The following is a 72,089-nucleotide window of genomic DNA, read 5'->3' as shown; positions in this document are numbered from 1 at the left end:
ACAACCGACTTTCTATCATTATCTCCAATATTCCTCTGAGCTCCTACATTATAGTTTTAAAAGTCAGGGAGAAGTCCCCTCCTGGTTTTTACCTCAGTGACCACTAAGTTTTAAGTTACTACAATGGACTAAACTCTGATCCTGGTTTGGGGAGGTAAAGTTGGAGTTTGTGGTACTTGAGGAGCACAGCATTGGATGGATAATTAGGATGTCCTTAGACGAAGGCAGTGATGACAGTGAGGATGTCTCTGTGAAGGCACATGTGTGTCAGGTGGACCTAGGAGTGAGGGCAAGGTGACTCTCAGAGTCTACATCTTCCAGTGAGCTGAATGCAGATACAGGTGAGGGTATGTGGCAGCCAGACACCAGAGCAAGGTGTGCCTGGTATCTGGGCCAGACCAGACACATCTACAAATAGACATATCTATTTCATCAAAGCTTCTTTGCTATGAGTCCACCCTAACATATCCTCTTCCTTGGCTTTTTTCTATTTTATTTAAAAAAAAATCCTTATCTTGGTCTTACTGACCACCAGTCACACCTAATTTATGGGCTCTAGCGGGAGATAGTATCGTGGAGGTCAGCAGAGGCCATTGTCCATAATGATCAGTAAATTGTTTGTGTGGTATATGGTGTGATTTCTCTCTGACTTTGGTTCTTCAGCTATATAGGGAAAATAAGACCACCATGTACAAGGGTCGTTATGAGCGTTAAGGTATTTAGGACGGCACCTGGCTGGAGCTAGGATGTAAAAGACATTATTAATAATATTACTGTGAATTCTTCCCCACGATCCTGTCTTCTCTCTTATCAGCGAGCGAAGTACTTCTCTCCCTGTGGTTTTTTTTTTTTCCATGAGCTTAAGAGTTTCACAAACTGACCAGTACTACTCATAAAGTTCACCCTGGAATTCAGCAGAGTGCACGACCACATATCCTGGAAGGACAAAATGCTTTACATGAATGAGGGAATGAAGGAAAAAGAAACAAATTTGCGGTTTCACAGGGAAAAGAATAATATTTAGTTGTTGAAGGAGAGATAACCCTGGTTTTTTTTAGGATCCCAAGTGTGGGATGGGGAACGGTCTTGTGAGAGAACAGGTGATGTTAATCCACTAGAAGACCGACCACCCCACGCAGGAGCTTGATTGTTGCCAGCTGAAAAGATCCCGTGAACAGACTCTGGGAGGAGATATGTAAATGAGCCTAGAACTGGAGGTGGGATTTTGGAGAGTTCGGATAGTTTTTGGCTGTTCCTCCCTCCACTTCGAGATGCTCCTAGAGACAACTGCTCTAGGTAAGGCTTTGGGGCTCCGGCTCCTGTTGAGGTTCCGGGTTCTGGTTACTCCGGGTTCCACCAGAACAAATCCTGCTGATTACACCAAGAGAATCGTTGCTCGGAACTGATATCCTTACAGTTTTGTTATTGTGTTCTTTAATCCTCTTTTACTATTGGTTTGATTAGTCGGGTTATAAGAGACGTACGCTCGGTTAATAAATTGTAATAAAATATATTGGTTAAGAAAACAGAGCCTACAAGGTGTGTACCAAAATACCTTCCTTCTTATCAATTTCCCAAGAGTTCCATTTTCCAGTGCATCTAGACAACATGGAAGTTTCCTAATTTCCCTGTTTATCCTCTCTGAGCATGCCCTGTCCACCATTCTGCTCCAGCAGGTGTTCCCATCTTCTGTAACCTAATTCTCAGCACAGCACATGTGCCTGCCTTTCTGGAACGTGTCACCAAGACAGGTGGGTGTTTTCTGTTTGCCCTCTCTGGACCTGCCCTTTCCCCTCCCCCTCTTTCTCCCAAACTCCCACTCTTATATGGTATCTCAAATTACAAACAGCGTGGATGTAAAATAAAATACAGAAGAATGGAAGCATGCCTGGCTTTGATATTTTAGAGCAGACAGGCCTGGCCTCTTCAATAGCCAAACTCCCTGAACTTTTCCATTTAGTCCTGAAGCTGGCTGTCTCTGGACCGTGGAGAGACTGGGGTCCTTCCTGCTCAAACTATGGCACCAGCCAAGGAAAATATAGGCAGTAACCTTCGAACCCCTACCCAGACCTAGCCGATGGACAGGACATTCTCCACCATTGAGTGGTGAGTGAGGTCTGACTTTCATGTGAACTCTGGGGCCCCATTTCTGACCACATCCCCTGGATGGGGAGGCCTGGTGGCACTCAGAGGAAGGATAACAGGTCACCAAGAACAGACTTGATACCCTATGAGCATATACAGGGGGAGGAGGTTACCTTCAGTCACAGTCATAGGGGAGGGGAGTAGGGGGGAAGCGGGAGGGAGGGAGGAATGGGAGGATACAAGGGATGGACTAACAGTTGAGATGTAATATGAATAAATTAATAAAAAAAGAACACTTGCTGCTCTTGTACAGGATCTGGGTTTTAGTTCCTCCCACCCCATCCCTCAAGAAACTAGCTGTCTCAGCCTTATTTGGAAAGTTGTTAAACACAGAGGTTCAGTTTCTACCCATGACTTACTATTCCTGGATTTTTTCAAAGGTCTCAGATGATTCATGTGCGGCCTCAAAGTTAAAAAAGCAGTGTTCGGTAATGCTGCCAGAAGTCGTCAGGTACGAGCATGTATGTATCCTTGCATAGACTGAGGAAACATGGCTGGCCTAACGTTTTTTTCCCTCTTGGCTTTATCTATAATGATTGGTCTAGTATCAAAGGAAAAAAATCAATTGCTCCTAATAGCTTCCATGTTCATAGAATGTGGCAAGTTCTAGGTGAGTCGTGGATTTAGAAATACCCTGGGAAGTTAAACAGTTTGCCAGTAAATTTAACTAGTGAAAAAAATGATGTTATGATTGTTGTTGGCGCTGTTGTAATTGTTGTTACTGAATGCATAAGGCCTACCCAACAGAATGAGGCCTGGAGTGTGTGGAGGTGACGAGGAACTTTTTGGGGGAGAGGTTATAAGGGTTTATTTTCCAGGACTAATGAGGCACACAGCAGCACTTTTCTCCCAGAAGCCTCATGGCCCAGGTACCTTTGCCCAGTAGCGTCATGACATGAAAAGCTGGTCACGTCTCTGATACTGCTGCTATAGAAGACTTTTTATAGATTCTGTGACGATACCAGTAGCTTGACTCCTCGGGTTTTCATAAAGCGAGCACCTCTCTTTATCCTGGATAGGGACCTTAGGAACATTTTTCAAAGTTATCCATGGAGTGCATCCCCTGCTGCAAGCATCTTTCATGTGAACACACGGCAATGATGCATGACACCTGCGGTGACACAGGGAGGAGAGGGGGTGTACCACACTAGCTCATACCGGGCTGATGCACACGAGGGGAGGCAGTGGAGGCTAGTCAGAGAGTGATTTGGTGCCGTGTTAAACTTTCTATCTCAGGAACATCAAATGGCAGGCTTTACCGAGAAAGTCTTATTTCATGATCTGCCTTGAAGCCCCACGAAGAAGGAAGTCTCCCATCATCCCCCGCAATGAATAATGCAGCTCAGCATAGAAAATGTTAGTGCAGGGATATGTGGGGAGATTTCTTTCCAATGTGAAAGATAGCTGGAAGATCTCTATAACTCCAAGACGTCTTTGATTATAGGAGCAGCAGTGTGTGGAGTGTTCATAGGACTGCCCGAAATGCAAATTCTACACAAGAGTCATCAGCATGAGTTTGATTGCAAAAGCTGCTATGCTGTTTTTAGTGGTTGAACGTTCTGCGCTCTTGAGGGTGTAATGTTCATTTTGCTTTACTCATAGATAAGAAAAGGCCATCAAAGATTTATTGGATAATAAATTCATAAGTAAGTAGTGACATTCAATGTTATGTATTGAGTGAAAAGAAACATGCCAATTTTATCACGTATTTTTGTGGCCTCCTTAGCATATTTCCTTGAAAAAGTATCAAGCAAATTTAAACGGGACATATTTACCAGGGAATACTGCTGCATATTATTATTATTATTATTATTATTATTATTATTATTATTATTATTATTATTTGGTTTTTTGAGACAGGGTCTCTCTGTGTGTTAGTCTTGGCTGTCCTGGACTCACTTTGTAGACCAGGCTGGCCTCGAACTCACAGCGATCCGCCCGCCTCTGCCTCCCGAGTGCTGGGATTAAAGGCGTGCGCCACCACGCCCGGCTTCTTCTTATTTTTTAAAGCAATCACAGCAGTTTGCATAGCCATTTTAACTTGTTTTGATGGATTAATTGGACTTACAATAAAGATTTCTTGGGTAGTTTATTTTTTGCAATGTTGTCATGAACAATATATGGAAAACATCTTTGTGCCATGGCAAAGACTAGAAATTAATGATGAAGTAAATGAAAGGAGATATTTCTGCCTTAGTGTTTCTTATTCATATGTTTACCAGAAATATTTCTACAGTCTTCTTGGTGAAAGGTCACTGCTGATAGTATATTCTTACGGTGTCAAATTTCTTGTGTTCACACCTAGTGCTTTATATAGCCTTGTATCTCTGTAGTTACTGGCCTGTCATAATGACTCAAAACTGCCTTATTTTCTTTGTTCACCTTTTCTTCTTGTGCCCTTGGCTAACCTCAACCTTGCTGTATGGCAAAAAGGACCAAAAACCCATGATTCTACTGCTCTCCAACCCAAATACAGGGGTACATCACCCCGGCTTCTGTTGTCATATGAATGACATAACATAAAAATGACATGTTAATGAAGCTTTAAACATGTTTGCTTGCTAAAAAAAAACCCTAAGTACCAGTGAATGAAAAATAATGGCCAAAACAAGAAAAAGTAACAAAATTAAAGGAGTTTCATTTCATAATTTGAAATTTTACTAAGATGCATTGTGGCAGCGTAAGGATAGACATAGGAAAATGTAAGAAAACCAAGGGTCTGGAAGTAAATATCAATTTGTTCATAGTCAAATTAATATCCTTCAGAGGAATTACAATAATTTGATAAAGGAGAAGGACAGTCCTTTTTTCAACATGTAATTCTGAGACATGTGAAAATATAAACCAAATATAGACTAGACTCCCAACAGCACAGACACCCAATGTGAATTAGAGATAGAGATGAGAAATTCAAAGGCTTTTCAATGGCAAATGCTGGGGCATGGGAAAACACAGACCCGGACTCCCAACAGCACAGACACTCAAAGTGAATCGGAGATAGAGATGAGAAGTTCAAAGTCTCTTAAAAGAAAATATAGGAGGAAATTGTTAAGAGCTTAGCAAATCTTTGAGATTTATTAGCTATGACAATAAAAATCTTGATTTTTTCCATTGCATAAAACTTTAATAGATTGAACCTCATCAAATTTCAATACATTTGTGCTTCCAGAAGCACCATTATGAAAATGAAAAGGCAAGCCAGGGAAAGGGAGAAAATGTTTGCAAGTCACAGCTCTAATAAAGGGTGTGTATTCCGAATATACAAACGTCTCTTACATCCCCTCAGTAAAAAGTTAAGCAGCACCCCCCCCCCCAAAATGGACAAAGTATCTGGGAAGCCACCTCATCCAGCACTGTTTATGAGTGAGTGATTAGCACACAGGACACTGCTCAACGTCTGTCAGCAGGGAAATGGAAATTAAAACTTGCAATCCCATTCCATTCCCAGTAGGGTGGCTGTAAGCAGAAAGAGTGACATTCAGTGTTGGCAAGGATGTGACAATCAGCAAACCTCTTTTATTTTAGGTAGGGATATAAAGTAGCAGGGACAATTTAATATTTTTTTTCAGTTAAGTATAACCACACAGTCTAGTATTTCTGTGCCTTCATATCTTCTCAAAATAATTAAAAACACACACCTCCAATAAAAAGCATATAAACACTAGCACTATTACTCATAATAGTCAAAGGACATGAGCACACAGTGAGCAAAACTGTCAGCAAACCCACATCTACTGTAGTGCAGAGTACAACACTGGTTGGTTGTTGGGGTTGAGAGTCATGGGCTGCAGCCAGGGATCATGAGACGGTGAGCATGTGGGGCATGCCTTGTGTGATGAGGGCATTCTAAAACTGGATTACAACGATGACTGTAAAACTCCAAAATTGTTGAAAGCTGAAGCGCACAAATTGCATGCAAACATGACAGGTGAATGATTTAAACACATAAGATCCTGGTGTATGTACTGTGTTGACACTGCTTGGGCGCCACTGAGGAGCTTTTATGGACTTTTGCTATTTCTAGCCCTGACGGTCCTCAGTCTCTTGAAGAACAAGCCTGTGATGAGCTTGCTCTATATGACTGTAGGACACCGCCGTAGGCCCAGGACAGATGAGACTCAGGGAGCTAGAGGATGGAGAGACCTTCTAGAAAAATCCTAGTTCTCACACTACAACTGGTGGCTTGCAACGCCCTCCTCCCTTTGGGTCTTGTTTTCCTCTGTCTTGGCTCAAGTCACGTGTCCTCGAGGGGTCTTGACTTCTGCGCTCTGTACTTTGTCTGCCTTTGCATTCACGGTCAGTCCTTCCCTTTCATTGACTGGCCATTCTGCTCTTTGGTTTGCTCCAGCCAGTGACACCATTATACCACACGGCTTGTGGTAGCATCTCTGATCTGAGTAGGAAAATGAGTTGATTAAACACTTGTGAGACCATACTAAAGATGTAGATTCCTGTTTCCCCTTCAAGACTCTAAGTCAAGTGGTTTAGAAATAAATTATTTTGACAAGCTTTAAGGATGGTTCTCTGTGTAGGGTATAGAATACCCATGACAGTTGGAGCTACATCTCTGAGCTTAAAATCCAGCAGAGAAGCTGGGCATGGTGGCACACACCTGTATTACCCTTACTCAGAAGGCAGAGGTAGGCTGACATCTGGGGATTCAAAGCCAGGCTGGTCTACAAAGTGAGTCCAAGACAGCCAAGGCTACACAGAGAAACCCAGTCTCGAAAAACAAACAAAACAAAAACAAAACAAAAAACCCACAAAAAGAAAAAGAAAAGAAAAGAAAAATCCATCAGGAAGTATATGTTTTTAAAACCTTTGTGAAGATCTTTTCCCAGTTTGTAGGCTGTCGCTTTGTTCTCTTGACAGTGTCTCCTGCCTTGCAGAAGCTTCTCAGCCTCATGAGGTCCCATTTATTAATTGTTGACATTAATGTCTGGGCTGTTGGTGTTCGGTTCAGGAAGTTGTCTCATGTGCCAATATATTCCAGGCTCTTCCCCACTTTTTCTTCTAAGTGACTTATTGTCTCTGGTTTTATGTTGAGGTCTTTAATCCACTTGGATTTGAGTTTTGTACAAGGTGACAGAAATTAAACACCACCAAACCAAATAACCCAGTTGAGAAATGGGGCTTGGAACTAAACAGAGAATTCTCAACAGAGGAATATCAAATGGCTGAGAAACACTTAAAGAAATGCTCAACCTCCTTAATCATCAGGGAAATGCAAATCAAAACAACTCTGAGATTCCATCTTACACCCATCAGAATGGCTAAGATCAAAAATTCAAGTGACACCACATGCTGGCGAGGATGTGGGGAGAGAGGAACACTCCTTCATTGCTGGTGGGAATGCAAACTAGTACAACCACTTTGGAAATCTATCTGGTGCTATCTCAGAAAACTGGGAATAGGGCTTCCTCAAGACCCAGCTATTCCACTCCTTGGAATACACCCAGAAGATGCTCCAGCACACAACAAGAAAATTTGCTCAACCATGTTCATAGCAGCCTTATTCATAATAGCCAGAACATGGAAACAGCCTAAGTGTCCATCAGTAGAAGAATGGATAAAGAAACTGTGGTACATATACACTATGGAATACTATTCAGCTATTAAAAACAAGGAATTCCCGAAATTTGTGGATAAATGGATTGAGCTAGAAATGATCATAATGAGTGAGTTAACCCAGAAGCAGAAAGACTCAAATGGTATATACTCACTTATATCTGCATATTAGCCCAAGGGGCATGTCCCACGAAAGCCTTCACTTACCAGGAAACTGAGACAGAGGGGAGGACATTCTAGTGGGACTCTAGATGAGAGAAGCATGGGAGAATGGCAAAGTAGAAGGATCCAGAGGGTCCTAGAAGCCTACAGGTAGAACATTATGATAGGCAGATTTGGGCCCAGGGGTCCCGCTCAAACTAAGGCACCAGCCAAGGACAATACAGGCGGTAAACCTTAAACCCTTACCCAGATCTAGACAATGGACAGAACACTCTCCACAGTAGAGTGGAGAGTGGGATATGACTTTCTCACATACTCTGGTGCCTCACCTTTGACCATGTCCCCTGGAGGGGGAGACCTGGTGGCACTCAGAGGAAGGAAAGCAGGTTACCAAGAAGAGACTTGATACCCTATGAACATATACAGGGGGAGGTAATCCCCCTCAGGAACGGTCATAGGGGAGGGGAATAAGGGGAAAATGGGAAGGAGGGAAGAATGGGAGGAGACAAGGGATGGGATAACCATTGAGATGTAACAAGAATAAATTAATAAAGTAAAAAAAAAAAAGAAAAAAAACCTTTATGAAGTGGCTTATTTTTATTTGAAAGAAAAAAAGTTTTTATTTACATTTCTATTTTATTTTAATATTTCATTTTCTCCAGTTTTTCCTTTTTCCCGTTTCTTTCTTTTTCCTCTTTAGAGGCCTTGACGTTGCTCGGTAGCTGAGGATGACCTTGAATCTCTGATTTTTCTGCTCCCACCTCCCAAGCGCTAGAATTATCACACGAGACAATCTGAATTTTTTCAGTTATGACTAACCATGCGTTCTAGCAATTCCATACCTTCATATCTGTTCAAAATAAATAAAAACATGCGTCTCAAGTAAAAAAGCACATAAATACTAACTGCATTATTATTCATAATAGTCAAAAGCACCATTCTTGGCACTACAGATGCATTTCTAAGAAATAAATAATACAATTTAAGAATATTACAATAAATACTGCTTCTGAATATAAATAGGGGTTTTGAGCTTTCCAAACATTTTCCTGACTGATATTATGAAATCAATGATTCCTGTTATTATTGGTAGCTATTATTTCTTTCTCTTTCCTTTTTCTTTTCTTTCTTTCTTTCTTTCTTTCTTTCTTTCTTTCTTTCTTTCTTCTTTTTGTATTTTTGAGACAGGCGTCTCTGTGTAGCCTTAGCTGTCCTGGACTCACTTTTTAGATGAGGTTAGCCTTAAACTCACAGAGATCTTCCTGCCTCTTCCTTCCTGAGTGCTGGGATTACAAACATGCACCACTGTGCCTGGCTGGTAGCTATTTTTATTTACTTTTTGTTATTTCATATTTCTTATATCTTAGGATGAGATTTTTAACTTTTTTCCTTTTACGGAAAATAGATTATTTTCTCATACAATATATCCCTCCAATCTTCCCAGTACCCACCTCTGCCCCCCTCTAGATTCACTCTGTCTTTCACCAGACAGCCCAGACATCTAGGGTAAAACAAAGCGCCGCTGTTGTAAAAAAGTCAAGCAAATGATGCCCAGTGGTATTCTGCTGTCCTCATGGACCAGTGCCTTGCCCGGTCATCATCAGAGAGGCTTCCTCTGGCAGCTGATGGAACCGATGCAGAGACCCACGGCCAGACAATATGTGGACGGAGAGTTGAAACGGGAAGGCTCCATCAAATCCATCCCCTTAGAGCTTGGGGAACCCTTCAAAAGAGGAGGCAGAGGGATTGTAAGAGGACATCATAAGAACTGAGTCTTCAGGTAGATTGACTGCCAACTTTCTGAGCAACTGCCATATTGATTTCCATAGTGGCCGTACAAGTTTACACGCCCAATGGAGGAGTGTTCCTCTTGCTCCACATCCTCACCAGCATGAGCTGTAACTTGTGTAATTGATCTTAGCCATCCTGACAGGTGTAAGATGGAAGCTCAAAGTAGTTGTGTGATTTGCATTTCCATCATGGCTAAGGATGTTGAACATTTCTTTAAGTGCTTCTCAGCCATTTGAGATTCCTCCACTGAGAATTTTCTGTTTAGATCTCTACCCTATGTTTAATCAGATTATTTTGGGTCTTTGATTTCTGGTTTCTTGCATTCTTTATGTGTTTTGGATATTGGATCTCTATTGGATATGGAGTGGGTAAAAAATCTTTTCCGATTCTGTAGGCTGTTGATTTGTCCAGTTGATGGCGTCCTTTGGCTTGTAGAAGCTTTTCAGTTTCATGAGGTTCTATTTATTATTAATTGTCTATCTTAGTACCTGTGCTTTCAGTGCTGTGTTCAGAAAGTCTTCTGTGCCAAGGTGTTCAAGCACGTTTTCCACTTTTTTCTTCTGTCAGGTTCAGGGTTTTATGTTGAGGTTTAGGTATTATTATGTTCAGGTTTTATGTTGAGGTCTTTGATTCAGTTTGTCTTGAGTTTTGTGAAAAGTGATAAATATTAATCTGATTGCATTCTTCTATGTGCGGACACCTAGTTAGACCAGCACCATTGGTTGTACCTGTTTCCTCTTTCTCAATGTGTATTTATGGATTCTTTATAAAAAATGTTCATATATTGGTGGATTTATGTCTAGGTTTTCTAGACTCCATTGATCAACTTGTATGTTTCTACACTGATACAGTGTGTGTGTGTGTGTGTGTGTATGTGTGTGTGTGTGTGTGTGTGTGTTTACACTGTACTTCTGTAGTACTGCTTGAAATCTGGAGTGGTGATACCTCCAACAGTTCTTCTATTGCTCAAGACTGCTTTAGCTATCCTGAGGTTTTCGCTTTTCTATATGAAGTTAGGAATTTTCCTTTCAAGGTCTGTAAAAATTGTACTGAAATTTTGATATGGATTTTATTGAATGTGTTGATTGCTTTGGATAGGATGGCCATTTTTACTGTGTTAATTCTATAGAACCATGAGCAGAGTAGATTCTTTTCATCTTTTCATATCTTCTTCACTTTCTTTCTTCAAAGAATTGAAGTTTTTATCACATAAGAATTTCATTTGCTTGGTTAAAGTTACTCCAAGATATTTTATATTATTTGAGGCTACTGTGAAAAATGATGTTTTCCTGATTTCTTTTTCTTAGTTTGTCATTTGTATATAGGAGGGCTACTTTTTTGTGTTAATCTTGTATCTAGCCACTTTTTTTGAAGATGTTTATCTATTATAGGCATTCCCTGGTAGAATTTTTAGGGTAACTTATATATACTATCATATCATCTGCAAATAACAATACTTTGACGTATTCCTTTCCAATTTGTATGCCTTTGTTCTCTTTCAGTTGTCTTATTACTCTAACCAAAACCTCAAGTACTATATTGAATAGATGTGGGGAAAGTGGACAGCCTTGTCTTGATTCTGATCTTAGTGTAATTGCTTTGAGCTTCTCTCCATTTCATTTGATGTTGGCTATTAGCTTGCTGCATATTGCCTTTGTTATGTTTAGCTTTAGTCCTTGTATTGCTGATCTCTCCAAGACTTTATCACAAAGCAGTGTTGGATTTTGTCAACAGCCTTTTTCTACATCCAATGAGATGATCTTTTTTTTTTTTTTTAATTTCCTATTTGGTGGATTACATTTACTGGCTTTCTTTTTTTTTTCTCCTTTATTAATTTATTCTTGTTACATCTCAATGGTTATCCCATCCCTTGTAGCCTCCCATTCTTCCCTCCCTCCCATTTTCCTCTTATTCCCCTCCCCTATGACTGTTCCTGAGGGGGATTACCTCCTCCTGTATATGTTCATAGGGTATCAAGTCTCTTCTTGGTAACCTGCTGTCCTTCCTCTGATTGCCACCAGGTCTCCCCCTCCAGGGGACATGGTCAAAGGTGAGGCACCAGAGTATGTGAGAAAGTAACATCCTACTCTCCACTCTACTGTGGAGAGTGTTCTGCCCATTGGCTAGATCTGGGTAGGGGTTTAAGGTTTACCGCCTGTATTGTCCTTGGCTGGTGCCTTAGTTTGAGCAGGACCCCTGTGCCCAAATCTGCCTATCATAATGTTCTACTTGTAGGCTTCTAGGACCCTCTGGATCCTTCTACTTTGCCATTCTCCCATGATTCTCTCATCTAGAGTCCCACTAGAATGTCCTCTCCTCTGTCTCAGTTTCCTGGTAAGTGAAGGCTTTCATGGGACATGCTCCTTGGGCTAATATGCAGATAAAAGTGAGTATATACCATTTGAGTCTTTCTGCTTCTGGGTTAACTCACTCATTATGATCATTTCTAGCTCAATCCATTTGTCCACAAATTTCGGGAATTCCTTGTTTTTAATAGCTGAATAGTATTCCATAGTGTATATGTACCACAGTTTCTTTATCCATTCTTCTATTGAGGGACACTTAGGCTGTTTCCATGTTCTGGCTATTATGAATAAGGCTGCTATGAACATGGTTGAGCAAATTTTCTTGTTGTGTGCTGGAGTATCTTCTGGGTATATTCCAAGGAGTGGAATAGCTGGGTCTTGAGGAAGCCCTATTCCCAGTTTTCTGAGATAGCACCAGATAGATTTCCAAAGTGGTTGTATCAGTTTGCATTCCCACCAGGGATGAAGGAGTATTCCTCTTTCTCCACATCCTCACCTACATGTGGTGTCACTTGAATTTTTGATCTTAGCCATTCTGATGGGTGTAAGATGGAATCTCAGAGTTGTTTTGATTTGCATTTCCCTGATGATTAAGGAGGTTGAGCATTTCTTTAAGTGTTTCTCAGCCATTTGATATTCCTCTGTTGAGAATTCTCTGTTTAGTTCCAAGCCCCATTTCTCAATTGGGTTATTTGGTTTGGTGGTGTTTAATTTCTTGAGTTCTTTATATATTTTGGATATTAGACCTTTGTCAGATGTAGGGTTGGTGAAGATCTTTTCCCAGTCTGTAGGCTGTCGCTTTGTTCTCTTGACAGTGTCTCCTGCCTTACAGAAGCTTCTCAGCCTCATGAGGTCCCATTTATTAATTGTTGACATTAATGTCTGGGCTGTTGGTGTTCTGTTCAGGAAGTTGTCTCCTGTGCCAATATGTTCCAGGCTCTTCCCCACTTTTTCTTCTAAGTGACTTAGTGTCTCTGGTTTTATGTTGAGGTCTTTAATCCACTTGGATTTGAGTTTTGTACAAGGTGACAAATATGGGTCCAGTTGCATTTTTTTACACATAGACATCCAGTTAGACCAGCACCATTTGTTGAAGATGCTATCCCTTTTCCATCGAATGGATTTGGCTTCTTTGTCGAAAATCAAGTGACCATATGTGTGTGGATTCATATCTGGGTCTTTGCTTCGATTCCACTGATCAACCAGCCTGTTGCTGTGCCAGTACCATGCTGTTTTAATTACTATTGCTTTATAGTACAGTTTGAGATCAGGTATGGAGACTCCTCCGGAGCACCTTTTATTGTACAAGATTGTTTTAGCTATTCTGGGTTTTTTGTTTTTCCATATGAAGTTCAGAATTGAACTTTCAATGTCTTCAAAAAATTGTGTAGGTATTTTGATAGGGATTGCATTGAATCTGTAGATTGCTTTTGGTAGGATGGCCATTTTTATTATGTTAATTCTCCCGATCCATGAGCAAGGAAGATCATTCCATCTTCTCATGTCATCTTCAATCTCTTTCTTCAGAGTTTTGAAATTTTTTTCAAACAAGTCCTTCACTTGCTTAGTTAGAGTAACTCCTAAGTACTTTATATTGCTTGTGGCTAATGTGAAAGGTGTGGTTTTCCTAATTTCTTCCTCTGCAAGCTTGTCAGTTGTGTATAGGAAGGCTACAGACTTTTTTGAGTTAATTTTGTATCCAGCCAATTTGCTGAAGGTGTTTATCAGCTGTAGGAGTTCTCTGGTGGAATTTTGAGTGTCACTTATGTAGACTAACATATCATCTGCAAATAGGGATAATTTGACTTCCTCCTTTCCCATTTGAATACCCTTGATCTCCTTTTGTTATCTTATTGCTCTGGCTACTGGCTTTCATATATTGAGCCATCTCAAGGATGAAGCTAATTTGATAATGGTGGATAATGTTTTTTATGTGTTCTTGTATTCAGTTTGCAAGTTTTTTTTTTAGTATTTTTGCATATATATTCATAATGGAAATTGGTTGTAATTCCCTTTCTTTGTTGGGTATTCATGTGATTTAGGTGTCAGGGTAAATGTGGCCTCATAAAAAGAAATAAGAATTGTTACTTGCATTTCTATCTTGTGTAATAATTTGAGGAGAATGAGTATTAACTCTTTGCATGTCTGGTAGAATTCTGCACTAAAACCACCTGGCCCTGGGCTTTTTTGGTTGGGAGACTTTAATGATTCTATTCACTAGAGGTTAGAGGTCTGTTTAAATTGTTTATCTGGTCTTTATTGAACTTTGCTAAGTGTTATCTATTGAGAAAATGGTCAATTTTTTCCACGTTTTCCAATTTGGTGGAGTACAGGTTTTTAATGTGTATTCTTCTCATTCTTGGGATTTCCTCAGTGTCTGTTGCTATGTACCCCTTTGATTTCTGATTTTCTTAATTTGGGTATTTTCTGTGTCTTTTAGTTATAAGGATTATTCTCTCCTGTTGGTTGTCTCAAAAAAAAAAAAAACCAACCTCTTTTTCCATCAATTCTTTGTATTGTTCTCTTTGTTTCTGTCTTACTGATTTCAGCCCTGAGTTTGATTGTCTCTTGCAGTCTACTCTACGTGGGTATGATTACTTATTTTTGTTCCAAGGCTTTCAATGTTGCTGTTAAATTGATAGTATGAGATCATTACAATTTTGTTTTTAGACACTTAGTACTATGATCTTAGCACTGATTTCACTATGTCTCATAACTTTGGGTATGTTGTTTGTTTGTTTTCAATGAATTATAGAAAGTCTTTAATTTCTTTCCTTAATTTTTGTCTTGACATATTTTTCATTCAGTAGAGAGTTGTTTAGTTTTCATGACTTTGTAAATTTTCTGTTGTTGTTGACATTCAACTTTAATTCATGGGGGTCTGATAAGATAGAGGGAGTTATTTCAATGTTCTTTTATCTATTGAGACTTGCTTTGTGTCAAAACTATGTGATCAATTTTGGAGAAAATTACGGGAAGTGCATGTGTCTTTTATGTTTTGGTGCAGTGTTTTACAAATATCTCTTAGGTTCATTTGGTTTATAACAGATGTTAGCTCCAGTGTTTCTGTTCGGTTTTTGTCTGGATGACCTGTTCATTGGTTAGAGTGGGGTATTGAAGTCTCTCATCACTGGTGTGTAAGGGTCAATTTGTTATTTAAACTGTATATAATAATGTTTCTTTTACACACCTAGTTGCCTTTGTGTTTGGGGCATAGATGTAAAGAACTGAAATGTCATCTTGGTGGATTTTTCCTTTAATAAGTATGAAGTGGTCTTCCTACTCTTTCAGTTAATCTTTGTTTGAAGTCTATTCTGTTAGATATTAAAATAGCTATACCAGCTTCCTTTTCAGATCCATTTGCTTGGACTATCTTTTTCTAACCCTTTGCCCTGAGGTAATGTCTACCCTTGATGTTGGGGTGTGTTTCTTATATGAAGCAGAAGGATAGATTCTGTTTTTGCATTTATTCTGTTAGTCTGTGTCTTTTTTTTTATGGGGGAATTGAGACCATTGCTATGGAGAGATACCGATGAGCAATAATTGTTGATTCCTGATATTTTCTTGTTATTTGTGGTGGTGGTGGTGGTGGTGGTGGTGGTGGTGGTGGTGGTGGTGGTGTGTGTGTGTGTGTGTGTGTGTGTGTGTGTGTGTGTGTGTTTCTCTTCTTTAGATTTTGCTGGTGTGAGATTACTTATATCAGGGTTGGAGAGATGGCTTAACCTTTAAAGGCTAGGCTCACAGCCGTAAATATAAGAGATTAATTATATCTTATGTTTTCATAGGTGTAGTTAACTTTCATGGATAGGAGTTTTTCTTCTAGAACCTTCTGTAGGGCTGGGTTTGCAGAGAAATGGCATTTAAATTTGGCTTTTCATTTTCTCCATCTATGGTCATTGAAAGTTTTGCAAGGTATAGTAGTTTGGGTTGGCATCTGTGTTTTCTTAGAGTCTGCAGCACATTTTTCCAGGTCCTTCTGGGCTTTAGAGTTTCCATTGATGAGTCAAGTATAATTTTAATAGGTATGTCTTTAAATGTTATTTGGTATTTTACCCTTACAGCTTTGATTATTCTTTCTTTTTCTTTGTGTTTAGTGTTTTGATTATTATGTGGCAAGGAGATTTCCCCCCCTGTTCCAGTCTATTTGATGGTCTGTATGATTCTGTATCTTGATAGGCATCTCCCTCAGGTTAAGAAAATTTTCTTCTATGACATTGTTGCAAATATTTTTTTGGGTCTTTGAGCTGGGATTCTTTGCCTTCCTCTATTCCTATTATTCTTAGGTTTGGTCTTTTCATAGTGTCTGAGATTTCTGGGATGCTTTCTGAGGGAAATTTTAGATTTAATGTTTTCTTTAACTGATTTATCTATTTTTCCATTGTGTCTTCAGTGCCTGAGACTGAAATTCTCTCTTTTATTTTTTGAATTCTGTTGGTGAAGTGTGCGTCTGCAGTTCCTTTTTGAATTTCTAAATTTTTCATTTCCAGATATTCCTCAGTTAATGTTTTCTTTATTGATTCTGTTTTCTAGCCTTTTATTTGAAAAAAAAATAACTGAATCCAAATCACTAGTCATTCCTTACCATCCCAGGAAGGGGGAAAGTATGAAAAACCACGGTGGGGTTCACAGCACATTAAAATACTAAGTACATACAAGGGGTAGAATGATGCTTATCATGATGTTTCTCCTCCCTACACCCAGCCACCATATGACTAAAGTCCTGTGACAATGATTTCCCCTGCCTGGTATAACATGCCTGTTATCAAACATTATTAAAGGCATATACAAATATGCTTTTAACATATGTGTACATGTCATCTTCCTGGAGATTCATTTTTTCCTTGGTGATGAATAGTATCTCCTTTTATATATGCATAAGATTATCATTATCCATCCATCTATTGATGAACAAAGGTGTCCTTTAATAGGTGAATGAAGTCAAGTTGGTAAATCTAGACAATGGGCTATTCCTTAAGTTGGGTATCAGCTCATATAAAGGCATGGAGGATCCTTAGGAAGTCATTGTTAAGGGAACCAAGGTCATATAGACAAGATGCACACTCCTTATATTGCATGGCGGCGAATTTATGGCATTTAGGAAAGGTAAAACTATGGAGACACTGGGAAGATTAGTAGTTATCAGAGGTTAAGGGTGTAGAAAGAAAGTAATGAGCAGACAGGGCACAGAGCCTTTAGCTAAGTGATGCGTTTGGATGACCATGGTGTTTGATACATGTTCATGGATGGTCAGCCTGTACTCCCTGGTGAGGATGTTGGTAATAGTGGAGACCGTGTATGTGTATGGGAATGGAGGCTGTGAAAGATCTCTGCAATTGCCTACCAGTGTTACTGTAGCCCTTAGACAATTAAAAAAAATAGGGTGGTTAAGTGATTAAAAATAGCTCAGGGTTCCCCCAGATCCAACACCCCAGTCTCATCCTCCCCACTCCCGCTCTGTAGATAGAACCCTGCTGAGATCTCCCTTTCCTCTTGGACTCCATCCCCAGCAGATCACAGAGGCCTTCTTCTCCAACGTTCTTCCCCGCTCATCCCACTATTCCAGCCTCCAACACCAGCAGGCAGTCCCTGAGTTAATGTATGCCCAATACCTTTCCAATTATTTAGACATTTTCTTTATCAATGTTTGATAATATGTGAAATAAATATAGATAAATATATGAAAATATTTCACATGGTCGTCAAATTTTACTTTTAAGTATTATATCGCTTTAAGTCTCTTAGTCTCTTCCCTCTTTTGATAATTTTTGGGGTTTCAGTGAATAGATGTGGCTTTCACCTGCTCCCGTAGCTATGTGATAGCAATCTTTTCTAAATTTTGTTCATACCTCCCCAAATATCCAGAAGCTTCCTGGTCTTGTTTGTAACTTGCCGTACCCCAAAGTTTAATAAATTATTAATATAATACACACATGGAGGAGAAAGCCTCATGATAATAGTGGGAGCTATCACCAATTGCTCTCTGACTACGCAACAGCTTTTTTTCCTGAACGTTTTACATTATTTAGCTCCTTTAGTTTCCATGGTTGGCTGCGGGGGTCAGAGGAAACCCTGTGTGTATGTGTGTGTGTGTGTGTGTGTGTGTGTGTGTGTGTGTGTGTGTGTGTGAGAGAGAGAGAGAGAGAGAGAGAGAGAGAGAGAGAGAGAGAGAGAGAGAGAGAGAGAGAGAGAGAGAGTTAGTTCCTGAGTGAATGTTCACTGTTGACATGGCCAGGACCTTGTTAAGGACACTAGCCTCAGACCCAGGAGAAGTGGCAAAGCACTCTCCCTGCACTGCCGCTCTGCCCGGGTGAGGCTCAGAGGAAAGTGACAAAGCCTACATCTGGTCCCTGTGTGGATAATGACAGTATGTGCAGCAAATGTTTACCTTAGCCTTCTTTCTCCAGATATGTACCCCCTGAAAACTGTTCCCCTCAGAGACTCCTCCTCCGTGGATCAGCTAAGCTGTATACCGTAAGCCCCGCCTCCTTGTTTGTCTGTATATAAAAGCCCTGGCTTTTGTTTGGTCAGCTTTATATATAAGCCAGGTCCTCCATTTATGGCGGCTTGAATGAAAATGGCCCCCATAGGCTCAGACATTTGAATGTTGTTGGGCTATTGTTGGACTGTTTGGGAAGGATGGGAAGGTGTGGGCTTCTTGGAGGAGGTGCGTCACTGTAGGTGGACTTTTTGAGGTTTCAATAACCCTTGTCATTCCCAGTTAGACTTCTCTCTGCCTCATGAGGATTGTCTCAATACACTACCTCGCTCCTCACCCGGGACTCACCCACTGAAACTGTAATCCCTAAATGATTGTTATTATAAGTTTCCTGGGTCATGGTTTCTCTTCCCAGCAATAGAAAGGTAACTAAGACACTGCTCAGCTCCATATAATAAACATAGTGAGCTTCTGGGCTGCTGCAGTTTCCCCATGTGAGAGCATCGGCCATCTGATCGCAGCTGCCTGTCCATCCGCTGTCACTTCATATCCCTGCTACTCCAGTCCTGTCCATCCCTGGAGCCTTGCTTCGGGCAGCCAATGACCTTACACTTTACATCTGTCATCGTGATGGTTGCATTGGTTCAAAACAAAAGCACAAAGTGATTAAATCGTTTGCTCAAAGGCTCAATAGTTAGCCATGCCTCTAGATGCCACACTTAGAACCACTGAACAGTGCAATAAATTAGTCAAAGCTCAAATAACAAATATGTCTGGGTATTTTAATTTCAAGGGGTCTCCTGGATTTTCTTAATGCCTATCAATACTTTTTGCAGTTGAACACAATTTCTTAAACACGATAGAATAATTTTCCGGCGGACCTTACTCTTGCTTTTTCTGGCTTATCGTTCTAAAATTTCATCACTGATTATGACGGCTGATTTTAATTATCAACTTAACACAACCTAGGGTCACCTGGAAGAGAGTTTCAATGAGGGATTGTCTGCATGGGTTGGCCTGTGGATATGCCTACAGAGGATTGTATTAATTAAGTGATATTGGAAGGCTCAGCCTACCCTGGGTAGTAGCATTCCCTAGACAGGGGTCCCAGAATCATATAAGCATGTAGAAATTGAGCTGAACGTGAACAACCAAGCAAGAGCGCATACATGTCCTCATCTTTCCCTGCTCTTGACTGTGGATGCTGTGTGAATACCTCCTTGAAATTCCTAGAGTGACTCCCCACAATGAAGCACCAAATACTGACATTTTAAGCTGAAATTAATACCTTTGTCTCATAAGTTGCTTCTTGTCATGGTGTCTTATCACAGGAATAGAAATGAAACTAGGACACTGGCTTTGACTCAGTGAGTAGAAATCTTTTATTTTTCGTCATTAAAATATGTCCTATTAGTGTAATAAAATTTTTTCACACAGGAGCTTTATAAACTGTACATCATTCTGTAGTGGTTTTCTCTTTATATTTTTATTTTTTTATTATAAAAATGTTGCAAATAAAAAATCACATGCCAGAATTAACTAGTAGTTTTCAGTAGTGCAACAAAAAGTTCCCATCCTTGTCTTCAGATACACAAATGAGAAAGCAAAGGGAGCTTACACATTTTCAAACAAATTATCATTTCTATAAGACACACAACTTCTTCTTTTTTGTGTACTGTTAAGTGAATTCCCATGTGACATTTAAACTGACATTTCTGCTGGTTTTGTGTCTTGTTACTGGACAGGCTATTTAATGTCCCAAAGTCAAAAGGCCATAAGGAAAGCCTGTGTCTTATAATTAAAACTTGCTACCTCGGAGCTCTTCTGTTTAGCAGAGACAGAACTAGGAGTCTTTGAGAGCCATTGCTTCTGAGACGGGAACGAAGCACTTTGATCTTTCATCATGGCACCCACGAGGAGCCTCATTTACTTTACATAAAGAGCTAATGGAACAAGGGCTGCTTTAGCTTTTGGGGAAGACTGGACTCACCCACATCTGGTTAGCCAATACATAGTCCTGGGCAATGCGTCCACATGGGAGAACTTTGACTGTAACTGTCTTTAAAGCATCTAAGCAAGCAGCTTGCACATACATAGATGCTCACACATACCCATATACATATACACATGTACACACCCAGACACTCACATGCACACACACAGACACACTCACATACATACACACATGCACACATACATTCACATACATACAAACATGTACACACCCAGACACTCACACACATGCACACATACAGACACACTCACACACATACATACATGCACACACACATTCACATATATATACACATGTACACACCCAGACACCCACACACACACATACCCAGACACTCACACAAACACATACACACACTCATACACATACACACACTCATACACATACACATACATAATACACATACATGCACACACCCAGACACACACACATGCACACACACTCATACACATACACATACATATACACACATGCACACACCCAGACACTCACACACGTGCACACACACACATGCACACATACACACATACATGCACACATATGCATGCACTCATGCATGCTCATACACACATGCACATGCACCCACACTTATGCGAATAGTCACTAGTGAACCACAGTGACCCAACTGTATGAAAGTTTTCCTTTTCTTTCCATGGATAAAACCCAGGCTTCAAAACAGAGAAATCATTCAAAACCTGACTGCTAAATGTAAAATAACTAGAGCCTTGAGGATTCACCTAGATTAATGTTTAAATATATAAAAAATTTGAGCCAAGATGTATTTGATATTAAATCAACTTCATAAGCATAATGATATTGGACGATCCAACTTGCCCATATATAAAACTAAACTTATGCTTAATATCAGCACCTGCTTCAACTAAACTTTAAAAAATACTTTTGATTCTTTGAGAGTTTCATACATTGTATTTTGATCTTTCCTCTTCCTCAATTCTTCCAAGAGCCATCCTTCATCCTACACCCACCATTTTTGTCCTCATTTTTAACTAAAAATTTAAAAAGTGAAATCATAATAACATCACTGTCCCCTTCCTTCTCCCTCCAACCCCTCCTACATCCCTCATTCCCTGTCAAATTTATATCTTCTTTTGTTTTCTTAGTGTTACATATATTTATGCATAAATACATAAACATAACCTGAATCAACTTAGTGTGTCTTTTGTGTATATAACTTCAGAGCTGGCCACTCTGCACAGGATAACCAGCTGGGAACTCAACCCTTGGAAAGGCTAGTTTTTCTTCCTTTCAGCAGTTATTAGTTGCCTGTAGCTCTTTGTCTAGGGGTTGGATCGTATTAGATTTCCCACTTTTGTGTTACCGTGTCTATTGATAATATCATTGATCAGGACTTGTTTAGCTAACCATACTGTTGAAATATCATGAATGTTGCTTCCATGTCATTTCTCAGAGACACAATCTCACGTCAGACTTTTTGGTGGCTGGCTGGCTTTTGCAATCATTCCACACCCAACTCCTGTGATGCCTCCTGAGCCTCACATGCAACAATTGTTTTCTAAATGTATTTATTGAGTCTGGGCTCACCACAATCTGTTGACATCTACATTACGACCAGTTATGTTTTTCTGTAAGGTCTCCATTTGCTGTGAATAGAAAATTCTATGATGAAGGAAAAAGCTACACATACCTGTAGGCTTAAAAATAAGTTTTAGAGTGCAGCTATGAATTATGGTATAATTTTATCTAGTAAGCTGGCAGCATTAGGTTTCTAAAATCTATGACCACACTAGCTCCAGGAAGTTGGCTAGGTTTCTCTCCTATCTAGATGGCTTTAAGAAGTACAATTAGATAACTGTTGGTCACAGCCAACTTGTGAGTGCCACCGTTGCACTAGTAGGGCTGCCTTACCACCATGATGGCCATTGTTATATTCATCGGCAGCACAGCTGGATGAGACCATTGATTGCTTCTTTACATAGTACTTTCTGGTATTATGAAAGCTAGAGCACAGGAGGAGGCTTTTAGATTAGACTCAATTTGAATATTCTGAATCCTATGTCCAAAGTACCATAAGACACACCTGACCATAAGACATACCCAGTTTTTAGAGCAGTAAAACAAGAAAAAAAAACCATTCTGAATCAAATTAGTACTTGTATAATAAAATATTTATTAAAATATAACAAGACACTGTAATGTTAAATAGTGTTAACTCAACGGGTGCAAAGACTTAGAGTCTCAAGCATTCTTCTAGTTTTCTGGAAACCCCAAATACTCATCATTGCTAGTGTCAGAATTTAGGAAGCTTTATTTGCTAGCTTCATTTATGATATTATCTTCAGTTCCATCTAAAGCATTGCTAACGCCACATTTTTGAATGACTGTACAACGATTTCCTCCTTCACTGACTGCCATGATGCTTTAACTCACTCACAAACTTGAGTGATAGTGGGCCTTTTCATTCATCCTGTTGGAGTCAGGTCATGACTCCTAGCAGCCAGCCATTTGTTCCACTCTTCTCTCAGAAAGACTTCAAATGGTTTGTTGATTGAAACATTGAGAGGTTGCAAGTGGCTGGTAAGACCCTCCAGGAAGTACAGCTAGATGAGTCTTCACCTCTTTAAATCTGTTTTTGCTGTTTTGCTAACAGTGCTCTGAACAAGCACTAACAAAGCAGATTTTGTCAGAAGTCCTCCAGGACATTTGGACCACACTTTTTCAATCCATCTGTCTTCTCACATATGCAGAATGAACAATTCTGTCTTCTCCCATACGCCCAGTGATGATTTCTGCATAGCAATGTGGCCCCACTGAAGTCAAGGAGGGACACATGGTAGCTAAAGCTTCCTTATTGCTACACATTTTACTGCACTCCCTTTGCACCCCTCCCTGCAGCAAGCTGAGACTCACCTGCTTACTCTGTGACTTCTTTGTTGATGCCTGATGGACAGCAATCGGACCATAAGGTGCACCCTAATTCCCCCCTCCCCCTCCACACTTTTGGAGGGAAAAGGTGCATCTTATGGTCTGAAAAATATGGTATGTGGTGTTTTCAGCAATAGGCACTTTTTCAACCTATGAAAGGTAACCAAGGGCAACAGTAATTGCCTGTCATGGATGTAACCATGTTTTTGTTTTGATTCCAGTTGTGGCATATGAAACAGACGTGTGTGAGGGTGTGTTGTGTTTGCCTGCTGGGAACAGACTTGGAGAGGACACATGGTGCTTGTCCATTGGAAGAGAAACTGCCTCTTGTGGGGGCATGGTCTTTGCCAACTGACAAACATCTTTGTATGGACTCTGAGAGAATATATATATATATATATTCCAAAACTAGAGACCTGGCCTTTTGGTTTCAGCATTGCTTTCAATCATTTGGCTGTTCATTGCTTTGCTCTGAGTCACTCCTAGAGAGAGAATACTCCAGAGAACACTTCAAGGTTCCAGGTTCGGGCTGCTGCTCCAGGTCCCAACTGCTGTGGTTGCAGTCACTTTTCCTGAATTGCTGGTTTGCTGTTTAACGGGTCTGCTGGAATCTTGACCATGAGGAGTAGAACTGCTCCAAGGAACTGAGTCTAAAAAGAGTCTACTTCTCCAGTCCCCATTAATAGTTTTTTTCTCCGATCTAGGCTAGGCTGGATGGAAGGGAGGTATAGGCATTACGGAACTCCAAATAAAGTAGGTTTGTAAAAAGTTCAAAGTTCAAAAAAGTTCAAAGGTGACACCCAATATGGGGCACCCTTTGTTGAAGTTGTTTTTTATAAAAATAGTGTTTGTTTCTCTTAGCTTATTTCTTAACCCAGCTATCACACAAATAATTGAGACTCTTTTATGACACAAGGCTTCACAACACAGTCTTGAAGAGTTTAAGTCTGGTCTTAACCCTCTATACTATTTTGTCTTACTCCCAGCAAACATCCCAGGGATACTTGAGTTTCGTAGCTATCCTTGGCTCCAGCTCCTTCCTTTTGATCTCCCTTGGACCTCTCCCTGTGGCTGAGTCCCCTGGTTCCTCTTCTAAGTCCTCTTCCCTTGAAGGCTATTCTCCATATATTAGTCCAGCCCCATTCTGCCCCTTCTCATCGATTGTCTCTAAGCTGTTTTATTGAAATAGCAGGTGGACAATTGGGAAGCAGAGTTTACATAACATTTAGACAGGAAATCAGAATTAAATTACACAATAACCTTATGCCTATAGTAGCCTATATCATTTCTTGGAGTTTCTTGGTATAGGCTGACCAACACCTTAAACAGAAGTTTCTCATTCCTGTTACTGGGGTTTTGTTAGATAGCCTACGGTTCTTGTGAGGAGCATTGCCTGTCCAAGTGGCATAACATATGTGTGTGTGTGTGTGTGTGTGTGTGTGTGTGTGTTCATAACATACACTATATTAATTTATGGATTTTTAGTTACATACAAAATAATGTGATATTTTGAGGTTTATCAAGCATCCCTGGTGCTATTTATCTCCATCAACTTCTGCTTACGATGCTTACATACTCTTTGGTGTACGATTATCCAGTGGTGTATGGTCATCCAATCAAAGGTCAAACCATTAAAGAAAATTAACTCTCCCTGTCCCCATAGCCATCAGTTATTAATAGCTCCTCAGCTAGGGATGGCATTTCATGCCAACTTCTCCACTCCATGCTGGGATTTTGTATGACTTGAGCTTGCACAGCTCTTGTGTATACCGTCACAACTACTGTGAGTTCATAAGAGCAATTGCCCCACAGTGACAAGAAAATGCTGTTTCATTGCACCCATTCACCACCTCTGGCTCCTACGATCTTTCTGCTTCCTCTTCCATAATTATTCTTGAGATTTTTGGAAAGAAGGGTGTTGTTAATTTATTTTTAAGATTTGTATTGATTTGCTTACCTTGAGACAGATTCTCATGCATCTCAGGATGGCTCTTCAAACTTTCAATGTCACTAAAGATGACCTTAGACTTCTGATCCCTCTATCTCTACCTCTCCAAACTGGGATTACAGGTGTTTATAACCGTACCCCATTTATTTGGTTCTGGGGATCAAGTCTAGAGCTCTGTGGATATTAGGCAAGCACTCTACTGACTGAGCTACATCCTTTGATACTTTGCTTTGAAAAGAAAAAGAAAGAACTAAAAATTGGCAAGAAATGATTTATTAAATCATTCTCTGCATACTTAGCTATATTCTCTCTCTGAATTTCTGTGCCATATAGAATTATGGAATTGAGAGTTATATATAAGCTCAGAGAGTGTTTGAATTACCGTGTCTTTATAGAGGCCAAGAAGCAGCAAGTCTCAGGAAGGCAAATTCAGACACTAGGATTCACCATGGATGTTCGAAATAGCTCGAAATAGCTGACACCACAGGTGGCATAATTAGCATAGATGCAATAATGCTGCAATCATGAAAAGAAGCCTCAGAGCACCAACGCCATGGATTGTACCTGCTGTGGTGTGCCTGCTAACCATGCACAGACCTGTGTTTAAACATTTGGGAATTTAGACCCTGCCATGGAGAGAACCTCTGGAGAACAGAATGGTCAAAATATTTTTTAAAATCCTGAATAACTAGATATGATTGCTTTCAGAGGTCAGAGTGCAGTTTAGGGCTATTCAAGATGCCTAAACTTCTTGTTATGGCTCTCCAGAAGACAGAGTCAATTAACACGTCTCCTAGTCCAGAGCCCCTTAAGAGAATAAAGAAAGTGTCTTAGGGATGATGGTGCTAGTGGGAAAGACAGTGTGTTGATTTAAAAAAAAAAACAGCATGGAAAGATAAATTCTGAGTGATATTAATAACTTGCGAACGTTATGTAATTTCAGGAGGCTAACCTGGGAGCAATCCAAAATTTATTTTTAGAAACAAATGTGTCAGACACATTTACACCAAACCAATTTTCTAACCCATCAAAGATAGAAACCTTGGAACTACATGCTGGAGTCCAAATCTAAGTAAATAAAATAAAATAAAATAAAATAAAATAAAATAAAAGATAGAAGATTAATGGTTGTTTTAAGGATAAAATGCTTATTTTATTGGATGACAAAAGTAACAATTCAACCAATCAAAACTCCCTCATAGAACCAAAGCAGAGCTCTGGACCTGTGCAGTTTTAAACTTGATTTACCTCGTGTATAGATCAAGAATAAAATTCTGGGATGCACTAGTCAGGAGATCAAAACTGTTCAACAACTCTATTGAATTCTTTGAGCTCTCTTTAAGCCCTGTTATGGCCTGTGTAAAAATTCATGTACTAAGGGTAAGTGCAATTCCGTGATAGAAAAAAAAATAGTTACGTGTGGAGAGAGGCTATGTAATTGTACTAGGATTTTCAGAAAAAATATTATAAGCTCAACACAAAGCCCCCAGAGTCATGGGTGTCAGATGGAAAGAGATGGCCCAAGTAGGGTAAGTGTCTAACTGAGAATGGCTGATCAGTACAATTAGTGCTTTCTTGGGAACAAGAGGGCATACTTGAATCAGGAAAAAGAATACTGTTTTGAACATTGCCTATTTTGAAAAGGAGATTGGAGACATTACTTAGGTCAATTAGATGAGTTGGTGAGCACTAATTGCTGTCAGCTAGCTGGTAGGAGATTAAATGGCACTCTTCCGGGGGCGGGGGGAGGAGGACCATAAACCACACTTCAGGGTAAGCCCCATGCTCAGGAATCAATCATTGGCCAACACCAAACAGACCACATCGTGTGTGTGTGTGTGTGTGTGTGTGTGTGTGTGTGTGTGTGTGAGAGAGAGAGAGAGAGAGAGAGAGAGAGAGAGAGAGAGAGAGAGAGAGAGAGAGAGAGAGAGAGAGAGAGAGAGAGATAGAGAGGGGGGTAATTGTTTTTGTTTTAGAGTTGGTTTTTAAAAACACGTCTTTCCCAATGTTTTTTAAAAAAATCTATCAGGGCTGATTAATAGACAATCTCTGAAACAATATGCTTATAAAGACCATCAGAAGACCTTTACTTTTATCTGCATTTATTTTATGCTGAATTTATTCCTGTGCCATCAGTTTTTGTTTCTTCAGTTTCTTCTGGAATATCTTTTTCTTCTGAGCAGCCTTCTCTTCTGGTTTTGGATCAGTCTGCTCCTTTTCAGTGAGAATCATCTCGATGTGGCAGGGGGAGCTCATGTGCGGGTTAATCCGTCCGTAGGCTCTGTAAGTTCATCAGCGCATCTTAGGTGCCTTGTTCACCTGGATATGATCAAAGACCAGGGAATCTACATCTAGTCCCTTAAGCTCAGCATTACTCTCTGCATTTTTAAGCATGTACAGCAAAAACCCACCACTCTTATTTTGGCCACCAAACCCTGAATCCAGCCTCCGCGTTTGGCCTCCTAATTCCACCATTATAATGCCGCAATGGTTGCTTCTTTAAAAGGACATCTCTCAGATACTTGGTGGCTTTTCAGATATGCACACCCTTGACAGCCTGGGCAGTTTCCTGGGTGTTCTTAAAGTGAACACAAAGATTTGAACCTCTTGATTTGCATGATTCTGTAGTGATTTCTGGGTCAAGAGAGTAGTGAACCATCTTCACAGGTCACCTCTGGCCACTTACAGGAAGACTTGTTTTTCTAAGAGAGATAAAAAACAAAACAAAACATGAAGTTGGGTAGGTAGGAAGGTAGGCAATTCTGGAAGGAATTGGAAGAGGGGAAGGAATGGGATCAAAATATATTGTATAAAAAATGAAAAATAAATGGGGTAGTGATGTATTTAGACTGGTGTCTTTAAAAATCACTTTGAAAATGTTACTGGATTTATTATAATATCTCAAGTAAGCTGCACTGAGGATAGCTACTCAGAGTATTAGGCCTTTTATGGAGAAAGTGCTGTGAGGGATGGCACTGGGGAAGGAAAAGTTCATCCATGAAAGCATAAAAACATGCACAGAGAATATGACAACGATGTCTTCATGGAGGGCAGCTCACATCGAAGAGAACGTTGATAGCAAATCATGCTTTGCATGGTACTATCTGTTGGGTGGAGTTGTGCACATGGCAAGAAAGGAAGGTTGGGACCAGGAACTGGTATGAAGCAGAGCTCCAACCACAGGGACCCTAATGCCCTAAGACGACCACAGTGAACAGTGCAGATTGCCTCACTCAGAACCGAGCCCAGTTGCCTTTTAGTGTGCCTTCTTATGCTGCACAGGCTGGTGAGGTAGAGGTTACACTATGCCCGTTTCTGCTGTGACTTATCTTCTGCCAGCCAGATGCCTTCAGAGACACTTCAACTAAAATTAGTGGTGGGAAATTCTCCAGAAACAAGACAAAGGATACAAATAAAACATGGAGACGTATAGATATTTTTTACACAATAAGCATACAGAAAGAAGCTCAGCATCAGTAGTAATTAGTTTTAATTGTTGACGTGATGCAATCTAGAATCACTTTGGAAGAGAGTGTCAAGGAGGGACTGTCTAAACTAGGTTGACCTCTGGGCACGTCTCGTGGGCAGTATCTTGATTGCATTACTTGAGGTGGGAGGACCTGCCCACTGAGGGTGGCTCCACTCCCTAGGAAGGAGACCCTAATTGTACAAAAGTGGAGGAAGTGAGTTGAGACTTGACATGCATACCTTCTTTGCTCTCTGTTCCTTATTATGGATGCAATGTGACCAGTTTCTGTCACTGTGATTTACTTCCTGTGACGACCTGTAGTCTGGAACTGTGCACCAAAATCAACCCTGTCCCTCAAGATGCTTTCGTCAGGGTATTTTATAACAGCAACAGGAAATAAAAACATGAATTATTAGGGAAATGCAGATCAAAATTACAATGTGATGCCACCTTATTCTCATTAATATGACAACTACCATGTATAGTGAAAATAAGTGATGTTATAGAGAAGTTGGAACTCTTGTTCACTGTTGATCAGAACATACAATGACACAGTATTGTGGAAAAGAGTGGGGCAAATTCCCCAAAATTGAAACAGTTACCATATCATGTAACTATTTTGGGTTTAGATACACCACAATAGAAAATAAGAGATGTTCATACTTCAGGATTAATAACAGCACCATTCTCAATAGAAAAAACAGAAGCAGCCAAGTAAGTAAGGATGAAGGAACAGGTAAGACAAATGTGGCATATGCACGGTTGGACACCATTGACCCTCAAAAATAATCGATTGTGACATATGCTGCAACATCATGAGTCTTGGACTCACTGAGCTAAATGAAATAAGCCAACCAAAAAAAAAGGATAAATATTGCATTGCGTAAATCACGTGAGAAACCTAGAGTAGTCAAGTTCACAAGAACAGAAAAAGGGATGGGGGAGAGGAGAACTGAGAGTAATGTTTCATTAGTGTAGAGTTTCAGTTTGTAAGATGAGAGATTCGTGAACATGAGGGTGACACTAGATAACATGGCAGAGTAAGCACGCTCAGTACTAGACTGCATTCTTAGCATGGTTAAGATGGCATATTATGTGTTATGCATGTTATAACCCAGCTGAAAACTTAGTGGAAGTTAACAGAGAAGTTAAAATGAATGGAAGTTAGTGGGTACGGTCCACACGTTTCTGTGGAAGCCGATCAAAGTGCCAGTGAACTTCAGCCATCAGCTTGCTCATTCCTTCTTTTTCCTTTCTGCTTTCAACTTTTGATTGGTGCGTACTACATATTTATGGATTTCATAATGACACTTTCATTCCCCTACATCATACATTCATTCTTTCAGTCATCTCCTTTCTCCCTTTCCATTGTCTCTCTTTCCAAGATCGAGATTTGGTTTTTTTTTTTTATTCACCAAGTAGCTTCATAATTACAATTATATTTACTTTGTGATGATTGCCATAATAATGAGTAAGGTGGTATTACTTTGCCATTTTGATTTAAATTTCCCTAGTGATTCATGCCTTTAAATTTTTCTATTCATGTCATAAAAATATAGTAGCTCAGAGGAGAAAGGGTCTATTTTATCTCCTGGTTCCAGGCTACAGTTTGTCATTGCAAGGACATCACAGGCTGACGCCATCTGGGGTGGTCCGTTCCTGTATCATGAGTTGAATTTTTTTTTCCTGGAAGGTTAGTCTTTAGTTTATAAACAGTTTTACATTTTACAAGCCATTTAATATTCTACAAAACAAATTTCTTCCTGTAGTCACCAGTGAGGATCTGTTCTGTTCTTTATTAAATCCTAATTGAGTGGTTGCTGGCCCTGGAAATTGCAAGCCACAGGCTCTCAAAGAAATGAGATTCTGACAAGATTGGCCCAGGTGCTTGAACTGAAGGCAAATAAGATCCTGTTAGCATCCTAAAGTGGACTAAGGCTCCTGTGACTCTGTATTAACATAAATCTCTACCTGAGGCTGTTCAAAACAGGAAGCCTATCAAAGATAATACTCCCCAATTAAGTAATGCTCTCTCTCTCTCTCTCTCTCTCTCTCTCTCTCTCTCTCTCTCTCTCTCTCTCTCTCTCTCTCTCTCTTTCTCTGTGTGTGTGTTTGTATTTGGAGTGGGATGTGATTTTCCCCTCAGTCTACTCAGATAATTTAAAGAGGAAAAAAAATGACAAACAACAGTGTTAACTTCTTCCATAAAGTTTGGTTCGATAGCCAGGCTGCCCTCTTCGTTATTCAGGTCTGTCCTTCCTCATGTGTGCTGAGCAGGACTAAAATGCAGACGAAGAACAGATGCTTCCTATTGCTGAAGTGAACTCCAAGGCTGCATGGACTCAGACAGAGCACACCTCTAACACAAGCTTTGGGCCATTGACTGCAAACAATGGGACTCGGAAAGATGAGAAGGCACATGGGACAGACCTCTAAGCCTCCAGGACTCTTGAAAGCCCCAACACCAGCAAGAGCATCCGTTGTCTGAGACTGTTCCCTTTTTTAACTTGACAGGTCTGTGATTCCCTAACCACAGAGCCATATTCACTTGGTATACTGGTCACTTATCTTTGAGGTGTGATCAAATATCAATTATCTGGCAAGAAGAAACTTAAGGGATGAAACTTTTATTTTGGCTCACAGCTTAGGAGAGGATGCAGTTTATCATGGTGGGAAGATGTGCAGTGTGGAGTGTGAGGTGGCTGTTCATAGTCACAAAACAGATCAAAAAGAGTGATGTTCCTCAGGTCACTATCCCCCATTTAAAAAAAATGCAACCAGTCCAGGCACCCAGCCCTTGGGATGGTACCTATCACATTCAGGGTGGCTAGTCTTCCTCAGTTAAATTCCTCTAGAACTTCCTTTTAAGACATGGGGAATTGCAGGAGGTTTGGTTCCAGGGTAACTGCAAGTCCAGTTCAGTCCAAAGTGAAGTGATGCTTAGTATCTCCCAGAGACAACCAGTGGGAATCAATTGATGGAGACAAATTGTGGTGATGGCACATAAATAGATGATAGACAGAAAGACAGACAGAGAAGAGACTAGCTTTAATAAAGAAAATAGGTCATCTTTATGGAAGCTAATAAATCCCGTGGTGAACTGCCTGCAGGGCAGACCTTGGGATGCCTGTACAATGGCGCCATGCGAGACCTCAGCTGATACCTCCAGTCTGAGGTATGAGGGACAGGTCCTGTGCATATGGGAAACTGCTGTTGTAGTTGCGGAAGCCCCACAGCTGCAGAGCTTCAGGAACAGAGAAATGCGGTCTCTCCTCTGCCTTTCTGCTCCCTCCCAGCTGCCGACTGATCCAGCGGGGCTTGTACACACAGAAAGGGGCTACTTTTACAGACTCACACGGGAGCGTCTCCAGAACACACCCTTAACAGTTGTCTACTCATTCTTTATGTCCCCTCAATCATGCCAACTTGACCCGCCCCCCGCAACACCATCCCACCACAAAGCCAGTCTTCTACCTGCCCCAGGCTCCTCCTAACCCATGCTCTGAATTTGATCCCAGCATACTGGCGTGGTTGCAAACAGAAAGTAGGAGCTGGAGCGAAGTGGGTTTACCCAACAAAGGCAACCACAAGACTTTGCTCATTTGCAACATCAGAAAGCTGGAGTGTGTGCGAGGACAGATTCCAAGCACTCTAACCCACGAAGGGAGAGACATAATTTTAGATTGGGTTGCATGTTTTGTGATGACTGCACTTGCCAGAGATTCTGGGTTCAATATGTTCAGTTGAACAGCTCAGAGTGTTTGATAGAAATGTGGGTGCAGTGTTAGGCGATTCTTGAGCTATGCTGCCAGCGGTATCTTGGGATCATGTAGAGAAATGGATATAAAGATAAAGAAATATTGGGACATATTGATCATGTACAAATTATTTATCTACATCTATTTATTACCCAACTCAGGAACCAGAGGCAGCGTCTTCAGCAAGCATCCACCTTAGTCAAGAAATAAGTTGCAAATATCTAGAGTGTCTTCTGCGGCCCAAGGGACTTTAATTTCCTTCGAGGATGATGTCCCAGGGAATAGGTCTCAGTCACAGAGGGAAGGTAGGCAAGGTTGTCCTGGGTGGCAGGACTTGATCGTTAGTCGACACTTTGATTGATAGGGATCATTGGCAGGAATCAGCTGATTTAAATGTTGCCAGGACTGAGAGAGATGCTGCGCAGCCTCTTTTCCTCTTGGTTTGTACAAAGTGATACCAAAGCAATGAGAAAGCTTTAGGTAAGCCGAGGATATGTATGAGTTGTAACCACTTTACTGGCCTATGGACTCACAGCTCATAACAGAAGCAAGGCTAGAAACTGGAGAAAGTACCCTATGGCACGCTCCAATCATGTACTGTATGCTTTCTTCCCAATTTTACTCTTAAAAGGGTTAGCAGTCAACGAGCCACTCAAATCTTAGGTCATCATTAGCACAAGCTCTAGCTAGTGCTAATTCCAGGAGATCCGTATGAGTAGTGGCCTACTACTTACTGGGTTCAGGAAGTATAAATAGGGAATGGTCTGGAATTGCCTCACAGTGGGCTAGTTTCCGTACCTGTAGCTGGAATAGGCACACTCTTCAACATCTCTCCATTGCCTCTGTGTCCACAGAGCAAGATATCTAGTGAGGCAAATAGATGCCTATGTGCTTCCAGCAGAGTGAACTCAGATCAGTGCTACATACTTCCTGGAGCCGTCGGATGAGCGTTACTATCAGACAGTTGCAAAGGCATGGGTGCCGATTGCTATTGTACCTCTTGACTGTTTCCCTCCTCATTCAGGTCTTAGGTCCTCGCTTACCTCTTCTTTTAGAGTACCGAGAGAAGAGATGACTCACGGGTACAATATCAATGGGTTATCAGAAGCCATAAGAGACTGGTTCAGGAGCTGGAGAGATGGCTCAGTGGTTAAGACCATTGTCTGCTCTTCCAGAGGTCCTGAGTTCAATTCCCAGCAACCACATGGTGGCTCATAACCATCTGTAATGGGACTGATGGTGTACATGCAGACAGAGCACTGTACACATAATAATAATAAATAAATATTTAAAAAAAAGAGAGACTGCTTCATCCTGATGTATGGCTAGATATGTAGGTTGCTTTCTGAAGCCCATGAGCCCAGATTCTGTTACCTAATATACAGTTATCAAGTTGGTAAATGTTTTTTTTCTAATATCTCAAGAAGAGGTCACAGAATCTGGTTCCTTTCGGCCAGCACAAGTGACAGTGAGCCGAAGACTGTTTCATCTCCCTGGCTCTGGATGACAACAAAATAGTTCAGGGATTGGCAAACTCCCCTCCAAAAAGCCAAGGAAATACTTCAGGCTTTGCAGGCCACATATGGTCTCTGTTGCATTTTCTCTTTTAAACAACTTTTCAAAGTAAAACCCGGTCTTTGCTCGTAGGACTTACATAAAATGGACTGTCAGCTAGACTCGGCCTCGGGGTTGTAGTTTGCTGACCTTTGATTTACTCGTGGGGACTTCGGCAATCTTGGTGATGTTTGAAATGCTGTGCTTCCTCACTTCTGACTCCACAATTACAGGGCCGCGGGGGTGGGTAATGCGGGGTGCATCACAAATATCTTGGTAAGGCTCTTCACTGTCAAAGACAGAAATTAGATCCAGGTAGGTTGAGATCCAGGCCTGCCCATGACACACAGCTGATTTTCCGGGGGTTGTTTTTAAACCTGAGTTTCAGAAAGGAAGACACCAGGAGACCAGACACAGGCTTTGGGGCAAGGGAACAGTGAGTGTCTTTGAAGACCCTACCTTCTCCTGTCCTGGGAACTGATCAGGGGCTGAGAGTGCAGAAAAGCCAAATAGCTCAGCTACAAGGGAGACATGAACACAGTGCCCAGAAGCTAGGGCTTTGCAAAATCAGGTCCTTGCAATATCGACTTTGAGTCTGCTCACCTGTAAGGTATTTTTTGACTGAGAATATTGTCTGATACAGATAAAAACCAGTCAAATTTTAGCATTAGTTGTGTACCCCACATTCCCAAGGAAAATTCTGCCTATAGGTAATATAAAAACAATTATGTGCCAGGGGAGTTTACACAAAGCATTCAGATATTGCTGAAAACTATGTAATTGAACAAGCAGAGATGACTTACCTTTTTTTTCCTCCCACTTTCAGAACATTTTAAATTGGTTTGTGTATAATAAAAATTTAGCCTTTCATCAATACTTACATAAATAAACTTCAGCCTCTCTGGAATATAGATTGTCAAGAGACAATCAAGCCGTGGTTTACTATTTCATGTAGTCTGCGTCCTTTCCCTGCCGTAGTAAAAAGCCACAACCACATGCTTTATTATAAAGAGCACGAGAAGGAGTGGGCAGCATTTTTCTTACTTTAGAAAGGCAGAGCTCGACAACAAATAACACATTAGGAGTTTGACCTAAACAGTGAGAGACTCGACTTTCTAATACTGTGTTAGCTTAACCCCATCTCTAAATCTGTCTGTGGTTATAAGTACTTGGACCTCTCGCTTGGATTCCATGACCCTGAGTAGCCACATTTCACTGCATGGGTGTGTGCACCCACCAATCACTTTCATCTTGGGTATTTGGAGGTATTGCTTGTTTTAGCAAGGATTCCCTACTAGCCAGGCTCCCAGCATTCCCCTTAAGTTGAAACCCCAGCTTGCAAATGCCTGCTCTCAGAAATAATGTAGACTGCCCTGTACAGCTCCATGGACAACTGTAGACACCGATCTAAGGCTAGTCTACCTATGTGTGGGGCAGCTACCTATGGGTTAGGTTGCCATAAGAAGGTCTTTTCACTACAGGAAAGATTTTAATGATTTTACCCAGCGCTTGAACTTGAAAATTAGGCTAAGGGGAAAGATATTCTTCAGTCAGTGGTAGGAGGAGGGGGGGGGGGCCTCTAAGTAGAAGCACAGGTGATGAAATGTGCTGAGAATTATAGATGATCAGAGATGCAGGAAAAGAGTGAACTAGTGGTCACAGATGCCAAAGCCGCAGCTTTTCTTTATCTCTCCACTCAGAGCTGTCCTGCAGAAGGTGACCGCAGCCCTACTAATAGCAATGAGAGCAGCTTCTCTACCGAGTAGGGACCTATGAGGTAGACCAAATGCTAAGATGTCTTGGTATTGAATTGTTGACTCAGTGTATCCCTGTTCTTTATAGCTCCCACCTTCCCTTTAACAGTGCAAGTCAGAGTTGGAGCTTGCACCTCATTCTATTTTAGGGAGTAGTACAGAGTTTATACTCCGCTCACTTCCTTCCTTCCTTTTGGACAATCTTCACAGCCAAGCATCTTCTGGTTCCAACGCCATAGCTGTCTTGCCGTCTTAGGTTCTCAGAGGAGAAACAGTGTGAACCGTGGATGACTAAGCTCTTGGAGCTTTACTGGATACTACTGTGACATGTAGTGAGTGCAGGAAGGGACAACTGTGGAGAAAGAGCTGGCACACAAGGGGACTTTCACGAGGAGTAACCGAGAAGGGCAGTATTATGGTCTGCATATGAAATGTTCCCTTCAGGCTCATGTGATGCAGTCTAGGTCTTTAGCTTGTGTCACCATTTTGAGGGGTTCTGGGAACTTGAGGAGGCATGGAGAAAGTAGTAGGCGGGAAGAGGTCCCAGACAGTGTCTTTCTCCAGCCCCACCAGTCTTTGTCTGGGATCCCTACCCATCAGGAGGGGAGGAAGCTCCTCCCCAACATGTGCTTATCACATGATGTTCTGCCTTAGCGCCTGGGATTCGCAACCAGAGACTGAACCCTCTGAAATGGTGAGAAAAATACACCTTCCCCCATCTTAGGTATTGTGGTGATGTTGTGGACATCTCACTGTATGTTTACTTTGTCTCGCCATTACAAAACACACTCAAGTATTTTAAAAATTGGCACATGCTTCAAGTCAAACCTCTGTTAGGAAAACTTCATAAAATGCTCACAGTTTGGAAATAGATGGTGCTCCCTAACTTCTGTTTGTGGTACACCCCATCTTTCAAGATTTTAAGCAGTAGCCAAGGATACAGGCATCTAGACTTTTGTTCGTACCAAACAAGATAACACTGATGACCTCAAGTATCTTCTACTTTATGGAAAGCATAATGCAAGCTGTCCATTTGCTACTTTTAGAGTGTTCATAAAATGGAAAGTCTGTCTTGTAAACTGTTCCTTTACCTTAAACCAAATGAAACGGTTGTCTTTGCAGACTGATGAGTTTCTTCTGCTTTTTTTCCCTTTTGTTTCAAATGGTCCTATTTGCTCATAAGTCCTGTGCTTCAGAGGAACATTTCTGAGCTATCTGTAATGATTTCTCAGCTTTTACTGTAGAGAATAATGTGGCAATTCTCTTAATAAGCTTTCATTCTTTCATTCTTTTTTTGCAAAGAAAAATTCATTCCTTTCTATTTCCTGGAATATAAGGCAGAAATGAACAACACATTGACGTATATATAAAGTTATTCTGGTATTTCACGTTTTCAGTGAGTTAGTGGCTACACACTGCGTGCTTTTACTTATTATGTAAGACAGGATAGTGTTTCTTAAATAACTCAGATGAATTTTCCTCCCAGTGGCAACTCAGATCCTCTGTATTTGTTCTAATTTCACATTCGTGCAAAAGGGAAGCTTAATTGTTGTCACAGAAAGGGAAGGTTGAGGTAAGGGGAAAGGCTCAGGGAATAAAACTGTGAAGTAAAAAGTTGCGAGAGGAGAGAGGTCGGAAAACGAGGAAGAGAAAAGCCAAGAGGATGAACGTGAGCTTCCTTGTCCCCCCCCCCCCCGAGATGCTGACTGACAGGAGGTAGCCAGTAGAAACCTTGAGGCCCATATCTGAAGATGGAGCTTCTCACATGCTCAGAACGATGTAGCCTATGAGAGAGCACCAGGGGACGAAGCTGTCTGGATGCATGTGGTACATGGGGGACCAAAGTTCCTACCCACCTTGTGGAAAAGCGCAGACACCCTCAGGAAAACGTGTCTCAGATGGCACACTGTGGTTAAACAAACCTTACCCAGGTGGGAAGTCTCAAGCAGTGTTGGCAAAAGGCTCAAACTAGATTTAATCTGGTCAAAAATAATTAAAATCGAAACTCCCTTGAAAAATGGGAGTCGCTAGCCCCTTTGTATCGTCACATAAAATAAAACAGGATTTCTGTTTCCAAGAGGAACCTGTGGACTCCCTTGCCCACCCCCCACCCCCCAATGAAGGAGACACATTAGTAAACTGAGGCAAGCACAGATGGGTCTAATGGTCTCAGAGAATGCAATGTGCAAATCGTACTGGAAGGATAAATTTGTTACTGGTTAGCCAGACATATTCTGGAATACCTGACAATTGTGCTCCTTGAAATTTTTACCATATCACATATTACTCACTTCATGAAGATTATTTCTGATCCTTCCCATTAGACTTGGTTTCTTGTGTCTCTTAAGTTTTACAGTTCTTTAGATTGCTTTATTGCTACATAATATCTCACTTGGCTTTGAACCTATTTGTGTACTTATATACTTGCCTTGAATTACATTATGTGCTTACCCTTGTGTTTCCACATCCCCATACCTTGTGTGTTCTAGATACTCAGTAAATACTTCTGTTAGAGTGAATACTAACAGATTTTAGTATTCATAAATATAAATTCTCTGTTACAGAATAGATACTAGAACACTCAGGGAAATCAACTCTAAACATACTAAATGATAAAAGTAAAGTTTTCCATCTTCATCGCTCTCCCCCCACCACTAAGTAAACCCACTTTTGGTACTGGCCATCTACGTGAACGTTTTCTAGGAGCGATTGAGAGACATTGGAAAGAGAGCTGTACACAGAAAGTCGGCTCTAGAAGAGGTGTTACACGGAATTTTTGCTACAGTCTCTTGGGAAATCTCCTTTCATGTGGTCCCAGCTTCGGCTTGTGTCTTTGAAGCTGGTTCACCTCTCCCAGGTGTTGGCTAATGCTTCTGTGACAAATGCCAGGTTTTAGGTAATGGTGAAACAGCTAACCTAGAACAAGTAAATCAGTAGGTCTCATGAGGAAAGGATCTTGCTCCTTAGGCGTCCATGATTTCAGCCTCAGCAAAGGCATTACTGAGCAGAAAATCAAGCAGTGCCTGACAATATTGGGGCTGTCACAGCCAGTCTCTGGGGTGGGAACCATCAGCCCCATTTTACAGACGAAGGAATCAGACATTTGGCCATGGGAAGGCTTTTGTCAAAGGTCAGGCTGGCTGCTAGGGACAGCACCGTGAGTGGGGCTCTAACTTGCCTGATACTGGAGTCCAGTTTTTGTTTTGATGAGCCAATGAAGGGAGGAGCCTCACATGTGTCAGGCATTTCACTGGAGGCTGCTGGGAACCTCAGTTGTTCTGACTTACTCTGGGATTCAAATCTTCTCTGTGCCACAAGGCAGGCAAGAAAGAGATTACCATGATCCTCCAGGTAAAGATGGATGCTCCCAGAAAAGGAGACCAAGGATGGCAATTTGACAAGATTATTAGCTATATTGAAGTTTCTTAAAATAATGATACTCTGGGAAAGGATGTATTTACATATGAAATGCAATAAAGCGTTCAGAAGTAATAAACTTCTGCAAAGAGCTCACTGCCCCCCATCAGTCTCCCTGATCGCTATGAACGTTTCTTGAAATATGTCTAATATATAAGTTCCTCCTCAATTTTATGCCACCAGTGACATAATTGTGTAATAAAAAGCAGTTGAAATGGAAACGTGAAGAATAACATTTAATTTGGATGTTTTCTCATTTCATGACTTTTGGGAGAAAATAATAGCTCCTACTTGTTGAGGCAAAACAATGAAATACCGTTCTTTCTGAAGACCCCAGTCTTCGAGGAGATTTACCTCTGCCCAGTGATTGTTTACAATTTTTATCATTTGTGAGTATTTTTCTGGAATTTACTAAATATAATCATGTGTCTGTTTTAATAGGACTACATTTATAAACTTGATAGTGTATAGGTACTGTTTTCTAGAAGAAATTACAATTTCACCCTGTCCTTTGGCTATGACATGGCTGTTGCACACACGGACCCACAGTAACTGTGGTAACCTGCACAAGACTGAGCAAGGTAAAATTTTCACAGGGATGGAGGAGGAACTACTGGAGATGATACTAAGGGAGGGAGAGTCATTTTTATTTGGGGAACGGCTACTAGTGACTTGCCCATGCTCCTGAGGCTGGCCCCATATCCACGTGACAGGATTAGTTGAACTCAGTGACTTATAAGAAAAAAAGAACACATGAGGTTTGGAGGAAGATGTGTCGGGAGGATCTGGGGTGGGGAAAGGAGATGGTCAAAATGCATTGCCTAAGTACACGGAGGTTCAAAGAGTACATAAATAAAATTGAACACATAATTTCAAATAATCCATCAGTAGAAATTTTTATATGTACATGCATTTGTGTGTAATTCAGATAAAAATCCTCCCTATAACTGGGTTTACAAAAACAGATCCCCTTAGGCAAATGTTCTTAATATGTACTCATGGGCCCACTCAGGGGTACCTGGGCGCCTCTTTAGAAGGTGCATGGTGTGTAGAGGGTATCAGCAGGGCCTTTAAACCATGGGTTGAAAGTGCAGAGGACACCCTTTCATCCATTAAATTAATTTTTTCACAAGACCATATTGGTACCATAAGTACCAATGATTTCTGTTGGTACTCAGAGAACTTAAATTGATTTTCCTTGTCCTACTTAGGAACGTAAATCCACTCTATACTGCTTTACAACTTACCCACTTTAAGCTACTTCTGCCCTCAACTCTGGGATAGCTTGAGGAGTGCTCCAAGGATGGTTTCTGAAGCACCGTGACATTGGGGACATCCCTGGCTGCTGATGGTATTACCCATGGCTTTCTTTTTTGTTCGTTCATTTGTTTATTCACTTTACATCCTGGTTGTAGCCCCATACCTCCTATCCTCCCAGGCCTACCCTCCCTCTCTCTCCCTCCCTCTTCCTCCCTCCCCTACCCTCCCTCTTCCCCCCTCCCCTATCCCTCAGAAAAGAGGAGCCCCCCTTCCCACCCACCCCATCTCATCAAATTCCATCAGGACTGAGTATGTCATCCTCCCCTATGGGCTGGTGAGGCAGTCCTGTGAGGGGGAAGTGATCAAAAAGCTGGCAACAGAGTCCATGTCAGAGACAGCCCCCACTCTCCTTACTAGAGGACCCACATGAAGTCTGAGCTGCCCATCTGTATTGGGAGCCTAGGTCCTGTCCGGATCTTGATTGATGCTTTAGTCTCAGCAAGCCCCTCTGCGACCTGGTTAGCTGGCTCTGTTGGTGTTCCTGTGGAATTCCAGTCCCCTCCAGGTCCTTTTTTCCTTCCCCCCACCTTCCCACAGGACTCCCTCTGTATCACCCAATTTTTGGCTGAGTCTCAGCATCTGTTTCGAAGTGCTGCAGGATGGACCCTCTCAGAGAACAACTCTCCTTGGTTCCTGTCTGTGAGCATAGCAGAGTATCATTAATAGTGTCAGGGGTAGGCTCCCTCCAATGGGGTGGGTCTTGGGTCCTGTGGTTTTCTGAAGAGTTGGCTTTACATATGTTCTTTGAACAGAGTGTGGTGTTGGAGGTTGGTCTGATGTATTTTGATGCTAATTATTGCTTGCTGTCTCTGTGATCCACCTATACCTTGCCTAAGAGCCTAATCTGTTTGACCAATAAAAGGCCTTCACACCTGGGCAGGGCAAATGGGATAGCTCTGGGATTAAGGAGACAGAGAGAATCTTAGGAGGAAGAGAGACCAGAGGAGGGGAGAAGAAGGTTGTGTGATCATGGGTTATGGGTTAGGTGGAGGAGAAGCACATGGCCAGTGTGAATGGAAGACTTGGCCCAGATGATGATAATTAGCAAGTATTTGGGATTATGGATGGGAGGTAGCTCGATAGAAATTATTAGAAGCAGATGGCATGGGATTGGGGCAAGTATCCATACTTCCCACTATGGGAAGTAGTTTAAGGGGTTAATATCTGTCCTCCCCCAGGTTAACTAAGGCTATTTTAAAACACAACAGGTATCTGTGTCTTGATTGATTGCTACCGGGTTAGAAGATACTGTCATAATAATAATTATAGGCCTAATAATAAACATTCTTAGGCCATACTGGTAAAATAACTGCAACAGTATGGCGTGACTCTAGTTTAGTCATAAGACATTCTGAGGTTACTCCTGGCACCAGCAGATAGGCCACACTTGAAAAAAATGGTTTTTCAAGACAGAGTTTCTCTATGTAGTGTTGGTTGTCCTGAAACTCTCTGTATTACAAGCAGGACTCAAACTGAGAGATCCTCCTGCCTCTGCCTCCAGAGTGCCGGTATTGAAGGCTGAGCCATACTTTTTATTGATACGTAGCACAAAAATTCTTTTTACGTGTCCTACTGGCACTTTCCCACCACACTAGCTTTCTCTTCTAAGTGATGCTCAGGTCTCCTAATGGCCCAAGCCTTTCTCATCACTTAGCCAGCCTGCAGATGTCAGTGATGCTCAGCTTTGCTTGGAGGATGTCGGTAAGCAAACCAGCATGCATGTTTTCACTTTGCACAGTTTCATGTCCCAGGATCTTCTTAAAGATTAAAATTTTCAAAAAATGAAAAAGCTGGGCTTTTGTCTCTTGGTCTCCATTACTTAAAGCAGGATTTATATTATATTCCTTTGACTCTAGAGTTTGATGCTGCACACACAGATTACAGGTAAACTGTCCTCTGTCCCCTGATTCCCAGCAACTAAGACAATTTGAAAATCGAGCCTTCATAGAGGTTAAGGGGTTAAAAGGAGACCGTTCAGGAGGTCCTTTTCTTAACCTGATTGGTGTCTTTTAAGAAAAGGAAATTAAGGCACAAAGGTTCAGATGCCCAGAGAAGTGGCATCTACAAACCAAAGAGAGGTGCCAAAGAAATCAAAACTTCCGGTTCCTTGCTTTCTCGGAGTTTCAGCCTCTAGAACTGTGAAAAACACATCTCCCTGTTTAATCCACCCAGTCTGCATACTGTCTTGCAGCAGCCCTAGCAAATGAAGAGGGCACAGCCATGCTCCACACAGCTTCATCTTCCTGAGAGCTCAAGAGCTTCCAGTTCTCCCCTTTCCTTATGGGACTCAGGAACTGGTCCTGACACAGTTCTGCGCCCCCCTGCTGGACAAGAGGAGGCAGGGATGGGTCCGAATATGACCACACATACACTTGTTGGCATTTTGAATCTTTTTTCAAGGAGTTTTTGTTTCTTTTTCTCAAGTGCAGATGATTGGGAGAAGATAAAAATTAACATGGAGCCTGCAATTCTCGGATTCAAATAAATACAGCACATGCCATCCCACTGTCATTGTGTGTGTCCATGATCAGGGTCCTGCTGCTTTTTGCCCTCTAGAGAATGAGGCCATGGGTCTCTCCAAATTCCAAGATATGTTTATGGCTGTAAGAATATCTTCCATGCAATAATATTTGAAATATGATTGAATTTCAAATATGTAATTTACGTGCAATTCTAGAAAAATATTGTATAAAGTGAGAGTGGAGTATTTACCTTTGATAAATGTAAAATTATATTACACTTGCTTTATTAAAAAAATATTTTATCTCTGCCATTTTTTCACTTTGGAAGCTGCTAACCTGTGTTTTCTATTTATTCAGGTAACTAATTGTATTCCTTCTCAAGTCTCTGATGAAGCTGAAGACCAGATAGTTTAGTTTTACAGTTAAGCTTAGTTGTTTAGGGGTTAAGATGTTTCTAGGTGTTTTAAGTTGATAGAGATGAGATATGATAGATATTGATTTACATTCAGAATTTTAGGTTCACCAAAATAGGAAAGATGTTTTCTTCAAGGTTGCCAAATACAAATAGCCAAAACATTATGAAAGTAACATTTATATAATTCCTGATTCTTTCATGGTTCTTTGTGATGTATGTAGTTTTTTTTAATGTATGTGTAATAATACAAATGTATATATGTAAATTAAAAATATTAAAAATATTTTACCTAATTTGCCATGGAAAAGAAAGTGTAAACTGTCTGTAAAAATCTTAATCTCTTCCTCAAGCTTACTCAGTCCCACATCAAGAGATCACAGAATGGTATTTCTCCTGGGACAAGCCACCCTAGGGCCACTGACAACAGTGAAAAGCATCCGGTCTCACTCCATGCTCAGACAAGCAGATGCACTTTCACACAGGGACCCCGGCACTCCTTAGGCTCCCCATCTCCACTTCCTACTTCCTGTTGTGACAGTGTTCAAGAAATTAGAAGAAAGATGAAACGATAGCTGTGGGGCGACCCCTGGTCCTCCTCTCATTGGACAATGTGAATTTTCCTCCCAATCCATCCCATCACTCCCATACCTGTGGTTGTTATGGTCACTGGCTGACATGGTAACATGGCTGGTATCCTTTGCTGACTGGATTCGGGTTTAGTTCAGTATGAATCTGAAATTGACCCAAAAGTCATGAATTTCAAGGGACATTAGTAACCACGTAGCACTGTGCATCAAGAAACAGGCAAACTGTGGAAAAGTAGAAGAGTGTGGGGAGTAGAGCAGAGCGTGAAGCAAGAAGGAAGTCCCTATGGAATATCCATGCCCACCTTCCTCAGTGCCTGGCTTTATTCTAATCTTGGTTTTCATGAGATAGTCAACTAAATTTTAGAATAGTTTACCCTCTTTGTCTAAGTTAGCCAAGTTTTTATTTCTGATAATACTGCTTTTACCTTAAATATACATACATGAGATTATCTAAATAACAAAATATAATTTACAATGCCAAGTTAAAAAAATAGACAAAACCACTCAAGTACAAATGATAAATGGACTGGGAAAGAAAGCAGGAATATACCACCTTTCACAATAACCCCAATTATTATAAAATATTTTGGGGTATCTCTAACCACACAAGTGAAAGACTTGTAATGCAAAAACATCAAGTCTTTAAAGAAAGAAACTGAAGATGTCAGAAGATAGAAAGATCTCCCATGTTCATGGATTGGTAGGATTAACATAGTACAAATGGCCACCCTACCAAAAGCAATAAACAGATTTATTGTGATCCCCATCAAAATTCCAACACAATTCTTTACAGACATTGAAAGGACAATTCTCATCCCTGTACAGAAAAAAAAACCACAACAAACCAAAACAAACAACAACAACAAAAAGCCCAACAATCCAGGGTTGTTTTACTGGATTTAGTTGATTTCAAATTTCACTACAGAGCTCTAGTAATAAAAACCACATTAAAACAGACATATTGATCAATTGAATTGAATTGAAGACCCAAACATATATACATACACATATGAATCTTGATTTTTGATTAAAAATCCAGAAACACACACTGGGGGTTGGGGGGGGGGGGAAGACAGCAGCTTCAACAAATGGAGCTGTTATATATGCATGTAGAAGAATTCAAATAAATCCATATTTATCATCCTGTACAAAACTCAAGTCCAAGTTAGTCAAAGACCTCAACATTAAACTAGGTACACTGAACCTGACAGAGGAGAAAGTGGGGAAGAGCCTTGACTATATTGGCACAGGAAACAACTTTCTACAGAACACCAACAGCTCAGCTATTAAGATCAACAGTTAACAAATGGGACCTCATGAAACTGAAAACTGCTGTAAGGCCAAGCACACCATCATGTCCACAAAGCAGCAACCTACAGAAAAGGAAAACATGTATTTTTTTTTTTTTTTACCAATTTCACATCCAATAAAGGGCTAATATCCAAGATATATAAAGAACTCAAGAAACTAGATACTAAAAAGCTAAATAATCCAATTAAAATGGGCTACAGATCTAAATAGAAAACTCCTGGTAGAGGAATCTCAAATAGCTGAGAAACACTTAAAGAAATATTTAACATCCTTAGCCAGCAGGAAAACACAAATCAAAACTGCTTTGAGCTTCCATCTTACACCTGTCAGAACTGCTAAGATAGAAAATACAAATGACAACTGTGCAAGGGCAGATGTGGAGCAAGGGGAGCACTCGTTCATTGCTGGTGGGAGTGCAAACTTGTACAACCAAGATGGAAAGCAATATGGCAGTTCCTCAGAAAGTTGGGAATTGATCTACCGTAAGACCCTTCTATACCACTCTTGGACATATACCTAAAGGATGCTCCATCCTACCATACACAAGGACATTTGATGAACCTTGTTCATTGTAACTTTACTCATAATAGCCAGAAACTGGTTTGAACCTAGATGCCACTCAATAGAATAATAAGAAAATAAGAAAACGTGGTGCATTTACACAATCAAGTATTACTCAACTGTTAAAAATAATGACATCATGACATTTGTAAGAAAATGGATGGAACCAGAAGGAAAAAAAAATCATCCTGAGTGAGGATGACCAAACACAGAAAGATACATATGGTATGTATTATTTATAAGAAAATGATATTTAAAATGATAACCAAGCTATAATTCATAGGCCCAGATTGGTTAGGTAAAGAAGACAGCTCTAGGGGGATGCATGGGTCTCCCTGGGAAGGGGATAGAATAGATTTTATGGGCAGACTGGGGACAGGAAGGGATGGGTAGGTGAGGATCAGGTCAGGTGGATAGGGTTGAGGGACAGAGTGCTGGGAGAGATGGCTGGGATTGGGATGAGCATTTGGGGGATAGTGTAGAAACAGTGCAGTGGAAACTTCCTAGATTCTATGAAGATGATCCTAATGAGGATTCCTAGTGATGGGTGATACAGAGTCTCAACTGGCTACCTCTTGTCGCCAGGCAAGGTCTAGAGTGTATTCAGTTGAGCTGTTGGCTAAAGGGGTCCTGCCAGGGACCAAACGGCCCGTGGCCGACCCCCACCCATTCAGCATCTGCAGCAAACATCCTGCTTGGCCACTCACTAGGCACGCAAGGCATCCGGCTTAGCCCTGAGAAGAGAGCGATCCGATCCTGAGATAACCACAGAGACAACTTGCTTTGCCTCAACCAGGAAAACCCCTCCCCCTGCAGATGTTCCCGGGGCTCAACCCCAGAAGATTCTGTACTTTTCCATTACCCTCCTCGCTTACCCCCGCCCTCCCTAAAGCAGGTTTTAAAAAGCCTGCCCTTACCCTCAATAAACGGCTCTTGACAAGCTACAGTTTCCCTGAGCCCTGCCTCCCTCTCGCCCATTTTTTATCCACAGGTTGTGACCCTCCTCGGCCCCCCAATAACTGACCAGTCGGACTGGTCAGGGTCCCAAGGAAATTCCCAAACAAATCAGGCTGTTGCTAAGACAAAAGTCTGCTCTGTGCAAACTGACAGTGGAGCCCTATTGCTGAGGACAACACCCACACAACTCATTGAACATGGAGAAGTCAAGCTGGTGCCTAAGTGGAGCCCTTACTCCTATGTTCTAATCTCTTTGGTGAGTGAAGGTAATTTTCAGGCTACTGAAAGAGAAACATGGACACCAACCAAACCACAAAACCTTTGACCTATCATCTGTCCTGCTTACAAAATATGCTAGGGCAATGGTGGCACAGAACTTGTAGAGCCAGTCAATGTCTGACTTGATCTATGGCCTAATCCATGAGAAGGAACCAATACCTGATACTGATTGGGTGACCAAGAACCAGAGACTAGATAGTACAGAGATCTGGAATAAAACCAAACACTACTAGAAAAAAAATCAATAGCATGCTTTTAAAGGATGTTTTGCTATCTTCATAGATCAATCAATGCCTTACCCAGTCATTGTCAGAGAGGCTTCCTCTGGCAGCAGATAGAACAGATGTGGAGACCCATGGCCAAACATTAGGCAGAAAGACTGTCTACACTGGAGGTCTCCAACAAGTTGCTGCCCTCAGAGTTCAGGGAATCCCGTGGAAGAGGAAGAAGAAAGACTGTAAGAGCCAGAGGAGATGGAGGGCATAAGGAGTACAGGGCCCTCTGAACCAACTAAGCAATGAGTGTATGAGCTTATAGAAACTGAAGCAGCAAGTACAGGGCCCATCCATGTCTGCAACAGGTCCTTTGCATATGTATATAGTGTAGCTATTTGTTTAGTATTTATATGAGATTCCAGACTGTGAGTGGGTCTCTGACTCTTGTGCCTGCTCTTGGGACTCTTTCCCCTCTTTTTTGGTTTGCTGTGTGCAACTTTGATATGCTAGTTTTTACTTCATCTTAACTGTATTTTATTTTGTCACCTTTGGTTTTAGTCTCTTGGAAGCCTATTCTTTTCCAATGAGAGATAGAAAGGGGGTGAATCTGGTGGGGGAGGGATGGTGGGGACGAACTGAGAGGAGAGAGGGTAAAGTATAATCAAGATGCACTGATTTGCTTTTAGAGTATCAGTAACATGAATGGATGGTTACGGTCAGGGACAGAGCCTGATACCACATATGGTGTCATGTTTCAGGAGACATTTTGAATAGCGAAGGCTTGTTAGAGTATAGGTGCTCATAGAAAGCCTCTCTAAAGATAATGAATATATGTATGGAAAGTGAGCAAACTGCCTCATTGCCTAGGGTATGTGACACCAGTCTCACTGCCCCCGGCTTGATTTTATTGCTTTAGACAGCATGCTAACCCTTGGCAATCACCTTTGACTTTTAGCCTTACAAAGATATTTCAAAAGGAAATGAGAAAATATTCTGTCCTTCTCTGGCAAATAGAATTGCATTTCAGGAGCACAAGTGGCTGAAAGTTCAAGGCTTGTGAAAGCAGAGGCCGGACTGAGTTTAATAAACCACAGGAGCACCGGAGTCTTCCCAGCCTAAACAGGGAAAATGCCACCAACTAACCAACAAAAGGTAAATAGCAGGCTGATAGAATCTTTTAAAATGTTATGTGGTACCCAGATCTGATAGCATGCCCACCCTCATCTATTTTGAACGTTCTAGTTGAGATACATAGATATGCCACATCCTACTGGGAAGGTCACCTGCATCTGAATTTTAATTACACTGTGGCTTGCGAGGGGTATCTCACTTTGAGTGCCATGTCCAGGCAGTAACTTTGCTTGACAACTCTATTTTAGAGGAATCAGTTTGCTGGTTCTGACACTTCTATGGCTGCCTCTACAGTGCTTTCTAAGAGTGCTATCCTCTTTTTCCACTTAAGCTTTTTCTCTTAGTCAGAGAACAGGTGAATTAGTGGCATTTTCAGCGTGGTGAAGCTTTGGAGCCCTTATGCTCATAGTCTTCCATTCTGTGTATATTTTATGAGCTGAACCACTGCCAGTGGCAGACCTGTGGCATCTTTCTGGTAGACTGCTGAGCATTATTTGCAACTGGATGTGTTGTAGGTGCACAGCAACTCCTCAAGGGTGACCCAGTACCTGACAGGATCTGATGGACAAGTTGGTCTTCAGCATCCCACATTTTCACCTTTCAGATCACCTGTGGTGGCTGAGCATAACAGAAGTGAATTAGAGAGAAAGCGGGGGAGTGCTCTGGGGACCAGGGTGAGAAGAAGCCAACACAGCTTATGGCCCACAGTATTTATCAGTCATTCTTATACATTGGTTGAAGCAACAGCATGTTCAATACTTCTGCAAGTTCTGAGAGTGTAGAGGCCAAACAAAATATATGAAAACTAAAATGAACCAAGCAGCGAACCAGCTTACCAAACCAACCAACCAACCAACCCAAACAGCCAACCAAACCACCAAACCAACGAACCAACCAACCAACGAAATGAACCAACCCAACCAGCCAACCAACGAACCAACAACCAAACCAACCAACCAACCAAACCAGCCATCAACCAAACAACCAACCAAACCAACCCAAACAAACAAACCCAACCAACCAACTAACCAAACAGCCAACCAACCAAAGCAACCAACCCAATGAACCCATCAACCAAACAACCAAATCAACTAAACCAACCAACCAACCAAAGACCCTACCTCCCAAGAACCATCCAAATCCCTGCCCTCATCGACAATGATAATGTCTAGTAGCAATATTTGGAATGTAAAAGGATGACTAGATTCAGGCAGTGACAGCAGGGGTGACAGCTGGGGGCAGACACAGCTTTCCATTTTGTAATACTGTTAAGCACTGCCTTAACCCAAATTGATTTCACCGACTTGAAGATTCCAGGCTCTTTGTCTGACAAATGTCACACTTGGGTACAAGCATTTGTACTTTATTTAGAATGCCAGTTTAAAGGGTTGCAAGGAAAAAACAAAAAACAAAAACAAAAACAAACAAAAAAACCTAGCCTGCCTTTGTGGGTAAACTCTGGGCAGAATCAATCACCTCTGAGCAGAGTGGTCAAAAGCTCTTCAAGAAAACCGCCAGGTGGCACCTGTAAGGCGCAGATGGGGAGAACCGTTTGCCCCACCCCCATAGCACCGGACTAAGCAGGCTACCCCTCACCCCGCTGGCTTGCTCGCGAGGAAATGGGGGAGTTTAAGTCTCTCTCCAGACAGCGTGATTACACACCCGATTTCCTGACACCCCAAACACACTGAGGGCGGATTTGTCTCCACACAACCGGGCTGTCAAAGACATGAGCCCGGTGTTTGGGAGCACTCGCTACTCTGCAATGTGGTGACTGGCTGCGGTCTACCCCTGTGTCCAGGTCTGCTCAGTCTTGGGTCTAGGGAGAAACAGTGGCAAAGATTTCTTAATTCTCTGGACTGTGACACACAGAAGTCACCAGAACGTGGGACACCACTTCACACTCCTCCAACGCCCAATTCTCCTTCCGGGCAGCTTCTCCTGCCCAGGTCTTACTGTGGCTGCCTTGGGCCACCCTCCCCTTCTGCTGTGATCCCACACCCTTGGATGGGCAGCAGTCCCCAGCGACGTCGCAGAGAGACTCAGTGGCGGGTGTCAGTAAACAGAAGCAGCGTGTTGTGGTCATTTCGAGCTGTGGGGTCGGGCCACTAACTCCATCTGTGGCAGGGAGGCGAGCTGCACCAGTTGCGAGACTGCCGCTGCTCCTCTTAGGTGTCTGGTTGGTGACATTGGGAGGAGACCGCTCCGAGGGAGTGAGCATACGACGACGAGAAAAGAGGCAGGGCTTGGGGGTGGGGACGTGGCGACAGTGCCAGGGGGCGTGTGAGCTGCCGGCGAGGAGCAACTTCTCCCGGGCGCGCGCGGCGGGGCGGCGGGCGGAGCGTGAGCTGCCAGCCTGGAGCGGGGATCCGGGAGCTGGGAGCCACGGCCCGCGCCCTGCGCGCTAGCATCCTCCGGGTTCCCAGCCCCGGGTGCTGAGCTCGCCGCTATAAATAGCAGGTTACAGCTTCTGCTTGGGCGCACACGCTCTCACTGGAGAACGCAGGAAAGTCATCCCGAAAAGTGTCTGCCGCTGCTATCGCCCCCCTGCTCAGCCTCTGCAAGAGGTAACATCCTGCCGGGTATCCTGGGGCTCTGGGGAGGGAATTTTACGGGGTGCGGCGGGTGAGGATGGGTGAATCAGTAGGCAGTGGGCGCACATCTTGGAGCTCAGGGTGGTGGTGGTGGGGAGTATGTCCTGCCTGAGAGGTAGCTTGTGTGTTTCTTATCAAGTTTCCCAGGTTGTACCCGCGACTGTTCCTCCAGCCTTGCAGCCCAGTGGGTGGCTTGCTGGGGGTACCCTTGTGACCCCATTACTATGTGGTGGAGCTCCCTTGGCCTGGCACATACGCGTGTACACATGCATGCACACATACAACACACACACACACACACACACACACACACACACACACACACACACACACACACACAGTCCCAACCCCCAGGTGACACTAAACTCTGGTCCAGCTGACAGGCCCAGGCTATGCCCACCTAAGCGGTCCTGGTCCTTAAAAGATGCTGCAGAGACTGGGTTTGCATGGGGGTTCATTCTCAACCATAGTCTCTGGTCCCAGTCACTGGCTGCTGCCTGTTTCAGAAGAAGTGGTCCTTAAGGCCAGGGATGCTGGGGCCGCGGTTGACTAAAAAGCCCTCTCTCCATGGCCATCTCCAGCCCTACCTTCAACTCCTGCCCTCCCTCTCACCTCCCAGGCACCCGCCCCCCCCCTTGCCCTCCCCCCCGCCAGCGTCAATAGCCAGGCCTGTTTCTCCTTGGCTGCCTTCCTGTTTTACCTACCCCAAAGAGGAGTCAAGGAGTTAGGAAATCGGGCCTCAAAGTAAAGGGGGGTTGTGAGAGGATCATATGGAATCAGAGTTCTGCACTGCAGCGTCTTTGAGCTCATCGGGCCCCTCTGGCAGGGCCAGGAGCCGGAGTAAGTCCAGAAGTCTGCTTCTTGTATGGACTTTCAGATTTGCAGCCAGTTCTAGGTGCAGCAAGAGCCAGAAGCACCTGTGTTTGCCCCTCCCCGCATTTGATTTTGCTTCCCTCTGGGGCAGTGGTTTCTGCGCGCCCCCCCCCCCAGGACACCCAGTGATTTCTGTTTGGAGACGGAGTATAGGTGAGGATGTGAATATTGATGAGATAGTTGCAGGCTACAGCTGCACAAAACTTACTGGAAAAATAGAGAGAGGGAGAGGGGGAGAGAGGGACAGAGAGAGAGAGAGAGAGGGAGAGAGGGAGAGGGGGAGAGAGAGAGAGAGAGAGGGAGAGAGGGAGAGAGGGAGAGAGAGAGAGAGAGAGGGAGAGAGAGAGAGAGAGAGAGAGAGAGAGAGAGAGAGAGAGGGAGAGAGGGAGAGAGGGGAGAGAGAGAGAGAGAGAGGGAGAGAGGGAGAGGGGGAGAGAGAGAGAGAGAGAGAGGGAGAGAGGGAGAGAGGGAGAGAGAGAGAGAGAGAGGGAGAGAGAGAGAGAGAGAGAGAGAGAGAGAGAGAGAGGGAGAGAGGGGAGAGAGAGAGAGAGAGAGGGAGAGAGAGAGAGGGGGTGGGGAATTGGATTGGACAAGAGGTTTCTTAAGGGCAAGGATGCTCATGTTGATTGTGTCCTTCCCACAGCATCAACTTACCAGGGAAACCCTGTGGGACGTTCTGTTATGCTTGTTTTTGTGATGTAGAATGGCTTCTTTGTTGATCTTACTTTATGTTGTTTTTTTCTCCTGAGTCCGGCTTCCTCCCTCTTTCTAAAATGCCATTTGAGGTCATTCCTTTGGCATTCTGCTTTACTTACATTTCCCCTCAGTATGAAAGAACTTATTTATTAAAGGTGTGGCTCTGTACAATACATGAGAGTGCAGAAGGTAGGAATGAATTCATCTCTCACACGATGGGCACTAGGTGGCCCCTTTCATAGGTGTACGCTTAGAGGACCTTGCTCAGGCAGGGATTTTCTTAATGAGTTATGGAATCAGAATGCTATCAGTCTGAGTTGGTTCAGAAAGTCATCCACAGGGTGGCTGCCTGCTGATGTGTTTGAGGTAGAGGTGGAAGAGGCTTGGGAGAGCGGGCCCTGTCAGCTCCCTCAGTGTGGGAGGAAACACATTACCTCATGGTCTCCGGGTTATACTCCAGGGAGGCATCAACACGGAACCACAGTGACTGATCAGGGGCTCTGGGCTCAGCGCGCGGACCTTAAACCCAAACCTGTTGGAGTTGCAGTAAGCTAAAAAAATGCTTCTGCAAAACCAAAACCAAAACAGAAAAGCTTTTTATGGGGTTCCTGTGTGTGTTTGAATGTGCGTTTCTGAGTCTATATGTGTTTCTTGTGCTTTTTAAAATTCAGCTCCTTTTCTTCTTTTTCTGTTTTTTTATTTTGTTTTGTCCAGTTTATTTTTATTACTTTGGATGCCTGTCATCTAATAAGCGACAGAAAGGGTGTAGGTTCAGGTGGGAGAAGGAGCAAGGAGGATCTCCCAGGAGCTGGGGAAACTGCACTCAGAATATAATATAATAAAAAACATATTTTCATTAAAAGAAAAAAAACTAGGGAAAAAAAGAATTTTTTTTCCTGTGAGTTTCTCTCAACTGTGACTTAAAAGAGTGTCGTTGAACAATTATGAATGTGATGAGAAGTTAGAGGCCCTGTGTCATTGGCAAACATTTTCCAACTGAATGTTAACATTTTGAATTGTATTCTCACTGATGAGGTTAAATTGGTATTTATTTGTGATAAACTAATGGCCACCAGGATGTTTGGAACTGGGATTTGATTTTACTCTGACAAAGTGAGAACAGTCTGATAGACCAGACTAAATCTTGCCCCTCAAAATATTTAAAGAATCACCAAAGTCCTGGGAGGAAAATACTCTTAGCACGTTGGGCTCAGTTCCACTGTGAGGACGCAGAAGACAGATGACTTCAAATCTTACAAGATTCTTCAGTCAAAATACTGTCCGGCTCTAACACCGTGGACGAGTCAATGACTCTGCTTAGAAGATGATGTAATTACGTTTTAGTTTTCTGAAACGGAAAATAAAAGGAAGCTCTTGGAGAAGCCAGCTATGTGTTCTACATGGTGCGAATTCAAAGTTCCTGGTTGCTCTTCTAATACCTTGCACTGCCTTCTAGTACAAGCCAGGGCAGTCCCCACATGGGTAGTGGTTAACTTCCTCTGCCCTTTAGGCAGAGTCCTAGAAGGCAACTCCGAGAAAGACAGAAACAGCTGCCAACCCATCCCATCTCTTAGCAACCAAGTAGACATTAGTTCCCAGGTAAGCATCCAGCATCTCAAAATGCAGAGTCCAAACAGGAGAAAATTGTGATTAGTGAAGAAAATGCTTTCTGAGTATCTGCCATGTTTGCTTTTTCCACCCAGTGGTGCTAATAGTTACACAAACAAGTGTCATATGTTTTATAATCTTCCTGGAATAAATGTCATTCACATAGCACCTTCAATTTGAATAATGACATGTTCAAAATATGTGTTTTCTATATTCTCTATCTTCTTTTAAAATGATTGATTGCTCTCTCTAAAGGCCCAAGGAACTGACTTCATGAGCCATGTTGTTGCTGTTTTCTTTTTTTCATGTTGCATTAGAAATCTCTACCAGAGAGCCCCGTAGCAGACATTCATTCATACGTACTTTAACATTCACACCGTTCAATAAATAATCTCACCACGAACATTTGTCTATAGATAAGTCCAAATGCTAATGCTAACACTGTAATTGGATTTTTTTGCATCTAAAAGTCATGTAGTCTTTGTGTTTCCAAACTTTAGATAAAATATATACCTAGAAAAGTATTTACATAGTGAAAAACTAGTAAGGAATCCTCCAGAGTTTCAGGCGTAGCCACTGTTGGAGTCAAGATGCCCCAGTCTATCCTTTTTGTACATGTCACTGCTACATCCATCAGCAACAGCATTTAAAAAAAAAAAAAAGCTTGTGGAGAGACAGCCCTGCATTTTGCAAAGGACCTGGGTTTCGTTCCCAGCACCACGTTGGTCAGCTCACAAGGACTTACAATTGCTATTCCAGGGGGCCCGACACCCCCTTATGCTCTTCCTCAGACGCCTGCACACACACCGTGCACGAAAACTCATGCAAGCACACATCCACATATACACAGAAGATATGCTATGGTGTTTTCTGGATCCTGACTAAATCACAGACTAAACAGTGAGCAAAGGGCATTGCGGGTTTCTCAAATCATATAGAGTTGATGGAATTTCTCTTGGGAATTATTTAAATTAATAATTTTCATAAGGATGAAAATAATACTTTTTAAATGGGAGTTTTGTCTATCAATCATGTATCTATCAATTATACATTTATCTGTCATCTGACTAACCAATAATTTGCATGCTAATTTATCAATATCTATCTATCTATCTATCTATCTATCTATCTATCATTTATCTCTCTACCCACCCACTCACTTGTCTTTCTGTTTTTAGCAAATCTATGTAACAAGCTTAACAGCAAAATTATTCAGAGGTTTTCTCTGATGTTTTCTAATGTTAGAAATGGTTGTAGGACACACTGGATGTGTTAAAGTCATGACACCATCAATGGAAAACAACTTCCAAGATAGAAAAGGAAATTGTGTTAAGAACTTCTATAAGCTGTTTATATAATGTATGTATTAATTTAAAATACCACAAAAAGCATTTCTATTTCTTAAAACAGTGGGCCTTCAAAGGGTAAGTCGCCATAGTGTAAAGAGAGTCTTCAGAACTGTTCACTATGAAAACTGTAGCTGAGTAAGAGCTAGAAATTAATCTGGGCTGAGAACAGTGCTTCTAACATGAGACTGTGGATTAGATCCCAGCACTGGGACAAATAAATCCCCTTAGTCAGACTTTCTTTTCCTGCGATGAAAGCACCATGGCCCAAAACCAAGCTGGGGAGGAAAGGGTTTATTTGGCTTACACTTCCAAATCACTGTTCATCACAAAAGGAAGTCAGGACAGGAACTCAGAAGGGCCAGGAACCTGGAGGCAGGAACTGATGCAGAGGCCGTGGAAGAGTGCTGCTTACTGGCTTGCTCTTCGTGGCTTGCTTGGCTTGGTTTCTTATAGAACTCAGAACCACCAGCCCAGGCATGGCACCACCCACAGCGGACTGGGCTGGTTCCTATCAATTACTAATTAAGAAAATGCCCTACAGGTTTGTCTAGAGCCCCATCTTAAGGGCTTGAAGTCTGTCAGATAACTCTAGATTGTGTCAAGTTGACAAAGTATCCAGCACATGAAAAACAAAAATGAAAACCAACCAACCAAGAGCAACAACAGCCTCAAACAATAGCAACAACAACAACCTAACATACCCACCCGACTATCTGAGAGTTTTTTGAGCTGAAAGTGTAGGTCAAATGCTTGCCTAGTTTGAGGAAGAACTTGGGCAGCCCCCAGCACTGCAAAAATGAACCAACTAACCAGAGCTCTTACAATTACAGCTGGTGGTCTTGAGCAGGCATGGGAGCACAGGCCTGCCACCCCAGAACTGGGAAACTGATGCAGGAGACTGCCATTATAGAATGTTGCGCTAAACATACGTCCTCCCTGGCCATTTCTGTTAGCCACAGCACACTTGGCCTTACTACTTTGCACAAAGTTCTCATTTACTTGTTTTCGGGGGTCTGCGTTACCAGACCAAAGCTCAGGGGTAAGCTCCACTGACTGGCTTAGCGGTACATAAAACGTCACTCAACCTGATGGAAATGAAATGAAGCTGAGAATCAGTGGCATCTTAACCCGAGGTTATGACCTGGGTGCTTGAGCAGTGATGTCATTTATAATTATTTAACACCATCCGCTCTCATACCAAATACCTTCATATGACAGACTCACTAGATGCGTCTTGTTTACAGATAAATACTTTTGTAAGGTTTATTTAGGGATGTGTGCATGGGTAGGTGCACTCACCCCAAATATGGAGGTCAGAAGTGGGTGTCTGGCATCCTCTGTCAGTCTCCACTAGTCCTTTGAGGGAGGCTGTCTCTTGCACCTCAAGCTGCCTTTTTCTGGGCTAGGCTGAAACCATCACGCTCCTGATGGCATGGCTACCTTTAGAGTTGAGGTTTCCAGGACACATAAGGCAGTCAGCTTACTCTGTGAGTGCTGAACTCTGGTCCTGATGACCCCTCCTAACCACTGAGCCATCTCTCCATCCTCCACAATAAAATATTTTTCTCGGGGAAGCCCAGTGTAAAAAGGTCAGTTTCATGCGGTATTGTATTTCTGTATTCCCAGCACTCAGGAGGCAGAGGAAGGAAGGTCTATAGGAGTTCAAGGTCATCAGCCCCTACACGGTATGTCTAAAGGCCCTGTCAGATAACAGGGAACCCTGCCTCAAAACAAACAAAGAAAAACAAATAAACAAAACCCCCACCTTGACTGGTGACATTGTTCAGTGGTAGAGCAACTTGGCTAGCATAGAAAAAAATCTTGGGTTCAATTACAAACACCACACACACACATGGACTACCTTAAACTGTTTTTCTGTGCTCATTAATACAATCTACAGGCTTTTATATTTACTTGGGTATGTCTTGATGAGACGGGCTACTTTTAATAGCACATGTGACTTCATCTATTCCCAATAGTGCCCTTTTTTTAATGTTGAAATCTTGAGGTTAAAGGTGTTTCCACATTGTCTTCTGATAAAATTGTTTTTAAAATACAGCATTTACCTTTTCTGGTAGCTGTCTATGGGCGGCTGCCATTACAGGCAGTCAGCACCAGGTGGCAGTGTGCAGTGCTTAGATGCTATGTGTCATCTTCATTGCACTTGTGTCTGAACCTTTTATTTTAAACTACTTATTAATATCATGGGTGAATTAACCAAGTTAAAGTCCACGAGAACATACACCTTAGAATTGTATTTTGGATATCTGCTATTTGCAGTACTCTAAAGATTTGACTGCAATATTTAGCATACTCTGTTTCTATGATGAATCTGCTCACGCGAAGGACTCTTTGGAATTAATTGGATTAAATGTGCCAGAATTTTCCTTATGACCAGGTAAGCAGGAGGGAAAGGGAAAAATTAAATGTACATGATAAAAATAAAAGCATATGGTCATTCCAAATTAGACATTGTGTTATCCATTAAACAAACGTGCACGTTGGACTCCCGATCCTTTCATAACACACGGGACTCCACCTAGGAATCACAGACTGTGATGCTTCCCCTCAGCCTGCCTTCCTATTGTGCCTCATCAAGGCAACAAATGAACAAAACCAAGTGAGTTGAGCATAGTGGTACATGTCTCTAACTCCATCACCAAGGAAACAGACGAGAGGAGCATGAGGTAGAGTCCATCTTGGGATACATAGCAGGGCCCTTCCTTAAAATAGCAAAGCAAAGCAGATAAACAAAAAGCAAGTCTACCAACAAAACAAATAAAGAAAGGGAGGGAGGGAGGGAAGGAGGGAGGGAGGAAGGATGGGAGGGAGGGTAAGTTACAACGCTGATGCTCACGACTTCCCTGAATGCTCTCTGTGATGTGACGGTAAGATAACCCCGTAGCACTGAGGATTCACTGGTGCTTATGCAGGCAAACGTTACTGGAACTATTTCTTCTTGGTTAACCTTGATTGTAGACTTGCCTTTCTTTAGGTGAATGATTAACTGATGAGTCATAACAGAATTAATCAGCTCATTCGCAAGCGCAGCGGGATGGGAGCAACTGTACGTCTCACTTTCTGGATGATCCGGCCTTTCAGTCATGTTCACTGCACATGCTGTTGTAGGGGCGGGGACTGAGGGGAAGTAGTTATCACCTGAAGCTGTTAATACAGAGATGCAGTAATACAGTGCCTTTATTATGTAAGATTTCAAAGCTCCTAAGCCTAGTTCAGTGGGCTCTTGTCTACCTTATACATAGCCACATGCTAGGATCGTCAGTCAGAACCATTTTTATTTCCCCTGTAGTCTCACACATTTTCTAAGTTCTTGGGAGTTTGGGAGCAAATCCTAGAAATGATAGCCAAGGAAGCATAGCTGTGGAGCAGTTCTTTACACATTTAACTAACTTAGTCAAGATTGCACCCCGGGTTAGCAATAGGATGAGTATGGGGTCAAAGTGGTATGTATCACAGGACATTTTAGAAGGAAGATTTCCTAGAATAAAATATCGTGCTTTACGTAGAAAACCAGGAATTTGGCATCTCACAGATTTGCTTGAATTAGAACTCATTGTCTGAGGAAAGACTGAGCATTTGAGAATTTGAGGCCCTGTTTGGGTCTCCTTCTTCCTACCATGCCTCTGCTCCTATGCCTCTGTAGACTTGCGAAAGGAGTTGCCAGCTGGGAACAAACCAAACAAAAGCTCCTGACTATTGTTGGATTCATATTCAAACCATAGAGAATTCTTCCCTGGGATGCATTCAAAGATTGTTTCTCCCTTTATTCCTGTTATTCAAGTCTCCTTTCCTATTTTATGCAGCAGTGAGAATGAAGAATGCTACATACTTAAGATTGTGGATCAGAAAGTAATTGAGCCATTGAATTCTACTTGACTTCTTTAAATGTTTTTCCATTCATTATTTTCCTGATTATAAGTATAGCAAGCCTCCATTGACACAAATAATGGACAAGTGAAGTCTAAAGAGGCAGAAAAAGTCACCCAAATCAACATTGTTAGCATTTTATTTTTTCTAGAATTTTCTATGATTCTTTTATAATAATTATAATGTATTTATGGGTGTGAATCTTGTTTTTTTTTTAATTTAAAATTTTTTCCTTCAAACCAGCTTAGATACTGGTTGACACCTGTTGTCTGCAGGGTACTGTGTTAGGCTATGTTCTATCCATAGCAGTGACTAACAAAGATGGGCACTTTCCCCATGCTGTCAAACACATGAAGCTGAAGAAAATGCTGTGTAGGAGCGGAGGAGTGGCTCATTAGGTTAAAGTGCTTGATGCACAACAGTGAGGACCTGGGTTTGTATGCTCAAAGCCCATGCACGTTGAAGCTGGGCAAATGTCTGCAGTCACAACACTCCTGTGGGGAGATGCAAGGCAGAGACTGAATCCTCAGGAACTCATGGTCCAGCTAGCCTGGCATATGCTAAACAAATGGTCCCACCCCCAAAATGGCGGAAGGTGAGAACAGATATTTTAGATTGTCCTCTGATTTTCACATGTACATTGTGGCATGCATTCACACATATCAATACACACATATCGTATACACACATTGTACACCATAGACACACAGAGAGACACAGATGGAGACACAGACATACATACAGACACAGAGAGAGAGATGGGGGGAGGAGAGAGGGGAGAGAAGAGAGAGAGAGAGGGGAGAGAAGAGGGGGGTGGGCAGCCAGGCAGCCAGGCAGCCAGGCAGCCAGGCAGGCAGAGACAGAGACAGACAGACAAACAGAGACAGACAGACAGAGACAGACAGACAGACAGACAGACAGACAGACAGACAGACAGACAGACATTAGGGCATTGTTATCTAGTAATTAGTCAAAGAAGTTCTTAGATTTTAGATTACTAGTGATTTTATTGTCATCCAATTGTGACAAACATTTTCTATTTGGTCTTATTTTCTGACATTCTTCCCCCCTGTTCCCCACCCCACACACACACCAGGAGCAATTCCTAGAAATAGCATACTGAATAAAGAATGTGAAACTTTCAAAAGCCCTCACCAAATTGTTTTCCAGAAGACTTGCACTTACTGGCTTCTCACAGGAAGACCTGTGGTCATTTCACCGGTACCAAGGATGCTAACAATGGGTTAATTCTAAAGATGAAGATGAGTGTAACAACGGGAGCTCAGACTGACTGAGACCCTCCAGAGGCCATTCATAAGGCGAGCCCTGTTGTCCGTGTCCACGTTACACACTCACTCTGTGTGGCAGCCACAGAGGATGCCAGTCCTCTGATTTTCTTTCCTTTGTGCTGGGTGTTGAACCAGGGCATCACACATGGTTTTCAGTCATGGTGATGCATTCCTTAGATTGTTCCTGTCTCATTTTAGGTAGGAAGTGTTCTTTGGGGGAAGTTGCCTAGCCTAGCCAAGATCAGTGGCAGAATGGATGGATGGCCAAAGTTGACTAGAGTTTAAAATCTACACTTGGGGATCTAGGAAGATGACTCAGTAAGCAAACTGCATGATCCCCAGAACCCAGGCAACCCCTCTGGGGGTAACGATGTGTACCTGTAACTCCAGCATGATGGGGAGGAGGGCATGAACAGGTGTATCCCCCTGCTTCCTGGCCAGCCAAAATGGAAAGCTCCAGATCTTTTCAAAAATGAATGTAGAGGCCTCTGGCTTCTACAAGTACATGCATGGGTGAGCATACTTGCGCACAGAGGTACATACACATGCACACAAAATACACATGTGCACACAAAATAAAATATAGTCTAGGCTTTTACTGGTATCTTTCTTTTCCATGGCTCCTCTGAGTGAGATGGAACATCCTGCACTCCTGATTTTCGTTTGCATGTTATAATTTGGCGCTGATTCATATGTGTGTTTAGCCTGGCTGTACACCGCAACCCTGGATTTTCTTTCACCAAACTGTCCTTTATGTGGTTGTGGCATCAAACTTTGGCCAATTATGTTACTTGTATCTTCTTTGTGTATAAGAGTTGAAGATATAGTTGTGGTTAAATCAAAGACCGTGTTTTTCCCATGGCATTTTTGTGTGTAAAAACTGCAATTTTTTTTTTTACTCCACGGGGAAGTTTCTGATACGCTTAAGTTGATTTTTCTATAAAATGATTCATATATAATTATTATATACTTTTCTTTTTTTCTAATACATCCAACATTTCCCAGTGGATAATATGAAATAATCAATCAACTGAAATTACTCTTAAAAATAGGCAGATGTTTCCCATAGCAATCTTTAAATGTGACACTTATTCTCCACTTGGTCTTGGTTCTATCGATGGTACTAAAAACTCTGAGTCTGCATGTGTGCACACATGCAAATGCTCCCACGTGTGCCTTTAGTGGGCTTTCAGTTTCAGTATATTTGTTTTATTCTAGAGTTTTTTTTCAGTTCCTTTATGAATACAACACAGGATTAAATGCCATTTTTATATCTTTATGTCCTGTACATTTGAGACCTCATTTTTGGTACTTTTCTCCCTCCTCACCAATGTTCTTAAGACATTCTCATTGATCTTTCTTCCAAATTAATTTTAGAATAATTTTGTAATTCAATATACTTTGGGGTTTTAATTGAATCTTATTGAGTGGATAAATGGAATTAAGGAGAACTGCCAACTTCCAAAGACTGTATCTGACTTGGGCAATGTTTCTTGCTGTGTTTAAGGACAGATGGCAGACACCAACCGTCTTGCGTAAACGTTTCCCCTTTTTATCATCTGGTCATCAAACTGAGGAAGGAATCAGGCATTGCGTACCCTATGACCTTGCCTTTGCTCTCTGCTAGTTTTCAATCAAATGAGAGTGGACATTTTGAACTGTTTACTTTCATTTTGTTTTTAGTGCTACTTTATACCCTTGACTCATGGTATCGCAAGGTCCCATTGCAAGAGGCACAGGAAGCCTGAAGGGTACAACCTAGAGTTCAACATTTATTTGTTTTAAACTACTTCACTTTAACCTAACACTGTACATTCAGTAAAAATATTTAAATGACCACATCAATAAAAGTTCAATTTCTTAACCAGAGAACTAATGAGGTGTTACAATACAGTCCAAAAATACACAGAATTTTGTATATCAACAAAATAAAGTACAACAGAGATTGCCTCAGGGGAGATTTTATTTCTTGTATTAAATTTGACAAAATTACCTGTAAGATAATCAACTCTGGCTTGTTGCAAATGTGTGGCAGGGTTGGCTGTCTTGCCCAGGGCTATTGTTTCTTGTGGACCTGTATATTAGCTATAAAGTTTCTAAAAACAAAAATTGCCCAGAAATGTTCTCACAATTTGTTTCTGTGTTTCTCGAGTGTTACCTCAGTGTCTATTCTAACACCCATCCTTTGACCTTGGCATAGGAAAGCATTTACATATTCAAATCACACAAGAGCAAAGCCTTTTCTTTTGTAATAGGATTCATGCCCATTTTATTAAAATGAGACTCTTTCTCTGTGGCTGGAGGGCCACATCTGTTTGCGCTAGTCTCAGGAAGTTGCCAACAGACAATTATCTTTCAAGGGGTCTTCAGGCCTGCGTCACGCCTACAATTGTACTCACATTATTTCAAGGGCAGCTCCTCTGTGTGACGGGGATTGTTTACGGAAAATGCCAGTATGAGCTATGCACTTTGTCAGTGTGCAAGAATCAGGTTTATTTGCCTGTTTAAAACGGCAGTGGCTTATGCATAGGTGGCTCGGCAGGTAAGAACCTCAGATCCGGAGGCTCAGTAATTGAACCCTGTAACAGATGAAGAGTAGAGCTGCTCACTGTCTTCTGATTATTTGCTGTTTTCTATGTTCTATTTTGCATGCTTCTATTTGCTTGAAGATGGAACAGCAGCAGAGATGAAAATCCTCCCAATCCCTCAGGGGAGTTTCTCTCCCACTTGTTTAAAATTCCCTGGCAGAAGCTGTAGGTGATGCCATGCTGGGAAAGAGTGTTCAGGAGGAAAAAAGGATGCTGCCAACCAGAGACATTGCAGTAATGCTTTAAATCACACGTTTATTTGGGTGCTCACGTACGTAAGAACAAGGTAGCTGGCTAAACCAGCTGCCACACTGAGTTTGGGGTTCAGGGGAGAGACTCTGCCTCATTACATACAGGAGAGAGCAAACAAGGATACCCAATGATGACCAATGGCTTCTGCAAACACCTGCACACTCCTTGGCTCTTACACATGCATCTACATATGCACGTATACTACACACATATACATGCAAAAAAAAAAAAAAGAAAAGAAAAAAATGATAACTCATATTGGTGTGTTCTTTTTTCTTTTAGCACACTGGTTCACATAAAGATTATTTGTAATAAAGCTGATAAAAAACTTACTGAAAAATCCAGTCTCAGTTTAGTAAGACTTCTCCGTGAGCCTCTGGTTTACTCCCACATTCTGTGTTCCACATTCTATTTTCTACGGAATAACATCTTGATTCTCTCGGCTCTGAGGTGCCCTGGTGCTGAGCCAGGAGGGACCTGGGCAAGTGGTATCGCTGCATAACATCTTCACAAACACATTTAGAAAGGTGGTGAGAGAGTGGTAGACTTCCCTCCTTCAACAGTCTCTTGTGGCCAGGAGAAAAAGAAAGCTTTATGGAGACAAGGTAGCATTACCCAAACATCCTATGAATAATAATCACTCTAGAGAAGTTACAACGTCTAGCCTTGTCCTTTGCTGTCAGAAATGGGGTATTTTTATTTATGCACTTATACCTATTTATTCCCTGTGTATTAAAAAAAAAATGACCTGAGATGGTTTGTGGTAAAACCACGAATAAAGGCAGCAGATCCTTTACAGCAACCCAATAATAAATGTCAACAATTTATTTTGGGACTTAGCTAAAACTAGTATGCCATGAAAATTGTTTTTAGTATGGGGGATAATAAACATCGTGGTGGGTGCTTTTATTCTTCTGGGCAGAAAAATATGCTACAAGCACTCAGAAACATGATTTTTGCATAAAAGGGGGCAAATATTTCAGTAAGTCTTTGGCATTAACAAAGTTTCCACAGACAGGCTGTTATGGGTCGCTGAGGTGAGGCCTGGTGGAGAGGAGCGCCCTCGGCTAACCCTCACCAGAACGACAGCTTACTTTGACACACATGGTTTTTTTTATTCTGGTGCCACGATCCCAGCATTAGATACAGATTTCCTGGGCAGAACACTCTTGAATTTAGTAAAAACATCTGAACTGAGCTTTTCTTTGTCTAAATCTAGACTAGGTGATTTTGGTGAAACGATCATATAGTGTTTAATTCTTTGCATCCATCAGTTTTCTACAACGAAAACCAAATAACTGAGGTAATCAGCTTAAACAGAGGAAAAGTTTGTTTTTTGGTTCAGAGTTTTTGGACTGATGACAGTCAGTTGGCTTTCTCTTTCCTTCTTTAGATTCAGTCCAGGACCCTTGTTGTGGGCCGATGACACCCATATCCAGTTAACCTCAGAACTGCACCCCGCCGCCACACCCAGGTACCCAAAGGTACGTCTCAGTAATATCCTGAGTATACCATTATCCAACCAAATTCGAGGTTGAAATTAAGTATCACAGTTTTCATTATCTTATTGGGAATTTTTATTTACCTTTACTAATTTTACTTTGAGTTTCAGTTAATCATTGGGTCTACTACCCAGTAGGACTTATGGTATGTAATAGTCTCACCATTGTTCTGATAAGTGAATGGTCAATACAGTAGGATTATTTTACTCAAGAAAAGTCACACAGATGTTCTAACAGTGGAGATGAAGGGCAAGACAAACTTAGTAGTAAATTCTTATGATTTCAGGGATAGTTTGGTGCTGGAAGAGTCTCTGGATGTGTGCATGCATGTGTACGGGTTTTCAAGAGCTGGAGAGAGAAAGCATGGCGGGAATGGGAAGAGATCAGTAGCATTTGTCCAGGACCTACTGTGTGTCACCTGGCACTTGCTCAACCCATTGCTTGAGCATCCTCTGCTTTGCGGTGGGATGCTTGTTGCCCCCGCACCAGAGCCTGCACAAGGTGGGCCAGTGACTTTCTCATCACACGTTGGCAAAGACCTGTAAGACATTTGTCTAATGGTGGTAGGGCCATTGCTTGTACTCGTGAGGAGGGGCAGTTTGGAGGTCTCTTCACCACCCAAATTGCAGTTGTGAGAAAGAACAATCAAGTTGAGATACACAGAGGGGGGGAAATGTATATTCATGGGAACACACAAAATGGGACGATCCATTTTTATTAGAACAATAATATCAGCGTATGTTTGTTTGCCATCCTGAGTTGCACATCGATTCCTCTCCACACAGTTGTGTGGTCAAAGTATCATTGCCCTCACCTTTCAGGTGAGAGACTCAAGACTCAGAGAAGTTGCATCTCATGTGGCAAGCACACACCAAGGAGCTCCTTGGCCTAGGCTTCTGAGCCAGTTCCTTAGACCACTCGAGGCCTTACCCTTGCACTCTGCCCAGCAGCACAAGTGAGAACAAAGTTCTGAGTTCAGACTTCAGCTTTCTTCAACAAACTTCCATTGTTGGGTAAGAACATACTCACCCTCCTGTCCCATCACCAAGGCTTGCAGCCAGGGTGGCAGAGTCAAGGAAGGGCCTTGCCTACTGTTTGTGCACTGACAATATGATCCTGCCAGTGTGTGAAAGAGTCTGGCCCAAAACAATACTCATCTGTAGGATTTTTCTCTCCTTTTCTTTTAAGTTGGGAAAGTTTGTTGAAGTTGTTGGAGTTTGACTGGAGCCTCTCGGTTGAGGATATACCTAATATCTGGAGATTGTGTGGTGATTACGAGCATAAAATTGCCCAGCGGTTGGAAACCTTTACTCATTCACTTTGATTATTCTAGGCCACATTTTGTTTCATGGCCGGAAAAAAAAAAAAGCATCATAGTTGAAGGGAAGCATCTGCTGTCCTGTCCACGAGAGCTTGGGAATCCAATCTGCTTCATTTCCACGGTCATTTTATGAGCATTGGGCACGCTTAAAAACTTGACTCATTGCTGAAATTTTTCTACTCAGAACAGTCCACGGAGGGAGAAATAAACGTTAACTTCCATGAAATACACTGGCTAAGGCTGTCTATAGATGTTGGCGGCTAAATGCAGAACAGCCACAGTATATGCCGGATTGTTTTTTTCCCCTCCTGCTGTCTTAGAAGATACGTGTTGAGCACAAAATATATTTTATTTTTATGAAGGCTTTGTTTACCCCAGATGGTACCAATGCTGCTGAGGGTTTATTTGTGCCGTAGTTACTTATAGTACAGATATCGTGGGGATTCGGCAACACTGCAAGAACAATGTATTTGGGAAAAAAAAATGAGCGCACCTCAGGTGGCAAGTCTTCATTAAGATCAGCACGGACCAATTCCGTCCTATGAAGGATCTTTGGTCCTCTAATGGAAGGCTGTTGCGAGCTCGCACTGCATGACCGTTGCAGCTCTGCTTGCTGAGCTCATTGGTAAGGTTTCAACGTGGATGCTTAATCTTGGGGAGAGGGTAAAAAGCTTTCTGGAAACATAAGAAGAATTTGAGTTTTCAGCCGTATCATCATTCATTGAAAGCACAGGGGACTATGTGTGTGTATATGTCCTTTGAATTAATGGCTAGGAAGGCTCTCTCCTCACCCTAATGAATCCTTGAAGAAGGCATTTGCAAAGAAATGACTGAAGTTGCCCCCCTGTGGGGAGATTAATGTTTTAATGTGCAAAAGCAGACAATCTGAAATTCCTTTGCTCCGTGGCACTCCAAGTGGCACAATCCTTACAGCCTTCCCTCCCCTCCCCCCTGTGGCCATCTTCAGATAACTTTTGTAGAGTTAAACGGAGCAGCTAGTTGCAAGGCCCTCTATAGCCTAGAACCCAGGATTCTGTCTGCTACATGAAATCAGAAGACAGTGGGACTGTGCCTGCTAGCAAATACTGGCAGGGAGTACTGACAGGTTCTGCCTGTCCAAGGGTCTTGGACTTGCTACTTGATTCATCAGCATCCAAGCTGGGTAAAGGGAACCGCTGTGAGGTAGGAATGCATCCTTGGGACCTCTCATTGGTTCATTGCTGAAATAAACCTAGGCATGGTTCCTTTAATAGCTTACCACCTGTTTTGCTTTGCTCACGCTTCTTGTCAGTGTTCAAAAGTCGTCCTCCAGGCTGAACTAAATCTGCACATAGACTCAGTTCTGTTCCCCCACTGCAGCCCGAAGGACGTCTGGGGGGCATTTTCTTCATCTCTTCTGCCTTCCTCACTTCTCTTTCTTATTCTTTCTGCCAGTAAACATATTCAGTATTTTCACCTATTCAAACTGGTAAGACCCCTTTCCCTCCTTACCAAACTCTGCTACCCTCTACCTCTTCCATAGGAGAGAGCTAAGCATGGACACAGGGCTGTTCAAACTTTCTCATAGCTCCCATGGCAGTATGGTCTGGACTCTGTCTCTATAGCTCCCATTGAAGACTGTTATCAGGGTCATTGAAAGAGAGATTTTGTATATTTTGGGTATTTCTGTTTTTATTTTTACTTGACCATTTGGCAGTGTCAGAGATGTTTTTAACTTTTTCTAAGAGACTTGATACTCTATGAGCATAAACAGGGGGAGGAGGTCCCCCTCAGTCACAGTCATAGGGGAGGGGAGTAGGGGGAAAATGGGAGGGAGGGAGGAATGGGAGGATACAAGGGATGTTATAACAATTGAGATGTAATATGAATAAATTAATAAAATATATTTTAAAAAAGCAAATGTACACCATTTCAAATACAAAAAACCCTCAAAAAACAAAACAAAAAAATTATTTTGCTGACTTTCTTGATACTGAATTCTTAATTATTTTTGAATGTGAAATAGCATGCATGTGTGCATGTGCTATATAAGAAAACCTAAGCATGCCTATGCCTGTCCGTACTCCTATATTGCTCTGTGGTTTGAATGATGCTGATCATTGGGTCAATTTGCATAGATCTGACATCTTGTGTTGCCTGATCTAATCTAATCTAATGTTTCCATGACGATGACATATCTCTCTTTGGCAGTGTATCTCAGTAGTTCCATCCTTTGTTACCTTGAGGTCTGCTATATCCTGCATTACACTTACTCTTAGCTATCCTATTTTAGCTGTATTATTTAAAATGGTATCTCTTTTAAGAGTGTATCTTCTTGCTCTTTGTTAATGGCACTAGAAACAGTATTGGTTATCGTGTATTGATTCTGTTGTCAGATACTTCAGTCAATTTTCTTACTCTGACATTTTCACACAGTTTTACTGTTTTCATGTACATGCAGTGCAGTGACCGTCTATGTTAGAGCACCCTCTTGGTTTCTGCTTATGCTGTTGGCCACTGAATGCTACTGTTACGCCCTCCCACCTCTCGGCAGAACTTGGAAGACAACGCTCCATAATTTTCTGGCTGATGTTGTTGTGATTGAAAAGTATGCTGTTGGTGGGTCCATCATTTCTCTGGAGTGTTCTGTCCCTTTCTGGCTACACAGAAGGCCATCTGCAAGAAGAGGAGACTCAGGAGTGGCAGTGAGAGAAGGTACAGTGGATGAGAAGTCAGTGGAAGCTGGGTCAAGGAAGGGAGCATAGGGCAGGTTACCTCGGAAACCATGAACTTGTCACAGCCACTGGCAGCTCTGGACCTCTGAGGAAAGTGTGTAAACACCCAGGCTCACTCTCTTCTCACTGGTTTCCTGTCTGTCCTCCACTTCGGCCAAACCTGGTCCGAAGGGTCCGTAGCATGTGTACTGGCTGGTTTGGTGTGCCAACTCGACGCACTAGAGTCATCAGAGAGAAAGAAGCTTCAGTTGAGAAAACAACTCGATAAGATTAAGCTGCAAGGCATGTTTTCAATTAGTGGTTGATTAGGGGAGGGCCCAGCCCATTGTGGGTGGTGGTTCTGGGTTCTGTAAGAAAGCGGGCTGAGCAAGCCATGGGAAGCAAGCTGGAAAAGCAGCTCCCCTCCATGGCTTCGGCATCAGATCCTGCCTCCAGCTTCCAGCCCTGCTTGAGTTCCTGTCCTGTCTGTCCCCAATGATGGACTGTGATCTGGCAGTGTAAGCAGCATAAACCCCTTCCTCCCCAACTTACTTTTGGGTCATGGTGTCATGGGTCATGGGTCATGACTGAGATAGCATGATTGGCCCGATTGCCCACAGAGATCAACCTTTGAGTAGTGGGAAGGCTGGACTAGGGCAGATCCCAAAGAGTCAACCCATGATGTCTAGCCCTTTCCCATTTTCTTTCCTCTTCAAATGTATCAAATAATTTTCAATATGTCTTGTTTCTTTCTCAAAATTTGGTTCTAGCTTTTATATATGTAGGCATCTCACGCATATGTTTTTTTGTCTTTTAGATCTTATATCTGAAGTTTAAGTGCCTTACAGTTTTTTTTTGTTGATTCTTACAATAGACTGTTATCTTGATTTCGATTCCTTATTTTTATAAAATATGAAAACATTTCTGGTTAATTTTAAAAGTAGCTCTTAAGGGACCTGAGGGCCCTCTCCTCCAGACAGGATTTGTTTGTTTCCACAAGATACCACTGACCCCCTGCATTGCCTCCCCAAGCCCTGTTTTGTATGAACAGGGGCACTGAAACTACACTTATGCAAAAAGAATGATTATATAAACAGTTCTTTTTGAGAGGCTATCAATACTGTTTCCAGCTCAGAGCTTTTCTTATCTTTTTCCTTAGTGGGTGGGTAGACATTTTCCAGCCTGCTCTATATACAGGGCACGTTTCTTTGAATGTTACAGTTAGGAGCAAGCTTCAGGTCACCTGCTGCATATGACACAGGTCCAGAGCCTTGGCATCCTCCTCTGCCCAGACCTGAATAATCTTGAATGCCTTTTAACCTCTCTGAAATGCGGAACTCTGAGCTGGAAGCAGAATTCCTTCCTCACCTCCTCCATGCTTTGTCTCCTTCCTGGTGACGTCATTTTCTTAACTGCCCTTCGTGTTTGGCCTTAGTGTTTTAAAAAATGATTTATTTATTTATTTCGTATGCATTGGTGTTTTGTCTGCATGCACGTCTGTGGGAAGGTGTTAGATTCCCTGGAACTGGAGTTACAGATGATTGTGGGCTGCCCTGGGGGTTGCTGGGAACTGAACCTGCCGTGCTTTGGAGGAACAGCCAGTGCTCTTAAGCCGTCTCTCCAGCCAGACACAAGTTATGACTCTAATTCACAGCCTCCTGTTATTTCCGTGTAGGAGGGACTTGTGTTGGGGCTTTCCACCAGCATCTGCCTAGTGTTTAGGGTAGAATCTAGTCTATGGGATGAGGCCAGTTTGTACTGCTTGCATAAATAGATGATCATAATGTGTCTGTAGAGAGGCTGACTGGTTTGTTGAACTATGAATGGGAGGGGCTGGAGCAGAGCATCATGAGGCCCAAATGATCTTTGTGTCAGTTTGCTGAGGGGGTTGACTCTCAGGAAACCTTATTTTTGGCTTTAGATTTGTCTATACCTTCATGTAGTAGAAAAGCTTAAAACAGTTTCGCTGTTTCCTTAAACTCTATCTGTTATGAGTGTGGGCTTGGGGCGCTCTCGGCAACTCCAGTAAGTGATGGGATATTTCTTTCTGCAAATGGGGATATTATTGAATCTCTTTTTAGTAGATTTTGATGAATTATGGTTGGCTTTTTTCCCAATTAACATTAGGACCTTCTAGTTTGTGAGCGACTTTATTAAATTGGATGGTTGGTCTCGAAGACTCCGCTTCAAGTGAAGCAGATAAAATAAAATTAACTTGTGCTAATATTCAGAGCACGCAGCAGCACCTGGAACACATGGAAGGAAAAGCTTAGGTCGGTGTAGCGTGACTCAGAGGCTAGCAGCGTGGGGCTGGCTGGGAAACTCTTCCCGCAAAGAATGGCGTTAGAGAGTAAGTCATTGCTGGGGAGAGACACACGAGTGATGCTAGGAACTCCTGGCTTTGCCAAACAAGAGGTGCCACGTGTGGAAGGCCGTATGCCAGGGCTTGACGTGTGCCCCCCCTCGAAAGCCTTGGATACAATAGAGGGAGGAAGACCCTAAGATTGACAGAATGGCAGAAGCCATCGGAAGGGCCGTGCCTAAAGACAAGCTATTCCGGTCTCAGGGTCGGCAACAGAAAGCTTTCTTAACAAGAGTGTAAACTTCCAGGGCTTCTCAAAACGAAAAGGCTATTGCACCTAATCTCAGCTGTTTTAAACAACTTGCCGGGTCTTGCTTTCTCCCCGTGTGGTTGAAGCTGGAGAGCTCTGGCTACAGCGAACAAGAAGACGTGCTTCGCTGGCTGTGAGTTTCTACCGAGACATAACCACAGAAAAGAACAGCTCCCTGGAGAAGATTTTATAAGCAAGGACCAGGGCAGCGGGGCTCCTTAGACACGGAGCAATTTCAAAAGCTTGGAGTGGATAATTTTTTATTTGTTTTTTACCTTTCTTTGTTTCCTTTGGTGCATGTTATTAAAAGCTGGTACACAATAGTCATAGAGCCACCGTTTCTTGCTATAGAGCACCAAA

The 72,089-nt window shown here is 42.1% G+C and overlaps 1 pseudogene across 1 annotated transcript; it reads right to left on the bottom strand.

The window, feature by feature from the left end:
- Positions 1-27,357: 27,357 nt before the first annotated feature.
- LOC311582328 (large ribosomal subunit protein uL22-like) lies at positions 27,358-58,606 on the bottom strand (annotated as a pseudogene). The gene is made up of 2 exons (XR_014783557.1): positions 58,427-58,606; positions 27,358-27,976 (listed from the first exon to the last, which is right to left on the bottom strand). The product of XR_014783557.1 is annotated as a large ribosomal subunit protein uL22-like (transcript).
- Positions 58,607-72,089: the final 13,483 nt, after the last annotated feature.

This window comes from Acomys minous (assembly GCF_964271855.1).
Source record: "Acomys minous genome assembly, chromosome: 14".
NCBI classification, from domain to species: Eukaryota; Metazoa; Chordata; class Mammalia; order Rodentia; family Muridae; genus Acomys; species Acomys minous.
This window is presented reverse-complemented; position numbering and strand designations above follow the sequence as displayed.